The following is a 72,089-nucleotide window of genomic DNA, read 5'->3' as shown; positions in this document are numbered from 1 at the left end:
TGTATATATCAGTTTAAAGCGTTAATATTGAGTGTCGTACCAACAAATGACCACTGCAACCACTTTATTGTCTGAGAAATGCTGTACAGCGCTGACACCTAGTGGGTCTACGCTGCCAGTATTACCCAAACTCAGAGAACAATAGGTCCTTTGTGTCAGAAGGAGAGAAAAAAACAGCCTCTATTTAAAATGCTACCAAAGTGACTTATGGCCTTGAGTATTCCTTTCTGTTTGACAGCCTTTTTCAGTGATGCTTCTCACAATGATAGAAATACATGATAAAAGTGAATCAGCACACAATGAGCTTGAGAATGAACAGAATCCGAGCAAAACACTTCACAGAGCTGTTTTTTGGAGAAGAGAATGTTATTGCCATTTGTCGGTATAATCTCAATCTTTTCTTGATTTCAGGGCCGTTATACTTATTGAGGAAGCTTGAAGAGAAACTGCTCTTTTGATGAAATGTCTTCATTCTGTGAAATGAGGCTGTAACAAAAAGAGGCCAACAAGTAATGTGCCACTTTAAACAAGCTCGCTCTGTGTTAATTCAATCAGGAATGTCAATTTCTCCTCCCCAATCTTCATCCTTTAATGTTTTTATATGCGTCGGGGTGCTTTGGCAAGAGTTGAGGAGCTTAATTTAGTGCTTCCAGTAACAGTTTACATAGCAACAGTCTCACAAAACCAATTCTGAACCTATCAAAAGCTGAGGTTCAGTCCAAAAATGTCCTCATACCAAATGCTTTTGCGCAATCCTGATTTAACTAAAAACAGACCTGAAATGAAAAACCCATGGAAAGACTTTCAAAGGGAATGTACGAAAGAAACATGTAGTCTTCATAAACTTCTTAGAAATCATCAACACACACACACACACACACACACGCACACACACACGCACACACGCACACACGCACGCATGCACGCACACACAAAACCACAGGCATGCACATATGCGATACACTCGCTTTCACACAGCCATTTTACATAATTCTGCAACTGGTTTGCCTCAAGATGGCACCGTTCTACCGACTTCTAGGAAATTTTAGAACAGTGAAAATGTTTGTCTAAAAGCATTACTTTAAAAAAATCTCTTAATCTGTTTTCACGTCACTCGGTGGGTCTATCTGACTTTTCAGCTGGTCACAAGGCAGCTGTGTTTTAGTGCTTCTCTCATAGTTTCTGAAGAATATCAGCCAGTACAAACACACATTCTTAGCATTTTGAGCTTTAATCAGGGTCAGATGAAAAGAGAAACATCAAAGATGGTAACAGAGAAGGGAAAACCAAATATCATTCATCTGGATGAATTAAATAGCAAGAATATGTTTTTTTTATTATAATTTTTTTTCCAGTTTATTCTGATAAACTCTACTCTTTATTAAATTCCATGCAGTTCTTATTTGTATTTCTACAGAGGTCCGTCACTCTGGTGTGTATGTTGAATTATTGTATGATTTGTTTTTCTGAGTTCTGTCCTCATTTCTTACTCATTTATTATACTTAAGCATTCTGAGGCACTGCTTCTTTTGTTTGTTTGTTTTTGTGCCCATGTTCAAACCCCCACAATAAGTTTTGAGAATACTCTAAAGGATTGCAGGATGACCTCCAAAATACTTCTGCCACACAAAGTATGTTTAATTATTGTTCACTTCTCTTATATTAAAAAAAATATTGTGAACTTGTATATTTTGTTTACCAAACCTGGTATCCACACACTGTTTCAATTAAACAAATCTGAGACAAACATCCTGCTTCAGCTGAATTGCTGAAATGCTCACTGACCCTATCTGATTATGTGAAGACATGTTACACACAGTGCCGAGCTTTTTCTGAAAACATGACTACACAGTAATTCCGCTGTTTTTCCAAGTATTTGGCTCCTCAAAGGGGAAATGTTGATCATATAAGTTGGGCTCCGCTGGTGTTTGTTAGACTCTACCAGCAGATGGAAGCAGAACACAGTCTAGTCGAGACTCAGACTCCAACGAGCATCATTTTAATTTTAAACCCACTCTTGTGCGAATTCAAAACAACAGTTTCTGTTTTCCGTTTTTTGCCCTACAAAATGTGCAAAATGATGTACAAGGAAAAGCAAATCAACAAATGTCCACATTTAATGTACTCAATACATTAATATGACACCGACAACATATTTCTATGAATTTCTCATTGCAATCCTCTGTACACCCACAATATGAAAGCTGGGGACATCAAAATATTGTTGATGTCCGTCAGTTGTGGCTATCTCAAGTGTTTCCCACTCGACTTAGATCCTTCTCCAGGGCTCATGTTTACTCCTCAGGTCAGGTTTATATGTCTGTACTGTATGTGTGAAAGAGAGACAACGAGAGAGAGATCACAGAGATCAGCTTTAATGGCTTATGGTGATATTTGACCCTGCAGCCATTAGACAGTGACTCACCACTGTATATACACATCTTTCATTATGCTGACATTTTGCACAGCATTAATGCCTCACCTCATTCATCTCTGGCCACTTTTCTTCTCCATCTGTAGCCCTTGTATATTCATCTGCAGCTCTGCCCCCTCATATTCTCGCTCTGTCTGTTAAATGACGCATGTGTTCGGCTGTAGTTTAGAAGGATTTGAAAACAGTTATTTCATAAATAATCCTTTTCGGTGTGAAGATTACCTTGGTGTTTTTGATGTTATTTCACCACTAAATCTTTGTAGTTATATTACATGAAATGAAAACACTGAAAAGAGACAATGTAATAGGTAAAGGATAGAAAAAAAGAACAATTTAACATTTCTGTTTCAAAGAAAACCTAATAAATATCCAGCCACAAGATACTAAATATTAAAGGAAGGTATCAATGAACAAAAGTGTCAATACTGTGCAGTAGCAAAACATTGCCTCTTCCTCTTCCAAGTCTATCTGATAAGACTGACACTGATTGAGTTATTCCTCTCCTTGTGAGATTGATTTCCACGTCACAGGGTGGAAAGCCATCGCTCTTAACTATCATGGAACTGCTGGTTATTAGTCTCCTGCTAAAAGACCTCTGCAGCTCTGCTGGGGAGTTTCTTTTCCAGCACAATTTTATTATTGGAGTAAGTGAAAACACCATTCATCTGGTCTGTGTCATGACTGGAGCAAGTATTTCATGCGTCATTCTTTCATCCACAAGCTAAGGCCCATGATGTGCCTCCGCCCAGTTTACTGCAGCTGTGATGGAAGCCAGGTTGAAGTCTGAAGCGGAGAAAGAGGTCAGTCCTGGTTCCCACCCTGTGTTGCTGTTGGAAATATGATCTCTGTTTACAAACCAATTAATAAACTATGGACTGATTCAAATTTTAATATGAATGTCTGGTGTATTTGGCTAAATGCATATGAAACTTTTTGATATATATATATATATATATATATGCACATATAACTGCTTGCACATATACATGAATCTCTGAGCTACATCATGATTTGGATCTACATCATCACTCATCTTCTACTCTCCTCTTCTTCATCCCTCCTTCGCTGGTGCGCTCTGCCTTCCCCTCCCTTGCTTTGTAGCCAGATGGATTACCTCATCAATCAAAGTTCCCAGAATCACGTCCTGTGTGTGCGTGCATGTGTGCGTGTCTGTGTGTGTGTCCCACCAATGCAGCACTATCTCTCTTCACCAGGAAGATAGTATTAAAGTACTAGCTGCAGCCATTTTGAAGGGGAAAAGATATTTCAAATAATTACTTTATCATTCAACTCTATTCATCCGCTCGCACACAGGAAACTGCTAATCTCACTCATGCACGAAAGCCTGTTAATGCTGTTTGACAAAACTGCATTATCAGAATGTGTGGGTGGTCTTGTTGGTGGTCGGGGGGAAACAAGGGCTTTTGATTGGAAAAATAGAAGTTAATTTCCAAAGATTAGGTATTTTCAACAAGTTCTAATTTCTGGAAGCAAGCACAGAAGACTAGAAGATAAAAGAAGAAATGTTTAAATGTATTTTTTTTTATTTAAAAATTTTCAAACAGAGCAAGTTATATCATCAAAATGCAAATAAGAGCCAGCCTTTTTTTGTTGTTGTTTTTCTGTTTTTATTGCTTACAATGCATTTAACAAGTTTTGAAAAAGTCTGACTTTTTATTTTTAGTCCACTGATGCAAGAATATCCAAATCCAAACAGTCGGTATTAGAATATAGTGATCTTGACCCCTCGTTCACATCTTCTAACCTACCAGAGAAACCTTTACAAAGTTGTACAGTCTGTGTATTTTTTTCCCTTCCTCGAAAGGAACAATTATGGAGCAGGCGATGCTGATAACACCAAAGGAATTTGAGGCATGCACAAACAGCCCTTCCCCCATCCGCTCAGCTCTCTCTCCCCCTTCCCCCTGCCCTCACCCCCTTCTCTCCTTTCCTCCCACTCCATCACCAGGCTTTTCTTTCTGCCGCTTTTACACTCAAATCTGTTGCTCAGATTACTTCCAGCTGGAATGGAAGGTAAACAGTCCACTTAGAAAATTCTTCAGAACCGATTTACGAAGAGAAACAAAAAACAAATGACATAAAATTTTAAAGAAAATACTTTTTTTTTTTGCAGAATTTGTTATGATGATGTGCTAGAAGAAGCATTAGACTTTCTATCAAGAAATAATTTCTCTTATTAATCATATTCTGGGTGACGGTTACTTTTTAGATGGTGGATGTTTTTACGGACCAGTTAAAAAGTGGTTGAACTGTAGAAACAAGCTTGTTAAAGAAAACTTACACTGATAATCTACAGATTTTAAAGACAAAAGTCTTGACAAAAGTCTTCACAGATGAAAGTCTTGAGTCTTTTCTACATAGAACAACTCAACATAGAAAACCTAAACTCTGACTGAACTCACTCAATAGGAAGAGAAAAACAACAGAACAAAGAAACTCCAATGAGCTGTGGTGCTCCAGTCTCATTCAAGTCCATTGTAACATAAAACTGAAATTATGTCTTTTTTGTTGTTTTTTTTAGAAGCAGCACACATTGATCAGCATTGGTGTAAATGTGCAAACTTGTAAGGCAAATGGCTGATTCTCAACTAATCACCCAGAGCACTGATCCAAAAAGAAGAACAAATTGAAAAAAAGAAAAACTAAAGGAATACACAAAGTTCAAAATCAGGCTTTAGATACTTTCTGATATGTTAGAAAGCCTGTTCTTTTATTCACTATGTGAAATCATCACAGTCAAATAATCAAAAATCCTGGGCTAAAATTGTACCTGAAGTTAATTTAAAGTTGTTGACATTAAACAGTAAACACGCACTAGGTTTTGGCACTAATGTGAAGTCAATGATGGACCGAACAAGGGTAAGGATTTTGGCAGTCAAGGGTCCGATCCTGCCTGTGCCAAGAGCCCTCACCTCTCAAACAGTTTTGTTTAGCTTGTAGTGGAGCCTCAGTGAAAAGGAACACAAGTTTACCTACTACTGTATATACTTCACTATATGGAAATTACAAATTAGGAATAATTGTAGATGAATAAGCACATTTTCTGTCTCACTCTGAAACACGAAGGACATTCTGTCGTATCTTTAACACGGGATTATAATGGAATTCACACACACACACACACACACACACACACACACACAACACACACACACACACACACACACACACACACAAATAAAAATATTTACATTCACCCATGAAAACAATGAAATACTTGCTCTCTGGTGCTTCTCACATTTATTTGTGTTTTGTCAATCAATCCCTCCAGCCTACATCGCCAAAATTTCCTCTTTCACACTCTCCCTCAAAAACACATTCCAACCACAGGGAATGCTTGACTGATTGTCTGATGTGTGTGAGGGTGTGTGTGTGTGTGTGTGTGTGTGTGTGTGTGTGTGTGGTCTGTTCTGCAGACGTGTTAAGTAGCTATTCTCACGTGAAGCAAGCACATACAACCATTTGTTTGACTGTGCCTCTGAACATCCTTTTATTGCTTCTTAACAGGGATGTAAATGTTGCAAAAAATATCCTTGTGCACATATGTGCTTCATTACACTGAGGGCCTAATTAAAACTGCACCTAGAGTAAACCTCAAGCTACTTTTTAGGACTTCAGTATGTCATTTTACACTTTTATTTATTGTGTATTATATGCCTGTTAACCTGAAGGAAAGTTTCTTTTGATATTATTTCTGACATTAACCACCCAGAGAAATGCAAACCAAAACCACTGATAAACAAATGGTTTATGTTTAATGATAACCACACATATTAACATAAAAAATTTTACAGCCTTTTTACGTTGAGCTACATGTGCTAGCAGATAGTTTCAAAATTAACTACTTTCTGATGTAAACCAGGTGTCCGATGTACCAAGGAGGGTTTTAGTCAGAGGTACGCAGATTTAAAATATAAAGTTCACATTGCAGGAGTGTGTGCTTTTTAAAAAACTTTCCTCCTTGTGTGCTGCCCTTTACACACAGTGGTTGAATGTTAGCATTTTTTGAATGGGGACTTTTTCTGCTTTTGGCCTCACTTCTATAGGCTCAGACACAATTTGCTGTCTTTATCCCTCTGTTAGCCATTTTGACCTTGAACCCCACACCAACAGCACCAGTGACCGAGACCCTCACTCACACATGAACTCCCTGAACCCTTCCATGCCATTCATGTCCACTTTCCTCCACACACAGGCTCCCCTTCCTCCCAAACAACAGCCCACTTTGATGGCAGAGCTGCACCCCCACTGCATTGATGCTGGTGTGTGTGTGTGTGTGTGTGTGTGTGTGTGTGTGGTGTGTGTGTGTGTGTGTGTGACACTGTTGGGTGTGTTGGTCGTTAATGCAGGCAAAGAGTGGAATTTCCTCAACATGTGCTGTTGTCCTCAAATAGCTTGTATAGGGGTGGGAGCTGCAGCTATTTTACTGTTTTTACATGAAATTACATGTAAAAAGATTGAGTTTTATACCAGCTAAGACTGGGTTTTGATAGCAACTGAAAAAACGGCCACCTTTTACCACAAAACCAGACCAGATGTAACTTTTTATGGACGGACCTTTGACCTGTTTTCCAGAACACTTGAATGTTAAAGTTCATTTTCACGTCGAGGCCGTGATAAATTTAATGAAGGAAAGTTAGAAGATGCACCGTTTGTACTTCTTTTCTTCTCTTTCCTACTACACAACATTGGGCAATCCAGTGACACCCCCACACACGCCTACATAAACGCGCGCGCACACACACACACACACACACACACACACACACACACACACACACACACACACACACACACACACACACGCACACACACACACCCTAGAGGTAATAAGTATGGATTCACAGGCTCGAACACTTGGAGTGGAGGGGGCTGGGTTACTTAGCAACTAGCCTGTTGATGTCCAAACAATGTTCATGTCGTCAAAGTGGCTGCTTGCGCCAGACTGAGGTTCTGCTGAGTGCAACAATGTCACTGGTGTGTTCCTAAACGCAAATGGACGAACAGACACAGACCAACACAATGTGCTCATGGTTCAGACTTACAGAAATACAGGTCATACTACTCTGTTTGTCACTTTATTGTCCAGATAGAGGGCACAAAGCATGGGAAGTCTGTGGAGAAAGGAAAGACTTCTGCTCACTTCACTGGGCAGGAACATGCAAATTCTGCTAATTCTGCAAACCCTTAAGACGTTTAATATAATGTATCAGAGACAACGTGTAAACAATATTTTCAACTTACCATAAAATTTGTTTAACATGTTTTACACTCTGAATTCCTCTCCTCTATAAAGTGTTTATTTGCATCAGGTTTAAGCAAATTACAAACAAACTCCACAGAAGCTTTGGAGGCTGGTAAGGTTGCACAGCTCAGCTCACTCATTTGAATACCAGACGCACAGGTCTGAGGAGACGTCACTTCTGCCCACCAGTTGTAGAAATATCACAGTGCATTTTGTGACTGTGTTTATCTATGTAACAGATGCACTGCTCTTTAAAAAAGTCATGTTTGGTGTCACTTCTGTGCTTGTGGCAAGATTGCAGCTTTGGTGTGCAGGCTGGGAAAATAGGATTCAATCTTTACAGTCCCAGACATCAAGAAATTTTACTCTCAGATGCACGTCACTTTGGACAAAAGTGTCTGCTAAATGAAATTGTAGAAAAATGTAATTATCACACCAAACTCTCCATGACACACAAATGGAGCTTATGACTTGCAAGCTTTATAACTGCTACAGTTTGAGGTTAAACGCAACAGAAGTGTTTGTTGTATCATTAATACCCTTTGCTTTGTAGTATAACCAGCGCCAATTACTTTGAATGCCACTGCATTTTAGGAATCAGGTTTCAGTTGCCATCTGTGTTGGGATGCATCCTCCAGCCAATTGCTGGCAACAGGAGAAAGTGAAAAGGCTTTTAAATATAGCAATGGTAGATAAGAAGCCAGAGTGACTGACTAGGCGGCCATGGATAAGATGTGAAAGGTAACTTCAGGACATGGCTCATTCACACTCTGATGGCAAATGTTTAGGTTTAGTGCCTCGTATGTGCATCTGCTGTTTAACAGCCGTCGTCTGTGACCTTCAGAGGAAACTACAGGACACCAGATGTATTTGACCCGCTACACTGTGAACAGTCCACATCAGTGAATCATGCACATGTTTATCTCAGGCCATTTACAAGCGAGTATCCTGCAATGAACCGTGTTCAGCTGCTGGTCCCGGCTGACTACAGCCTAAAGAGTTTCTGTTTGTCAGATGTCTTATGTTAAGATACTTTACATCACTGTTGTGACTGACTTTGATCATTTCTCCAGTGCATTAGACGTGGAAAAATCTCTGAGAAAAAGGTCTAGACACCAAATCCAAGCCTCAGTATTATTTGATTTAAAAGCCCAAAGCAGTATTTGTACTGGTGTATTTGGTATGCAACTATCTGAAAATATGACTTCTAGATAATTTATGAGTTCCAGTTCAAATTACTTTTTTTCTAACAGGAGAAGATTGAAAATATAGACTGTTTCATACCATTTGGTCATGACAAAGCTGGTTATGATGGCACAAATAAGAATCGGACCACAATGCTTTCCCCACACATCACAAAAACTCTAAATAGGTAGACCCTGACTTGTATACAACACACGCAGCTGGATTCCATTTTGAAACTTCCTTGGCCCCTGAAATTATTTTCAGTTTAAAGGTTCAGATGAGCTAATGATTGCAATGGAAGTAGTAAAGAAAACCTCAGTAATGACATGTTACCCCTGATTCTGCGTTCAGGCGTTTAAAAAGTTCAGATCCAGGACACATGCTTTGATATTCTTAGCAGAAAAACCTGGCAAATACTTTTCTTGTAGCAGTAAATGCTTAATAACTGCACTACACTGACAGGCAGATTACATACATTTACATATTTTTCCCATTAAAGAAGACCTGTATAAAGTAGAGGCATGTTAAATCCTGCAAAGATCCTCAAACCTCGAGCTGCCCTGGAGAACCTGCGATATAATCATCAGCAGTGTGGAGTTAACAGGAACAGCTCTTTGCCTCTTGGGCAAAATAAGATTCAATTAAAAGGGAATTTTAGGTATTCAGTCTTAGAATGCTCATAATTCCTATTTTCATGGCAAAGATAAAACTGGTGCTGTGATGGGAACATATTAATAGAAAGCAGAGAATTGCAACTGTAAGACAATGTCGGATGCCATCTTTGTATCTGTATCAGTTTAAAGAAAAGCCTGACTAATGTGAACTGCCTGGACTGCTATATTCAATATTTATTAAGGAAATTAAACTCACTCAGAATTCCATACTAGAACTTATTGTACCTTTATATGGATGGAAGTGTTTGTATTACAAATTTATTTAGGCCCTAGCAAAGGTTAAAGAGTACTTTGCAATCAATACAAACAAACATAGAAAGAAGGTTACACAAGCAAAGAGGAGGACAGCGGCAAAAACAAAGCATGTGCATACACTCCATCTGGGTTAAAAGGTGGTGGGGTTGTTATTCATCTATTACGCACTTATGGCAGATAGGGAGAGTAAATGCCGTCATCAGCTCAATTGGATGACATTTTTTGTCACTGCAGGACTGCAATGATTCAATAACATTGGTAAGAAAACCCAAATATGCACTTAGAGCATTTTAACAGTCTGTAGCTTGGATTTCTTTGCTGTAACATTGTCATGAAAAAAGTTGTATACAGTTCTGGCTCTATGGAAAATTGGTTTTAAAAAATGATATTTTGGTTACATATACACTGCTTAACAAATTTATTAGACCACCTGTCATAAAAACGAGGAAACACAAATATTTTAGAAATCTGTCAAAAACTTGTCTCAAACTAAAAATTGCATCGTCACTAAACCTTTAAAGTATAAGGAAACGGGCTTCCATATGTCTGTACGTAAACAGGATAAAATACAATTTCTTTAAATATGTTAATGGAAAGCTTGGTGGAACTAAATTATGACAAGCTAACATAGCCATGTTTTAACTTATCTACTTCTAATAATATTACCACACCAATAAAAGCTCTCACCAGCTATTTCCCTGTTTGATTTTTTCCTCTGAGTCTTGAATGCTAAATATTTTTCAATACTTAACCATTGCTGTATTTTTATTGTTTAGTTATTTGAATGCATTAAAATGTTTGCGTTATTTATCTTTAATTTCCGTTTTGTCTATCAAACTATATGGTTTAGCATTTTGCTTGTAGCGTCTGTCAAAAGGTGTTCTCAGAACATTTTGTGTTTCAGATGGAGTCATCAGTTTTCTGTTTGATTATTGTTTATCTTTTCTTCGTATCACGTTGGGAGTTGAGGCATGGGAAAGATTCCAATTGTTCCAGAATGCAATTTTTCAGAGAATATCACATTGGAACAATACTCACCATATCGTTTTTACATTTACAGTTAACATACACTGCCATCCGACTGCTTAATGTGCAGGAATAAAAGCTAACCCTGGTCTACTTCATGTACAGGAAACAGTTGTGCAATGTATTGGTGCAAATATGCTTTTTTGTGCAAGTTTCATGTACATGTTTCTTATGTTTTTATAGATATTTTTTAATTTGTAAAAGAGATATATACAGAAAAATAGAGTGGAGATTTTAGATAGTGTTTTTTTGCACACTGATATAAGCAAGTAATTTTGCACACTGTATATTTGTTTCGTATATTACAGATTTTTCTATAATGTAGAAAGAAATATCCAGTATATTCCCTATACTGGATACATAGCACATTACACATTACAAATATTTTGATTACCTTGCTCAAAGCATTCAGTATGTTTTAATACCTCTGTGAATAGTTTTGAGCCAGTTTTGTGTTAGCCGCTGTAACAGAGTAGTTGTGTTCCCACAACATGGGCAAATATTATCTACAAGTTGTGCTAAGGTTTTAAAGAAATCAAATTAATTAATTAATCTAATTTTAACCACTTTATTAAAGACCCTACTCTCTAAGGAACTTGGGAGATGTTCAAGGAACTGTGCATATTTGGGAAGTTCCTGGAGGAACCTTCAACAACTCAACATTCAGACAAAGGCTGCTAGAGGAACATCTAAAAACTTTGTTATGTTTAAGCTGCATTTCCACTTTGTTTTATTTAGCTTAATTTTAAAACTGTAGCTTTATTGTAATTGCATGCACTGAAATAATTCAACATGTGCATAATATAATCAACCTGGCTAACTTTATGATAAAGGAATAACAAGGCTGACAGCAAAATAATAATAATGCTTGATTTTAGTCCAATCTAAAACAAGTGGCTTTTTTTTACTTTTACTTTTTTTAGTTTTTATGACAAAGAATTATAAAAGATATATTTTTAGGTTATAGTTTTCTCAGCAACAGTGTTGGACATAATACCAAAAGCAAGCCTAAATGTGTGTGTGTGTGTGTGTGCGTGTGCGTGTGCGTGTGTGTGCGTGTGTATGTGTGAGACACCGTTTTGAAATCATAAGGTTCTTCCACAGTGGGAATGGTGAGGGGCAGTCAATGTAATGTGCAATATTTGAAAACGCAAGGGTGATAATCGTGTGTAATATTTCATATCTCAATATCATTGCCAGTATTAGTTATTTAGATTCCTCAGCAACAGACCCCAGAATGTTAGGATCAGAGACCACATCTCCTCCACGCTCATCCTGAACACAGGTACTCCTCAGGGGTGTGTCCTCAGCCCCCTCCTCTACTCCCTATTCACACACGACTGCTCTCCTGTTGACTCCAGCAACACCATCGTCAAGTTTGCTGATGACACCACCATCATAGGACTGAATAGAGACAACGATGAATCAGCCTATAGGGAGGAGGTCCAGCATCTGCGACGATGGTGTCACCACAACAACCTGAGCCTCAACACTGGAAAGACCAAGGAGATGGTCTTGGACGTTACAGGACACTTAGAGTCAAAACCAACAGACTCAAAAGCAGCTTTTATCCCCAAGCTGTCAAATGTCTGCTCCCTCCCCCCTGAACAACAATACCACATACCTGCAAGTGCAATATTTATGAGTCAGTGTAATTTATACCATGTGCAATTTTGCTCTCTTATGTTATATATATTTTTGTAAGGTGTGTTATATAGACTATTTTTGATGTTGCTATTTGGAGAGCATTAAACCAATTTTCATTGTTCTCTGTAACAGTGACAATAAAGATCTATTCTATTCTGTTCTATTATTATTTCTTTATTTTATACATCTACAATGTTGCAAGAGTATGTGTTAAAGTTAATGAGGGACAGGGGCCCTTTAAAGTGTCTGTCCAATTAAAATAAAAGGTGCAGAAATGCTGCAGCTTCCAGGTCAGCTGTTATCTCATCTCAACCCCAGAAGGTTCCTTGATGCTCTTTTGCTTCTAAAACCCCTTTCACACATGCACTTTTTTCCGTTAATCTGATGCTACTAAACTTAACTGCATGTGTGAATGCGCATCCTGGACACTTATGCGTAGAAGTCGGACCTAGTAATATTTCTGTACAACTTTCAACACGACACAAGTGTGAACTGATCCGCCACATTAACGTACAGACACACACAAGCAGCTGCACTTTAGGGTGCGTGAAGTGATTTGAAGTAAGAGCTTTTCCACATTTCAGCGTCAAAATTCACCCGAAAACATCAGAGATGCTTCATACACAGTATGTCTGCTAAAATCACAGCAAACCTTTTTCATGCACTTTGCTGTACAATTTCAAATCTATCAGGCAACGAAATTAAATTTCCATAATAATAATAATACCTTAATGCAGTAAAAATAGACACAAGCAGCTTAAATAATAATGATACTCACCAAAAGTTAATGTAATCCAAATGTTTTTCCCTGCAAGATGATCAGAGCAGCTGAAGGTTGTTTCTTACAGCTGTCTAAAACTACTGCTGGTTTAACACCAGCAGCATCAGACAGGATCCAGAGAGAGAGAGAGTTGTGCACATTTGCAGTGCAGGTAAATAGATAAATTCGTATAACTGTAAATGATCACAATAAGCGTATTATTCCGTACTTACCGTGGTGCCCTCTAGTGATATGTGTAAACGCAGCCATGAGGAACATTAACAGAAACATGATTTATATGTGACGGGACTTAATGACAAAATGGCATCACTTTAATGGCACAGGATCCATCACTTTAATGCTTTCCATTTATTGTCTATGTGAGATGCCCCATGGTGACTTCTGGTAGTGTTGTGTTGCCTGTTGGCTGCCTGCACCTCATTTACATAAAGTTGAATTCTCTGCTGTTTTACACAAAATAGGTGCGTTGAGTGGAGGCCGGACGCTTCACGAAACTTTTGAACTTTGGGGTGTTTGACATAGACAATGAATGGAAAGCCTTAATGTGATGGATCCTGTGAACACGTACCATCACATTGGGCATTTTGTAACATGCAAGGCAGAGTGCTGTTTCCCAACACTGCATCCCTTGATAGGTAGGTCACTAGCCGGCTGCTGTGTGGTGAGATGACAGGCATCTACCTTCACTGGAAACCAGTCCTGTAGAGGTGCCAGACCAACATGTCGGCTCGGTCACAAACTTCCTGGTTTGTTCCAAAAACAGTTCAGCAAAAACTATTTCTGAAAACACTTGAGGTGAGAAATAACCTATGCAGCTGCTGAATCGGCGCTCGTTGAGTAGTTCAGAGGCTTTACGAAGGTTTCACAAGGCTTCGGCCTCTGCTCAATGCGCCTCATTTACAAAAACTCAGCTTTATGCAAAAGACGTGCAAGCAACAAGTGGGCAACAAGGTGGCAACACAACGCCCCATCACTCGAAAAGCAATGTTATCAAAATGCAATGAGTGCAATGCACATATTCAATGAATGGAAATGGAATGGAAAGTGTTAAAGTGATGGATCCTGGATTGAATAATCCAGCAATGTTCTGAATGTAGTGTAGCGTCCGACTGGACGGAAGAAGGAGGCAGGAGACGTTGTCAACGTTCCGACGCTTTAATAGCCCACCGAACACAGAACACGGTTACTGTCGGCCGTAACCACGCCAAAACAAAAAGAACAAAAAAAACCGACAACCACAGGCTAGGCTCGTTCCTAATCTCAGCTTCATGCGCGCTCACGAACACACGCTCCCAGGCACACGCTCGCTTACCTCGGTCACACGCTCGCTCCGCCCTCCACCTGTCACATTCACATCCATGCACACACACACACAGTAACAGCCTACTGAACATCCTGCCTAACAGTGATGAAACATAACTGCAGGGTTGCTACACTGCCCCCCCCTCACCGAGCCCCTCGCCCCGAGGGGTCACATAAAAAGTCCCTGAGGTGGCCCGGAGGCCTTCTCTGTCTCTGCCGTCGCCTTGACGTGAACACCAGCGGGGGCGTTTGCGGAACAGTCTGTTGCTGAGCAGGGGGTGGGGGTGGGAAAGGGGGTGAACGTGGGGGGCTGGCAGGGGAAACAGTCCATGAGTCTGGGGGCGTGGCTGCCCTGTTTCTCCGGGGTGGTGTTCGGTGTTCACGGCGCTGATGTGGGCGGGCGTTGCCCCTGTATGGGGCCAACCTGTCTCTGTGGAGGACCACACGTCTCGCTCTGGGGGGCAGCTGGACCCTGTACACCACCTCACCCAGCTTTTCCACTACCTCACAAGGCCCCACCCAGTGACAGTCCAGTTTTGGGCACCGTCCTTTCTTTCTTTTGGGGCTATACACCCACACCAGATCCCCAGCCTTGAAGTCCCTGCCCTTAGCTCTCGTGTCGTAGTTGCGTTTCTGTCTCACCCCCGCTTTCTGTAGCTGGTTGCGGGCAAAAGCGTGAGCTGACTCCATCCTGTCCTGGAGCCTGCGAGCATATTCCGGCCCTGGTGGTACCGCTGGGGCATCTGGGGGTTTGCCAAAGGCCATTTCTGCAGGCGTCCGCAGTTCTCGTCCCAGCATGAGAAGGGCAGGTGTACACGAGGTGGAATCCTGTACAGCTGACCGGTAGGCCATCAGGACGAGGGGGAGGTGCACGTCCCAGTCACGCTGATGTTCTGCAGTGAGGATGGCGAGTTGCTTTCCCAGGGTTCTGTTGAACCGCTCAACGAGACCATCGCTCTGGGGGTGTAAAGGTGTGGTTCGGGTCTTTCGCATACCCAGCCGCTCACACATCGCTGCAAACACCCCCGACTCAAAGTTCCTCCCCTGGTCGCTATGGATGGTCTCGGCGGCCCCAAACCTGGCAAACATGCCTTCCACCAGAGCATCTGCAACAGTTTCTGCTTCCTGGTCAGGTATGGCGTATGCCTCCGGCCATTTTGTGAAATAGTCCATAGCAGCGAGGACATAACGGTTCTTTTTGTCAGTGAGGGGAAACGGGCCCATTATGTCCACTGCCACTCTTTCCATCGGGGCCCCCACTGCTGTCTGTTGCAGCTGGGCGCGGGATTGATCCAGGGGACCCTTGTGCGCAGCACAAAGATCACAGCGCCGGCAAAAGTCCTCCACGTCTCTCCTGAGCTGGCCCCAGTAGAAACTCTGCCGGAGACGCCGCAGGGTTTTCGAGACCCCAAAATGACCTGCTCCAGCGGTCCCATGAGAGGTTTTTAACACTGCTTCCCTCAGTGCTCTGGGAACCACCACTTGCCACCTCTCCTCCCCTGTAGCTGGTTCTTTCCAGGCTCTCTGGAGCACTCCATCCTTCACCCGCAGCGCCTCAAAGTTTGCACACAGTCCTTTAGTGGCAGGAGAGTACCTGGTAACTTCCTCCCACTGGGGCTTCTGTCCTGACTCCACCCACTGCAGCACCGGTTGCAGGTCAGAGTCCTGTTCCTGCTGCGCCCTCCATTCAGGTGTGTCAACAACCTGTGTTTCTCTACAGGTCGGCTCCTCCCCATCACGCCTGAGGCCTCGCTGCTCCTCCACCTGGAGCTCCTCCTCCCGGGCCTCCCGCCGTTCACAATACCGGCAGCCGTCAGTGGCGCAGGGGCGGCGGGACATGGCGTCGGCATTAGCATGGCGAGTTCCAGCTCTGTACTCCACAGTGAAGGTGTACGGTGCTAGTTCTTCTAGCCAGCGTGCAATCTGTCCTTCCGGCTCTTTGAAGGACATCAACCACTGGAGAGCTGAGTGGTCTGTCCTGACAGTGAATGGTAAGCCACAGAGGTAGTATCTGAAGTGACTCACTGCTCTCACAATCGCCAACAGCTCCCTGCGTGTCACACAGTAGCGTCGTTCAGCTTTATTGAAGGTTTTGCTGAAGTATGACACCACTTTCTCCCCCTCCGGTCCCTTCTGGCTCAGCACCGCTCCCATTCCCACGTCGCTGGCGTCGGTGTCCAGAATGAACGGCAAATCGGAGACTGGGGGGGTGAGAACAGGGGACTCCGTCAAGGCCTTCTTCAAAGAGCTGAAGGCCTGCTCACACTCTGCTGTCCAAACGAAATCAGTGTCCTTCTGTTGCAGGCGAAAGAGGGGTGCAGCTATACAAGAGAAGCCACGCACAAACCGCCTATAGTAGGACGCCAGCCCAATGAAGCTCTTGAGCTCTCGCAGGTTGGTGGGGGCTGGCCAGTCTTTCACTACACACACTTTTTCCTCCAGCGTGCTGATGCCCTCTCCTCCAATCCTGTGCCCCAGAAACTCCAACTCCCTCTTCATGAAGCAGCACTTGTCAGGGTGAAGCTTCAGTCCTGCCGCTGCTATCCTCTGCAGAACCCGCCGCAAAGCTTCCAACGCCACTCTGAAGGCACTACCATGGACCAAGATGTCATCCAGGTAGACCAGACACTCCTGTCTGGGGATGTCAGCCAACACCTTTTCCATCAGCCGTTCAAATGTGGCGGGAGCGTTGCACAGGCCAAAACAGAGGACCCGAAACTGCCACAATCCTCTTCCAGTGCAAAAAGCAGTCTTTGGCCTGGCTGAGGGGCTGAGGGGTACCTGCCAGTATCCACTGCGCAGGTCCAGTGAAGAAAACCAGGACGAGCCAGACACCAAGTCCAGCGACTCGTCAATGCGGGGTAGTGGATATGAGTCTTTGGTGGTCACACTGTTCAGTGGCCTGTAGTCGACACAAAACCGCATCTTCGGACTCTTCTTCTTGTTGACCATCACAACCCCCGAGGCCCAGGGGCTGTCAGATGGCTCAATGATGCCAGCCTTCAGCATCTCCTCGATCGCGTCGTCAGCTGCTGCTTGGTGAGCCATGGGGAGACGCCGAGGGCGTGTCTTGATGGGTTGTGCATCACCGGTGTTAATTTCGTGCTGCACCAGGTGTGTCAGGCCCACTTCCTCCTCTGTCAGTGCAAAAATGTCCTTAAACTCAAACAGCACCTGCCACAGCTCCTCTTGCTGTTCAGGTTCCAAGTTGTCACAGCTGCGCTTCCATATCTCTCTCACTGCAGCCAGTCTGTCTGTGGTGGAGGGCTGCACAACGGCTGCAGTAGGGAAGGAGGGGGGCGCAGGAGTGGAAGGAGAAGCTTGGGGTGTGGGGTCTGGCCCATAGTGGATCTCGGCTGCTCTTGCAGCTCCCAGTTGTAGTCTCAGAGTCTGTGTGGGGTGTACAAGTTTCACTGTTGGGCCCTCTGGGAAAGCCAGCGTATTCCACCCCAAGTCTAGCACACAGCGGGCGGCCCTCAGGAAATCAAGTCCTATAATGCAGGGGTCTTGGACTGCTGCAACCCACACCTTAAAGTCCATTACAAGCCCTCCAACCTGCATAGCCACCGTTCCTCTTCCCAGCATAGGGGTGAGTTCGCCCGTCACTGTCCGCAGTTTCACCTTCGTAGGTTCCAGCAGTGTCCCCGCTGGGATCACATCTGGTCTCATCAGTGTCACAGTGGAACCCGTATCAACTAGGGCTACGCACTGGGTCTGTGGCAGGGTAACGGGGACATGGCAAAAGTCGCCCGAATGTGTCCAGCCCACCACTCTCGCAGACTCGGTGGTGTCATCTGCTTCTGGGGGGAGTGGAGCAAGGCTCCCCCGTCTGTGCCGCTGTGCTCCGGCAGCTGGATACGGAGTGGGGTGGGGCACAGGGACAAGGGTCTGCGTCGCCCCCTCTATGCAGACCCCTTGCCGTTTCCCTGGGCACCAGCCTGTTTAGGGCACTGTACGCTGATGTGGCCAGCCTGACCACAAACCCAGCACACTGGAGGACTGCGACGAGGACGGGTGTTGTTGCGTGGTGGTTGCAGCGACGCAGCCCGGACTAGTTCGGTCAACTCAGCAGCCCAAGCCGGCTTCTCTAGGCCGGGATCTACCTCAACTGCAGTTCTCACAGCGGGTCTGCCGTCGATGTTGTCGCCCTCTGCAGGACCTCCAATAATCTCCCTCTCCAGCGCAAGCTCCAGTGCCTCCTGCAGGGTGCGGGGATGCGCCAGTTGTGTCTGAATGCGCAGCTCTCTGGGTGTTATGGCACGGATGAACTGGTCCCGGGCCAGCTCACTCTGCACATCGGTGGGCATGTGGGCATACGCTTTCCTTGTCAGGGTCTCTATGTCGTTAGCCAGTAAACGAAGTGGCTCACCTGGCTGTCTCTGTCGGTTAGACAGCTCTGAGCGCAGGACCCCAGGCTGATTACACTGTCCAAAACGGCGTTGAAGAGCCCCAACCAAAGCCCCATAGTCACCTCTGTCACCTGGGCTAAGCAGCAGCAGGCATGAGAGCGCATCCTCTGTGAGGCAAAGGGCTAACTGGAGTGCTTTGTCTGTCTCTGACCAGCCCGCAGCACGTGCTAACAGTTCAAATTGTGCATGGAAGGCATCCCAGTCTGCCTTACCAGTGTATTTCGGCGTCTTCACTTGGAGCTGGCAACCACGGGCGCCGCCATCTTTGTTCACGTTCGGCGTAGCGTCACAAGCGGGCGATGCTCCCACACCACTGCACTTCTCCCTGCTGGACGGGCCGAACCCAGCGTCAGCAGCCAGCTCCCTAGCCGCATGTCTCAGGCGGGCCATGTGCTCCGCCGAGTGTCCAAATTCAGTGTCACTCCGCCACATACCGTCATAAGCATTGTCCAACATCTCCTCTTTGAATTTCGGCCGAGCGTCGGTCTTTTCTCGCCGCGAAGCCATTCCGTCTGCAGGCGGGCTAGCGGCGGCCAGCGGCGCGGAAGCCTCGTTGTTTTACTTCTGACACCAGTGTAGCGTCCGACTGGACGGAAGAAGGAGGCAGGAGACGTTGTCAACGTTCCGACGCTTTAATAGCCCACCGAACACAGAACACGGTTACTGTCGGCCGTAACCACGCCAAAACAAAAAGAACAAAAAAAACCGACAACCACAGGCTAGGCTCGTTCCTAATCTCAGCTTCATGCGCGCTCACGAACACACGCTCCCAGGCACACGCTCGCTTACCTCGGTCACACGCTCGCTCCGCCCTCCACCTGTCACATTCACATCCATGCACACACACACACAGTAACAGCCTACTGAACATCCTGCCTAACAGTGATGAAACATAACTGCAGGGTTGCTACAGTAGATAGACTGTGTTGTTATATTTGAATGCCATTAAAACTGAACATCCATCCATCCATCCATCCATCAATACACCGCTCAATCCTCATTAGGGTCGTGGGGAGTGCTGGAGTCTATCCCAGCTGACTTGGGGCGAAGGCAGGGGACACCCTGGACAGGTCGCCAGTCTGCAGGGCCCCATATACAGATGAACAATCACACTCGCACTCACACCTACAGGAAATTTAGGATAATCAGTTAACCTCAGCATATTTTTGGACTGTGGGAGGAAGCCGGAGTACCCGGAGAAATGATGACTACAGGATGAGGATATAGTGACTGTAATAAAAAAAGAGATCAGAAAGTGGATTAGGGACGTCGAGCTAAACGCATGCTGCACCACTACTTGATTTTGCATGTGGTTTGAACTAACAAAACACATTTCTGAGGAGCTTCTTGTCTAGTTATTTCAACTCCAATCCCTCGGTGAGTGTAACAACACTGGGTGGTGAATGAATTGGACCTAGTCCCTTCTTGGTGTGGAGTCTTGTGAGGGCAGGACGGGGCCCCGGCAGCGGGGGCCCCGTCCTGCCGCAGCAGCAGCACCACTCTCCGTCGAGCAGCGGGACTCCAGGCTCTCACTTCCCCAGCTGCTGACGTCAGCTGGCAGCCTGGGCTGTGCTCGCCGCTCCGGACATAGCGCCGAGGAAAATGCTGCTCTCCGTACCGCCAAGGGCAGGAATCAACCCCTACAACGGCTATAACAGCAGAAACAGCAAAAAGGTAAACGCTTTCGGGATTTTCCCACAATTTTCGCCTTGTTCGCCCTGCAGGGCAACACGCCCGCTGTCTGTCGCGACAAAAAAAAAAAAAAAAAAAAGAAAAAACCCAGGAGCTTGTGACAGTGAGCTGCAGTGTCCTTGAAAAGCTAAATGTAGTGAATTTAACTTCAGACTTGCTGGAGTGGATCCACAGCTAGCAGAGCCGCGCCGCTCCGGGGGACGTCTAGGTGGGGAAATTAGCCTCCGCTCGGTCCTGTCATGCCTGGACGCCTGGTGTTTTATCTCGGGAGTGTTTGTGTGTGTGTCCGTGTGTGTGTGCGGGTTTACTACAGTGAGGGATGTCGACATGGCTCTGCTCACTCATTTGAAAAAGTCAATGGTGGAGAGCAACTTTTATGGGGAACTGTGCCGTGCTGGGATAAGCGCGTCCGTGCCTGGATGTGTTTGTGTTAGTGGGGGTAGGGAGGCTGGTTACAAAATGAATTCTGCCTCTTCCTCCGTCAGCTCCGGACTCTCACATATCTGCTGTTAAATCAGGTCTTCATTGTCTCCGCTGCCGCGTAAGTTCGCAAAGTTTTCTCTTTTTTTTCCTCCTCGTTTCCCATCTGAAAGCGGAATATGCCCCACCCCTCGAAAAATCCCACCAGACCATGATGACTACATTCCCAGAATTATGAATCGCGCTTTTCGTGGCTACATTCACTGTTGACATTGTCACTTTTGTAGCCTACTCTTCTCACAGCGTGTTTAGTCTTCCAAAACCCACCCTAACTCTATAATGACCCAGTGATATTCGACAAATTGTTGGTAGAACTAATTATGCAGCTTTTTTTGGGGGGTGAAAACTAAGTTTTGTGTTTGGTCATACAGAACTTGAACGCACCATGCGTCTTTTCTTTCTGGACCACATGACATTAGCTCTACTATTATGCTAAATATTGAGGTTTTACATTCACTTTTATTCACAGTATTTCTTCACTTCCTTCTGCCGATTCTGCTTTCCTCTGACTGTGTTTGCTGCTAGCTCCTGAATGGCATTTTGAAAATGTATATTGTCAAATTGTCTTTTCTGTGATCTCGGGCACCGCCTGACTGCTCAGCCTCCCAGATCTGATGTCAAACACTCAGGAAAACAGTTAAATTGTTTGTTTTGCACACACTTATTCTCACAAACACACCATTCGCAATTTATTTTACTGAACTCGCATTAGATGTTCTTCTTTCTGTACAGTGCATATCTCTTCACTTGAACTATTACCAGCTTGGGCTTCGCTTTGTTGACTTTTTGACAAACAATTCCTTCCACAAACTATTGAAGCACACCGCTTTTAGCTCACTGAAGACTAATGAAGATGTCAAATGCCACTGTTTAAAAGGAAGTATATACAGTATGAGCAATCAAGTGGGGGTGTCAGCACTTTCAGTTTCTTTTTATTTAAAATGAAGTCTCTTTCTGACAGTATGTTTAGTATGTGTATGTAGAATACAGTATATGTGAAGTGGCAGTTTTCATCTTTACTACAAGGCAACTATTTTGATAATGGATTATTTGCTAAAGGCAGTTTAAAATTATGATAAAATGCTAAACAAATTGTGGTTCTAGCGTTTTGCATGAGAGGATTTGCTGCTTGTCTTTGTTGTCACACATACTGTAAAATATTTCTATGAGAGATTGCGATTGCCGTTTTTGCACAATTTTTGGGGATTTATAAGCTAAACAGTTGACTGAACACTCAGTTGATAATGAAAATAATAATTTGTTGTATCCATGATTGTACTTTTAAAGTAAATACCCTGTAGTTTTTATATTTTGAGGATCAGTCAGTCACCATTGCACAATTCCAGGACAACATTGCCTTCACTCTTATTTATTTTTTAGTGTTGATTGCTCATAATATGGGCAACATGGGAATGTAATTGCATTGGGCTTGTAGTATTCAAGGTATACAAGGTTGTTTTTCATAATGCTTCCAACTTATTTGTTGCCCACTGACCCATTGACATTTTACAATGCATTCTGATTAGAGTCACTCTGATTTCAAAAGGAACAATTAAAATTAAAAGCGACTGAATAACTAATGTAAAAGGAGACGAAGAAGTAGGAAAAGGTTTAGCTCTCCAGTTGCTTTCATGGTCCCAACCTCGTCTACTTTGTTGAACCAAAGTTCAGAGAGAGGTCAAGTGCCTGTGTTGTGATTCTTAACATTTCCTCCTCCCACCTCCACGTCCGTCTCATTCTTTCTGTCACTTCCTCACATTCTGTCATACCTGAGCTGCACAAGAGCACAAAGTACGAGTCTGAGCGCAAAGTAAACCCGTCGACGGCTGAGAAAAGCGCCCTTTGTGTGTGCGAGGTGATTACTGAGATGGATGACTAAAAGGCGTTTGGTTTCTGTTGTGCTTTAAGCCAGCTGCTCCACCCCTGACTCAGCACCTCATTTCCTCCCTCAAATAAATAGAATTAATGTTCTCAAATCAAATTTGGTAGGTTTCCGTGTAAAGCTTCCTGGATGGAAAAGTAACAGGAGGCGGCTTGTCGCTTCTTAAGGTATCATGGGTCTCAGTCAAATGGCTTGCTTTTGTACTTGTCATTCAGATTTTTGTTTTCGTCTTGGCGGGAGTCCTCCTTTTCAACAAATGTCAACTTACTGCTGTGATTTAAAGCTGTGTGTGGCAGAACATAGACTCTTTTGACTCAAAGCACAACTATATATGAAAAGAAATGAAAGCAACACATTGACTGGAGCATTAAATTGTCACATGGATGTAAAGGGTTGCACTAAAAAGGCCTTTCATACATGGCAGAAAGGAAGTCTGCCATGCTCTTTAAAATCAGTGATTTCCCTCTTTTTACCTTCAACTCCAGAAGCTTTTAGACATCACTGTCTCTGAATTCCTGCTTCATGTCAACCTATGGTCTCTTTTAAATGTGTTTTTTAAATTGTCACAACATTGAGAGTTTGTCAATTGACGTAAGTACTTTTGAAGCATTGCTTCAAGACGAAAGAAGTTTGATTTTAAAACTTCAGACAAGCAAGCAAAATATTTTAGATTTTACCTTGTAACATCGATTATTCATAGAAAAAAACGTGGCTCTCATACACATTTTGATTAGAATAATCTCCATTATTCAAGAAGTTTGAATAGTTTAATTGGAAAACAGATTGACACATTTTGCATGGCATTATTTTACATGGCATTACTGAAATTATAAATGACATCATTAATTATTTTGTTGATTAATGTGTAAATTATTAAAAAAATACATCTTTTTTTATTAATGTGCAAATTATTATAAAAATGTCCATATTTGTATGTATATGACATTGAAACTGTTGATATATGATGCTTTTTTGTACTATTCTTGCTTAGTGTGTTATTCAAACTGTAATCTTTTATTCATTTTTTTCATTCAGTCTTTATAACAGTCACATGAAGAACTAAGGAAAAAAATCCAATAAACATCTACATTTATATGCATTACTGAATAAACCCCCCTTCTTATTTCGCATGTCGCTTGGTAAAACGGCTAATACAAGTACATTGATGCTAAACTGCAGTATCTTGTTAGTTGGTATGCCAGCATAATTATGAAAAAGTCCCTTGAAATTGAAACATGAGTGGAAACCGTCTCAGTAACTCCAAGAAAAATAAAGTGGAAATGATTAGGCTTAGCTGAGATAAAAGGTTTCACATAATAAAAGATAAATATGATAATTATGGCAGTTACTATTTGTTCAGTATTTCAGCTTACTATTGAGAGTTTTCCAAATGAAGCCCTTAATAACTCTTTCATGGCTTATTTACTGTAAATAATCAGTCTCTGCTCTTCACACTGGAGGCAAAAGCATTTATTCTACACCAGGAAAATGCTGTGAAATTGCAGGTATTAATAAACCTTTTGATTTGGTTGAATTTACATGTCGCTTGAGGGCTTGGATGTAGTAATTTAGACAGTTATAGAATGTTAATTTTTCAGGAATATGAAATAGAAGTCAGTTTGTTGCTTGGTAGCCCTCGTGATGGAACAGCTGTCATCATAATGCCTATTTATTTTTTGAGTAAAGCTGACAGACAGTTTTAGCTACGACTGTGCAGACCTGAAAGTATGTGGAAATCTGTTTTCAACAACAATGTTTCGCCCTGCAGCGATAGTGCAGCTTTGACCAACAAAGTAGAGCAGACTAAATGCTCAGGGTGACTGATTACTCGAGTACCTACAGTATGTCAAACATGACTCAAGTCTGTGCAAGCACATTTGTCTGTTGCACTGACAGGAACTGAAACCAGCAAAATGTCTAGGAAGTACACAAACTAAATGTAAAATCAAGGATGTAATTTATAACTATACTTGTCATCAGTAATGTGAATTATGCATTGTGAGAGGGCAAAATATTTTATAAAATATGCATTTTGTAATGTATTTTCCCTTCAAAATTTAAGTTTATTTAAACTACCCATAGCTAAACAGTAAGGGTGTGACTAAATCCTGGAACTTACGCTATAACATGAATTTTAGACATATTAACATTTAAACTTGTATAAGTTTTGTGCATGTTGGCATTTAGGTATTTACTTTATTGCTGCTCCAAAAATGAAACCAGATACATCGAAAGCTTTAAACTTCCATTAGTCCATCTATTAAATTAGAAGTAATTCAAATGACTGTGTTGTGTACATTTTTGCTTGCAGGAACGAGTATACAGCTCTGCAGATTAGCTAGTTTTGTTTTTTTTTTTAGTTTTACAGCCAGCACATTTACTTTGTTGTTAAGCTACATAGCCTTCATTAATCTTATTTTCAGCAAAGCAACAGGCAGCTGTTTTCAGCAAACAATCTCTTATAAACCCACTGTACACGACTTGCCCTGCTCCAAATGGCAGATAAAGGCAAAGATTAAAGTAAATATTGGTAGGGATTAGAACTGTCACGATACCTGAAATTTGCTTGTCAGCACCTACACTACTGAAACCAGATTCCAGATTTCGTAGCAAAACATATAAATAAATCAAATGAATGAATTTCTTACAGTCGCCTACTAATGTCAACGCCCAGCTCACGTAATGAGCTATTGTTATATTAGCCTAAACAAGCTAGTGCTAGCCTTTTCTGAATGTTGTGTGTGAAGCATCGCTACAACAATGCAGCTGTTGCAGTTCCCAGACGGTATTGGTTGCATTTCAGGATATGATCATTATGACGACGTGTTGTTAGATTAAAGTAAACAACTGAAACATGCACACCTTGAACTGTATGTACTGATTCAGATGCCTGCCTTTGAGGCGCTTGGATAAGTTTCAAGGGCTCTCCTTTTATTCCAAATGCTCTGTGGCACAGTTTGCATACTGGATTCTCTTTGCCTATAACTTGTTCCTGATTATCTGACTCAATGCAAAATATCTCCATACGCTCAGTTTTCCCCCTACACATCGCATTGGGCCTGTTGCTGCAACCTGCACGACTATTCCGGCATCTACTTTACCACCCTTTACCATCCTTTACTTTTGGTACTATAAAAATCAGATACCTTCACTTCACTGAGTACAATAGTCCTGGTTCTTGGGACATCTCTAGTAGTGATGCATGGATCCAACTTTTCTCTCCCAGTACTAATCTTTCAATGTAGCATAACTGCCCATTTCAAGGACTGATGCAATATCACTGGTCTTTCTTCTCATATTTAAAATCTGTTTACATCACTGCTCAGAACTCAGGGGAATCGTTTGTATGCAAAATTATCATTGATATGCCAGTGCAACGCATAAAGCTGTTGGTAGAAACTCTAAATGTTCTAATTACTCTGATAAACTGGTGTTAATATGGTTTGGTTATGGATAAAGAAACAGATTGTTTGAATAAGTTGAGTATCAAATGTCAGCTTATCGCTAAATGTGTGACTCTTTCATGAGGCAACCAGAAACTTCTCTCCAATTATATAATAATGTGACTGTCTGTTGGATGTTGAAGCAGGTAGCTGCAAATACATTAGTGTCACTGACTGGCAGCAGTATCATCAAGTAACCTACAATGGTACAATTAAGATCTTCATTACCAATTTATCATTTTCAAGGCAAAATGTAAATCCCAGTTGAATTGAGGACAATTTGTATTTGCTGAAAAGTAAGTCTGGGATTTTGTTAATGTATTCATAGTAGGGCTGCTCATTTTTATTTATTTTATTTAGTTCCATATTATTATAGCCCTTTGACAAAAAGGCTGTATCAAGTCAGAATTCCAGCACAAGAACTATAATGCAGAGAAGTTATGCTGTCATTTTTGGATGATATTTTGTGTTGGTTTGCAAAATTTGCACTTTAGGGTTTGGCCGTTTCAACAAAATGCAGCCGATGACTTCTTTGCCAGCTTAGGTTTTAAATAAGTTAGATGTACTAGTCTCCATTAGGTTGGGAGGGTTCAAACTTCTGAAGAAGAGAGGCCGTCCACAGGAAGTCTGTTCCTCCCACTGCCTAAAATAATGGATTAACCCTGTACAACTTTTGTTGTTTTTAAAGTAACAGCAGAGATTGTCAAGCCAATGAGAATTTGATCGGATGAGATCATATCTACAAACCATTCGTCCAGTCCATCACACACACAAATCTAAGGAATCAGAGTGAAGGCTGTTTATGTTATGCGTTATGTTAAGCAGTGATGAGCAGGCAGTATATTGTTTTTTCAATCATCCCAAACGAGTATACAGTCAGTATTGTCCTCACTGTTACTTGGACTATACTCTCCAACTGAATTCTGTATTCTCTGAGGCTGCAGTAATAACTCGAATCTAACTAGATATATTATCTCTTCTAAATGCCAAAGGTGTGTGCAAAAGGCATTTAACACATATCCAAGGTGCTCATGAATGCATGTTTGTAAGAACTCCACAACACAGAATATTCCATATACACGTACTGTCTGCTGGACTACTTCTGAGTTTGTGTCTAAAACCAGCTGTTCTGCTGCAGTGACTTTATCCTCATTGAACTCTCCTGTACAGTCACCTTTGTCCCTCTGGCCCGCCGCCAGGTATATGTTTATCTGTCTCTTTGTTTAATGTGTCAGATGTTTTGGATTTGTCCCCAATTTGAGCGCCAGCCGCATGAACCAGCCAAGGTGAACAGGTAGAGCGTGAGACGGAGTCCTTGGAGAAAGCACAGCTGTCAGAAATCCGATGCCAAGTACTGCAGTGATGCCAGACACTCAGTGTGTCTCACATTTTGTTAGATCTCTCGCTGAGCTGCTGGCCAGTGTTTGTTGGTATCTGTTTCCAAACTCTCCAGCCCTTTGCTACCTGACCCGGCTTGAAAGCCATGAAAGCATGTGCATTTGCGCTGTGCGTGTGCATCAAGGTGTGATCAATGACGGGCAATTTGAAGATTAATAGGTCCCCATGAAGAGACAAAAGGAAAGGGAGGGTTACAGACAGAAAGGAAGGAGGATTCAGGGACGAGTCTGAACGTGAGCTCAGTGTCCCTGTCACCTGGTTGGAATGCAGAGCTCCTCATTCATATGGCTGTGTGATAAGATCAGGAGCAGACACAGAGGATTTCCTGCCCACCGCCATACTGCAGCTCACCACTTGACTAGACATACAGTCGTGAGCTAACCCTCAGCTAACACAAAAAGACTGCTGTTTATTTTTATACATGCCAAGCTCATGCTTTGATAATTATAATGCTAGTTTTCTGTGAATGACACAGAGAATTTGGTTTGGTGTAGTATGACTAATTGATGGTTGCATGATTTTTATCAACACGCCAGACAAGAAGTAATGTGGTTACACAATCAAATTGCTCTTTCAAAATGTTTGTTGATGCTTCAGAAATTAGCATTCTGGGTATTGAATTCCCATGACTCATTTTCGTTGTTGGTCCCAAAGTGAAGCGGATGCAAAGTGTCGCAGCTCAGCAATGTAATTCTATACAAGCTGGAAGCAACGTCCTCGTTCAGCCGGGCTATAAATCTGAGCATTAGCATGTAGGTCGGTCAGCTGGTCAGACTGTCATGGCTCTTTCCTGCCTGAGGAAAATGCCTGACGAGGTGCTTCAGCAGGGAGCGGGCAGGCAGGACATGGGAAGAGGCGCAGACCCTCCAACAGCCAGGAAATCCAAGGAATTCTGTGGGTCAAACCAGGGTCAACAGGAGAAGCCCTACAGGGAGAGACAGAGATAAAAACAGAGGTGGAGTTAGACTTAAAGGAGGGTTGGAGGAGATACGTTCATGAGTGACAGCCTCTTTCAGACACTGTAAAGATGGTGGGTGGAGGATATTTCTTACACTATCCAACCATCAGACTTGCCATTCGGCTTGACAATAAATCTCTCTTTAGACACCAAAGCATTTTTGTGCATGAATCACCTCTGAGAGTTTATTTTCAGATCAGCACACATAAAATGCAGGCTCGCTTTTTTTGATATCTTGGGAGATTAAAGACAGTGTTAAGTACTACAAACGTGCTGTAATTGAGATGGACTTCAGAGTTCTGATGTAAATTTACTAAAAGATAGAGGAAACTGTTTTATTTATAGAAAAGACTTGATTTTTATCTTTAGTTTGGTCCTAAAAATATTCCAAAGATATTTCCAGCCCAGCAGACAAGGAGAAATGTAGCATCAGGGTTACAAACTCAAATTACTGAAATAGCCGTAAGAATAATCACCACCCAGCAGGGCCCCAGATACTGTTTCAAGCTTTTGTACTTTAAATGTGATTAGTTTAGTTTGATCATTCTGTAAGCAGCCTAAAACACATATGCTAAAACTTGAGGGAAATTTAGGAAAATTATATTGTAATACTTAAAAAAATTAAGGATAGCTGACAGACTGAGCATCAGCTGACTCCTAAAGCTTGAAAGTTTAAAATGCTTTTGTGCATGTAGTGTAATTAAGCCACTTTTATGAGTTTCTTGTGTACCAATTTGTGTTTGAACAAAGTTTCTATAATCAGTGACTGACAACCTGTCAGCAACATTGAACCTTTCATTACCACAGATTACATACTAATCCTCATTTTTGGGCATTTTAGTTTCCAAGAAATAAGTTCTGGTTTACTTTCATGATAAAGCCCACAAGAAATATACTTGGACATAAACTCTTATGCAGCCCTTGAAGATTTTTAGAATGAAGCTGGCTCTAACAGTATGCATGCGTGTGTGTGACTGTAGACTGGTGATTTAAGGGGTGTTGTTGCAATGATATGCTTATGGTACTGACTGCAGCTTGACTGAGACTTGGCACTGTGGTCAAGAGTGTATGAATGAGATTATAGGTCTCTGCCGTCCAGTTCTTTCATTCACAAATTAGCTGCCCCCAGAATGTATTCATCATGAATTACAGTGGGACACGGCAGATAAACTCCTGTAGGAAGGCACATACTCTATTTGCCCAGCAGAGTGTGTTTTTTTCCACTGGCACTGAAGGGTTTTGGGCCTGACAGAAACGAACAAACTCTTTTTTTAAATGTTTTTTTAGAATTCTTTTTTTTTTTGTGAATTAGCTTTACAGGAAAATTACAGTGGATATAACTGTAATGATGAGAATATGCAAAAAAAATTGTTTTTCCACTTGACTATTGTGTGTAATTTTTGTTGAAAGATGTTTTTTTTAGCTATATTATGTTGTGTTATCATTTGGAGAATGGGTATTTATGCTGTTAATACTAAAATTCTTTCTTGAAATGACTAAGGTAACTGTGATTACTTTATTTCCACACTGAGCATACATGAAAATGCTTTGAATCTAAATTTTTGAATGGCCACTAAAACAAAATGAGAGCTGCAACAACTGTTTGGGTAATTGATTAGAAAAGTTATAAATATTCTTTAATTTTTTTTACTCCTTTATGACAGTAAAGTAAAAATCTTTGAACTGTGGACAATGAAAACTTTGGAAAACACTGACTTACATTTTGTCGTAATTTTCTGACATTGTGAATACCAAACAACTAATCAATTATTTGAGAAAATAATCAACAGATTGTTCAACATAATTTTTAGTTGTATCTCTTAACCCTTGGATGCATAAGTGGATCAAAAATGACCCGATGAGGTGGTTTTCTTGCAATATCTTTGTAATCGTTATTATTACTATTTTATATTCCAGCTATTCCTACAAAAACATGTTTTTGATACCATTCCAATTACATTTTTAAGTTGTCTTTAATACTTTTAAAGAAATTCTAATATTTGTATTACTACCCCAAGCTCTTTATCGTTGATAATATCATAGGTGATGCAGTATAGAAACTTGGAGGGACGGAGATTAGCAACAGCTGGAGGAAAAGAATGGAAAAATGTCAACAAAATGGATGCTGACATTCTTCTATTGCTGTTCTGCATAATATTCTTCTTTTTCAATTATCAAAATGTTCAAAATCTGTTATAAAGTGAATAAAAACACATTTCAAACATGAAATCATTCTTGTACGGACAAAAATATCATAGAAAAAAACAGTACAAATTATTATTCTTAACCAAAATGACATAAAAACACATTAATTCTTATATGGGTAATTTTTGACCCACATATGGAAGAGTGTAGAGTTCAATCACTTGTGCACCTAAGGGTTAAGAACATTCAGTAATCTATGCCTTTTTTCTTGTGGAGATTTCCCTGGAATGAAAGATATGAAAGGAACGATACGACCTGCTTTAACTTTGAACAGGACGTATCTTACCAAACCACCATGAAAACACAGATGCAAACTTACTTCAGCAGTATAAGAGAGTCATCATCAGAGCAATGAGTCCGTTGCTGAAGCTGCTGCGATGCTGCTGGCGAAGCAGAGGTCAGAGGGGCCGTCGTAGAGGGGCTCCATGAGTTATGGATGGAGTGTAATTAGTGGGATTGGTTGATATTCCTGGTGGTCCTGGGATGACCGTGTCTTCCTGCTGGGCTTTCCCTAAACACCACCAGATTGATCAGTGACCCTTTCCTCTCATGAAATGAACCCATTATCCTCCTGTCGCCTCCGTCCAATTGGCCTCTCGAATGAGACACTCCAGCCTCACAGCAGCACTCTGCTGAGCTTTGTCAGAAAGCATATTAATTCCTTTACATACAACAGTGAATTAAAGAAACTCAGCAGTTAAATTAATGTGATTTAAATAATTTTATCACAGCAAACGCACACAGCATTTGCCAGTTCTCGTGGGCCTGGCCTGTTGTGATGTGCTGCTATTTATTGCCTCAGTATTTGGATAACAGCCAACAGCTCTATTCCTGGAAAGAAGTCATTTTTTTTTCTGAGAGTTTTTGACAGGCAAAGTGATAATGAAATCAGATTCATCCCATTAAAATGAATGCAACTGCATGGTTACACAATCGTTTGCTTGATATCTCCAAGGAGAGCCACAGTCCCATAGAGATGAGATTAGATGCTGCACTGGTTGTTGCGCAACATCCTTTCATGTTCCTAGTGGTGAGTCACCGACTAGTCGACTGCTGGAGTTTATAACTGGTATTTACTGGAGTGTCATCCTTCCAGTCTGACGAAACAAAACAACTCAAAGTAACAAATGAGGGAACGGTTCGGTTATGGTAGACATCAGGTCAGTACACATGGTTGCAACATGAGAAGATTATTATGTATTGTCATGAAGGAATAAACTCCTGATACTGTTGCTAAGCTTAAGTTGAACCCTGTTTTTGCATCTTGCCACTCACTCTTATTAACTGTTCACTTTAAACACTATTTGAAAAGGTCTCTAAGGATTACACTTGAGGAAGTCTACAATAGAAACTTTAAGCAGATGTCAGTGATTCATTTAGACCTATCTGTTTTATATCAGTAGAAAGAAAAGGAGCAAAAAAATTGCACTACAAAGCCAACATTGTTAACATCTAGTCTATTATTTAATTCTGCATCATGAGACTTAACAGAATGTTGGTCGGAGATCTTTAAATCTTTCGTTTTGCACCACTGCATTTTTTTCTTGTGGTTCCTGAAGTAAGAAAGTAGTTACCCAACATTGAGAAAGCATAAGAAGCCCCTTTTCCCTACGTCAAATAGTCAGCCAAGAGGCCCCATATTCCCTTCAGAAAGCAGTATTGGTGAGTGTTGACATGAGAGCTGTATGATATCATTTTTCGCAGCTCCCACATAATCATCTGTTTCATGCAGGATTACTTTCCATCTCTCCACATCTCTAAACACTCCTTTGAGTTTTTCACACTTTGAATAGAAACATCACTGTGCCGTTGTTTGAGAATATAAAGCATTTTGCTGATTATTTCTGTTTTCTGTGTAGCGTTCACGCTCCGTTAAGTAATTCTGCGCGTTTCTTTCTTTATGCAGCAGGCCTATGTGTCCTCCGGCCACCAGATGGCGCCCCCCAGTCCCAACACCAACAGTAGTAGCAACAGCAGTGGCGGGGCAGGGGAACAGCTGAGTAAAACGAACCTGTACATCCGCGGCCTCCATCCGGGAACCACGGACCAAGACCTGGTCAAGCTCTGCCAGCCGTGAGTGATTTTTGAGTTTTTCTATCTGATTAACAATCTTACTGAGAGATTTAGCTTAAATTTTAAATGTAACATCAGCTGACTGGTTCTCAAGGATTCAACATTGTGACATTTTTAAAGGAATAGTTAGACATAGTGCGGAAGATGTAGTTTTTTCTTTCTTGTCGAGAGCTGGATGGGAAGATTGAAGCCACTGTGGTATCTGTCAGTAGCTGTGTTTTTGTGACATATTTTTATGCGCATTAAGTATCATCCTAGAAAAAGTTCCTGGATACCGTCAAGCCAATTTTGTAAAAATGTTTTATGCTCACTTGAGGTGGGTGGCGGAAACTCCTTTTTTGCAAAAGTTCTGACATAGAAAACATTTGACTCATGACTGATCAGCTGTTCCTGCCTCTTTCATTGTCATTCGCCTCTGAAGAGCATAAGCAATAGCAGCGTAGAATAACTGAAAATATTTCCTGAAGACCTCTCTCCATTTTTCTCTCATAGACGACCTAAGTGTTGCTTGTTTCTTCTTCTTTGAAGTTTAGGCAAACAGCTGGTCTTGTTTGCAGCTTATTCTACTCTGTTTATTACAGTCATTTGTAATGTAGCATAATAGCCACCTTCTGACGACACCAAACTGCCTAATTTAATCACTCCATAGCAATCAATGAAAACTAAGTAATTTGCATTTACTCGATTATTTTTTGTGATGTTTCAAAAGATTGTTTGAAATTCACTTGACGACTACATGGCAACGCTGCTTGAAAAATAAACTTAATAAAATAAACCTAGAGCCATGATGTGTCAGCTTTTTAAGCATGAGCACTGACTCTGTAAACAATTTAAAAAATACACTTACCAGTAACTCTAAAGCTTCTTAATTAAAAAGTTTTATCCTGATTGTTATATCTGTTCACATGAAGAATCTAAAGTGGCAATTTCCGTCAACTCTCGTTTTATTCTTTGGCATCACCTTTGGCAGTAAGTGGTAACTGCAGATGTGTTTTTTGGAATTAAGTTCTCAGTGATCCAGACAATGTTAACTGTGTGATGTTGTCAGAATCTGGCACAACTCCAGAACAATTCAAAGCCGCCACTCACAAAAGTGATATGCTGAGCCAGGCTAACTGCTAAGATAAGGTAATCTTTATGCGAAACTAAGCTAGGCTAATTACCTAATTATATGGTGATAGTGAATAAATGTATTTCTCAAAATGTTGAGCATTTCTAGTAATAATAATTCCTCATGCATATAGGCCTGCTGTATTTTTATTGAAAATGGTTGCATACAAATAAGCCATCAAAGACCCTAAATGGTCACTAAATACATATAAAGTTATATATGGCAAAGGTAAATTATTACTTACACAATAAAATGCAAAAGGGATAAAATGTCTGAAGGAAGCATTGGAGCTTTTGATTTTTGCAGATTTTAGATGTGGTTGTGTCAGTTTTCACAATTGTTCCCATAAACTTAGAATGTTCACACTTTGGTTATATCAGAAGTGCTATGTCTTTATGCTAAATGAGGTTTTGATCTGACCATGGCTGTATTTATATTTCAGTCCACATAAACTGGAAGAATTTTTCCTTTGATAATTATCCTTGATGCTAAATTAGAGAAAGAGTTATGTAGGAACTTTTCATGTGCAGATAACATCTGCGCTGTCCAGAGCTATGGTCTTCATCTGTTGGACACATGAAATTAAATTGTTTAAAGCCATAATTTCATGTTCAAAAAAAAGGAGCTGTTTAGACAGGAAGGAAGGAAAGTGGTTTCCGAGTAAGGATGCAGAATTACCACAACTGACATCTGTTTGATTAAATCTTGACAATCACAAGAAAGCAAAGAATTGTCAGCAAAATGGTGGAGCTGTAGAGGCAAATAGAGCAAAATACAGATCAAACGCAGAGATTCATGAAACGGACGTAGAGGTGAAGAAGGAGAGAGGGGGCCACAGAAGGGTACGGCATGTTGCCTCCTTCTGTCCTGATTTAACCTTGTACTTTTTGTGAGGCTGAATTGGCTCCAACTCAGTCAACTAAAACTTATTCGCCTCTATACAAACAGCCTAACCTCCACTGTTGGCCTTACGTGCACACAGACGCACACATATGCAGATAAAAGCCAGTAATAAAGCACCCAAACTGGTTTTGGCTGGTCAGGGCTACACTGTATGTCACAGAAATGATTTGTGAGCTTAAGTCATGCATCCGTCATTTTCAGGGGTCATTCACAGTAGCAACACACCTCTGTGAACAAGCATTTTTAATATAGCCTGTCTTCACATTATTCTTTGCACCACAGCCTCTCCCTCTTTAATATTTGTGCTTTACTTTCCATTTTAACCAGTCTAATCCTATGTAGAAAAGGCTCAGAAATATCAAATCCACGGAGCAAACTTACACGGCTCGTGACCGCACACACGCACTGTCAAAAGTGGGACAGTCAAAGAAAATCTGAAATCTACGGTCGGTATGTCAATCGCAGGAACTTGTAAAGGCAGTAGATTTACAGAGAAGTCATTGTGGAGTGGAGAGAGGACTGAGGCTTTGGAGATGGGTGGGAGGGCTACTGTTGAGGGGGAATCTTAAATGAGTGGGAAAAAAGAAGCAAAGCCTGCTGGGAAAGAATGCCGGCTGGCCATATATGGGTTAGGACTGTGTTTCAAGTCCCTGTGGCCTCCATAGTGTGGTGAGCTGGTGTTTTGCTCCAGAGGGGCTGAGGTAAGCACAGGGTCACAGAGTCGCTGCTTGCTGACCTTTAAAATCTACTGGCATCTTTGTTAGGGAAAACATGAAACATGGCTTTTGTTTTTCTTTATTAGAAAAACTGATCAATAGGTGTCAGTCTGGCAGCATCAGTTTGAAACCAGGAAAATTGGAGGCAAATAATATCTGATGCATAAGCCAGATTTTAAAAGTGCTGTGTGTACATTTGCCAAATAGTCCAAAAAACTAGGAAAATCTGTTATTAATACAATAAAATTCTTCTTCAAAAGAATAAATAAGTCACTAGCAAAACAATACAGGAGAAATCTGAATATATACTAACAAAATATGTCATATTGCCCTTGTCTATCAAAATTAAAGTACAATTCCATCTTTTGATTTTATGCACTCCAGCACAAAACATGTGCATCACAAAATCATTGGAAACAATTTCCTATTATTCCAATTCCTATTGTCCAATCTGTCTTCTTCCAATAGCAATGATCAGAGGAAATACATCAGTTATGCGACTAAAGGCCTTTGGTTTCTACATAAGCAAGATAGTTAAGCAGAAATCCAGGCCACAGTGTTTAATATATATTTATGCATTTAATTTTGGTTTAAAGAAACAATTTTTAATATTTTAACTGTTAAAAATGAGAAAGAAAGACAACATGGCCATTACATTTGTTCTACAAATATGTTCTGACTCACTGCTCACCCTGACTAGTCACATCTTATACAGTCTGTATATTGCATATCTTGAATCATCAGTTTACACTGGGCTTGCAGATGCCAAACATTTTGTTGATTGTTGGGTAGTTGGGTTTTTTTGAGTAATCAACTCTTTTCTTTAGCAGAGTAAATTTAGCTAAAGGTCACGGAACGCTGTCTATGAAAACAAGGAAGGAAACTGATTAAAAATTGTCTCAAAAGGCTGTGTGTTTGTGTGTTCAAGGTGTTCTAAAGTTCTGAGATTTTGTGTCAATGAAAAGAGATTTTCCTCAAAATGCACTGCTATAAAAAGAAACCGGTGGAGTTGTGCAAGTTTGTCTTATGTAATTTATGCCTTTTAGTTGAGACGAACCTCAGTTTACATGGTCTGTCTAAACATATGAGTAACATATGGCTTTGTTTCTACTCCAAGTCTTTACTTATTGTCCAAGTTTTTAAATTAGTTTTAAACAAAAAATAACCATGAAGCCATGCTAGATTATGAAAATGTGTCCACATTTGTGCTCATTGAAGCCCAGAGACATGATGTAAAATTTTAGTTGGGCTAGAATGGGTTAAATTATATGTTGCCTGATGAGCACTTTGCAGCTGTTAGATGACAGAAGGAAACTATAAAGATAGCCTATGCAATGTTCATCTGGCTATTTGGTAATGGATGATGAATTATTAATGTTTGAAATTAGGAACTTTCTTTTATGAGTAATTACCGTACGTTTCTATTCTGTGTGATTTATAAATCATTGTAGTTCATCATAATGAAAACTATCTATATTATACATGCACACATCCAGCTATGCCTTATTGTATTAGCTGAAGTGTGCACATAAACCTTGCTCATGCATGGATTTGAGACTGTTTCTGGCCTGGATGTGCCTGTATACTTGAGAAACCAGGAGGAGATGAGGTCACAACGTTTTAGCATAAACTTTCTACTCAGGTGTCAGTTGTGGCTCAGATCTCTGCTGTGAGCGTCTAGTCAGGTCTGAGTCATTTGGTTAAATGTCCACTGAAACAAGGCTGGAGTGTAGGACCCAGCGGTGCACTGCGATGTGAGGGTGGAAAAACAGACAGAGAGACAGAGAGAGGGAGGTGGTGGGAAGGAAGGCGAACTGGAGGGGTGAAGCATCAGGTTACAGTGTACATCCCGCCCAGACGCCATGTCGCCCAAACAGAGAAACACCAGCCTCCCTCACTGGATAAATTCACCAGACAAGGGCAGGTCTATTATACTGTAGTGCTGATGCACCGTCTTATAACACTGCATTCCATTAGTCTCCATATCTTACATAACACTTCTCATTCACTGCTTTTAAGGTGATTTTTTTAAACCATGAAAATTTATGATACTGCATTAATTGATTCTACTCTTTTCCTGATTGGTCACGTGTTTGTGTTGACAACTGTGGACTGAAATAACAGGTTTGGACACTGGCTTGTGTTTGACACATTATATTCCCTCTTTGGTTTGTAGATGGAACAAGCGTAGAGTAAATTCATCTTGAAAGCAAGTATCTCCATTTGCCAGTCAGACATAGCCGCTGACAACACTTTAAAGCTTTATTCAAGCCAAAAATACCCAGGCAGAGCTGTATTTAGGAGAGAGGTGTTTGTGTGTTTGTCTCTATGTGTGTCTGGTGAAGACAGGCCTGGAACAAATAGTTTTTGGCCCTGGGGTGCTGTCTACTGTCTGTCGAAAACATCAGGAACAGAGTTACTGTACAACAACCTCCATCGGCAGACAAAGACAGAAGGGTGGAAACAGACAAAGTTTTCTGTGACACTTCAGATCACATTAGGAAGATACAAATGACTGCACGCAGGAGCGTGTATTCATGTTAACACCTGCAGTCATGCAGCCTGAGGGAACCTGAACATATTTGTATGCATGTGGTAGGAGCAGATTCCTGTCTTTGCACCATAGTCACCTTATCTGTCATTGATCCTGTTGTCTGTATTCTTGTCTGTTCCTGAAGGTACGGCAAAATTGTATCGACCAAGGCCATCTTGGATAAAACCACCAACAAATGTAAAGGTGAATTATGTTTTTTTATTAAATTTTTTTATTAAAACTTGTCACAGTGATTTGTATTTTTGCAAAGTTGTTGCTTGAACTTACTCTTGTGGGTTTGGACTGCATGTAAATTAAGGAATTGTCTGTCATTTTGTGAAATACGCTTGATTTTAACTAATGTCTGCAAGTTAAAGATCCCTGGGTTGCACTGTCAGAGGGTTAAAGCAGGTGGACGAAGCTGTGTTCACCTGCTTTCAGCTTTTATTCTAAGTTAACTGCCAGCCAGCTTCCGTTTATGTTGCACGTACAGGCATGAGAGCATTTTTAACATGAATTTGTCTGTTTTCCAGGTTATGGCTTTGTGGACTTTGACAGTCCAGCAGCAGCACAGAAAGCTGTTACAGCTCTGAAATCCAGCGGGGTCCAGGCTCAAATGGCCAAAGTAAGAAATAGCCAAGTCCTGATCAGCTCTGTTGAACAAACATCAGTCCTCCAACCTCTAAACTTTACCAGCCACCATTAGGTTTAAACTTCCCAGTGCATTCTATCATACAGTCTTGTTTAGCACATATTGATCTCTGTTAAAGTTGGACCATCAAGGGTCATAGTCCCTTTCTGCACACGTATGCACTCTTCCTCTCTGTGAGGTGAACTGTAACATGCAGTGGCCTAATTGCTCGTGAGGTTTCTTGTTGTTGGGTGCAAAATACACTCTTGTTTATAGGAAGGTGTGCGTTCTGTCTTTGGATGTGCCAGTGATGGAGAATTTTAAGGGTTGAGTCAGATGTACACAAGACTTATTAATAGCATAATAGTGTCTTTGTTGATCATGTTTTCTCACTATTTCCTTTCCTCTGTCTAGCCTGTCTGCCATTCTTTCATCCTCATTTTGCCTCTTCATTGCCCTCCTCCCTACCTTCTCTTTCCTTTCCCCTCACGCCCTCGTCTCTGTACTGTGTATGTTGCTAACCTGCTCTTGTTGTAGCGCTTGTTCTGAGCTCTTTGTCCAAGTGTCTGCAGTCAAAGCAACTCTTGTCGGCCCATTAAGCTGATCCCTCTGGCTCTCAGGCTCCCCATTGAGGGAACCCAGGGGAGGGTGCCACTACACCCACTGTCAATGGGACAGGCACAATGGACTGGCATTGTCCATCGTCTGGGCCCAGGCCTGGGGCTGACACCAGCACTTAATACACTCCACCCCAATGTCCCTGCTCCCTCCCCCTGTCCTGCACCCAAACAGATCTGCTGCAATGTAACACCGGGGTCTCCCTCAGCCCAGTCCTGGAAAACTGTAACAGATCCACGCTGCCAGCTGACCCAAACTGGTCCAGTGCAACTAAACCCAGAGTCTAAGTTCACTGCACCTCCTCTGTAAGAGTGCCACATAATCCTGTGTATCTCAATACCTGATAAGTGCAACTGGACACCAAAACTTGACTCACGCAGACATGTGCTCAGGGAGAGGTGTTGATAACCACTATATAAACTTAAATATATACAGACGTGTCAGAGACACTGGGTTACTTCAGGCCAGAAAGAACACGCAATAGTCTTAAGCCAATTTGGTATCAATATCAAGTGTTGTTTCACCTGTTGGCAACTTCACCATGGCTGCTGCAGCGTGTTGATCACAAACACACTGAGCCACACCTTGCACTTGATGTCCTTTGAGCACGCTCACTCCCTGAACGGGCCACCCCAGCCTCCAGGCTGCAAGCCCAGAGGAGCTGAGTGCGTAGGGGCAGGGGAACAATGGCATGGCTAAAAATAGATCCCTTCTTACTTCCCAGCACCTCCCAGTTCAAATTCAGACGTCACCTCACATACACTGCTCGACACACTAGCCGGCAAATCTGCATACACAAGAGACACACCTTATCAGACTCACCTCCGGCCTGGCACACAAAAAATGCACAGTGACACCTCAGCAAATCCCATTCATGTGCTTGGGCTGGGTGCAAGAACATGTTCATGTCACAACAGGATGAAAGGTTGTTTGAATATGAAATTGGCTATTGTGTGAAGGCTACTAGGAGAGATAAAGGGTAAACAAACAAAAAAGGGAGGTAGGTTTTTTTTTCTGTCTTTGTTATATTGCCTTGAACTCTATTAGTCTCAGCTGGCTTATGACCTCCTGTAGTGTGCCAGTGTTACATATTGGTCCTGTTACCCAGAGTGAAAATAGGTTATCTCTTCTCCAGGTGGCTCATGGCTGAGAACAGAGGCTACTGATGTCGGCAATAAATCTTCATTTAAGATTGCTGTTGACACACTTTAATACCATAAATACTCATAGGAATTCTCCATTGTCAGATCAAACCCCTGTCAAATTTGCCAGAACAGCTGTGTCAACCTGTGCCATTATATGGGTGTTTGGTTTGCTGTCCTGTTTGTTGCTCGAATTAGTCTAGTTCTCATCATTGCAATGGCAAAATGCCCAGTCAGATTTAAGGCAAAAGATTTTACTTAAAAACATGCCTAAGACAAGTAAATTTGGTAGCCAGTTCAGTTAGAGAATTTTACCTGTTAAAATGATATAACAGACACTCATTATAGCACATAAAATCTTAAAAGAAAATTTTAAAGCCATCTAGTTAAGCTTAGGTAGTGCAAAAGAAGCCAATAGATAGACATGACCCTTGTATCTACTTGACAGCAACTCAAAATAAAGATAAAGTTGCTTATCAAGTGAAGGCAAATGACAATTACAGGAATTACGTCAAAGGAAGATCATCCACTTCTGCTAAAAACAAGACCAACTACATTTTGATCTAAGATTATTACATTTGGTTAGACCTGTAGTTTTTAACTTGAATTGTTCCATATTATATCTGATGTAAGATTAAAAACTGTATTATTGTGGTTTGCAGAGCTGTCTAATGGCAGTAAACATTAGGAAGAAGAGACAAAACGGGGATTGATCTTAGTAAATTATGTTTTGATGAAGGAGAAGAGCCTGTTAATCAGCAGACACTCATCTACTTCTGTCATCCTCCTTTTTTAATTACCCAAATTACACCAGAGTCCGGCTCCTTCCTAATATGTCGGTTCCCTCTGTCTGTATAAAATATCAGCCTTTTGAGCAGCTAATTTCTCCAACCCTCCCTTTGCTCTGTCCTCTTCCTTGACTCTCTGTTTTCCCTTCCCCTCCTTTTAGCCCAACCTCTTTTCTCCTGGTTGCCAGGCTCCTGTTGCTCTGTGAACTCTTTAACTTCATGCCTGGCTTCCTGTCTGCTTCTGCACACTCACACAGGGTTTCACTTTCAAGCTAGTCTCTGAATTATCCGTCTTCTTAATTTACTTGGAACTATGAAGTTGTCCTAATGAGAGATAGTTCTAACGAGAAATGTGACTTCGTGATTGTGAACAAATTCATATTTGTAAATGTCAGAGTATTTAGTGTGCAAGTGAAGTTATAAAAACAGACGGTTGAGGCAATGGCACATAGAGAGGCATTAGTGGCAAATTGTTCAGTTTCAGTTTACTGGTCAGACACTAATTGCTTGAAAATATTTTATCTGTGTCAGGTCCTGTTACAAAATTGTGTTTGGCATGACGGAAATGATGAAGCATTAATGTGCCAAGAGCAATGGCAGGTGCGGATGGAAAGACAGGTCACACACTGCTGCCTACACAGAAATTTCTGCTGCTGCTGCTGTGAAAGAAAGATTTTGAAAGTGACAAGAATTGTTCCATTTGCAAATGCAAATTTGTGAGAAAAGATGTTTGAAAATGTGCTAAAATAAATGTTACATTGCAGCTGAAGGACTTGTTAAGCCTCCTGTGAGGCCTTTTAATGCCGTGCCTCAGCACCAGCACACGGTGATACTGAAATAAATCAAAATGCATCAGTACCGCCTTTCCTCCTTAATGCCCTGAAAAGATGTGTATGTGAATTGATTTTCATTTGTGCTGCCGGTACAGCAACAGGAGCAGGACCCCACCAATCTCTACATCTCCAACCTGCCAGTGTCTATGGATGAGCAGGAGCTGGAGAGCATGCTCAAGTCCTTTGGCCAGGTCATTTCCACACGCATCCTCCGAGATGCCAACGGGACCAGCCGTGGTGTTGGATTTGCCAGGTCAGACTGCAGCACTAAGCGACAATCTATGATGATTTGAGTTTCACTTCTGGCGTATTCGAACCTGATGTAAACAGTTGCTCCACAAGAGGGATTAACTTGAACTCTGTGTTTCAGAATGGAGTCCACAGAGAAGTGCGAGGCCATAATTCAGCATTTCAATGGCAAATTCATCAAGACTCCACCAGGAGTGCCTGGTGCGTGGAATGTTTGTTTTGTATTGTAGTAACCTGATATTTTTGTTGTTAGTGCCAGAGCCGTGTGAGTGTTTTTGTTCCCCACTGTGATCATTGAATTCACTCTTGTTTGATCTGTTGCTCTCTCAGTGCCCACAGAGCCCTTATTATGTAAGTTTGCAGACGGAGGTCAGAAGAAGAGGCAGAACCAGGGGAAGTACCTCCAAAATGGAAGGCCCTGGGCTAGAGACGGAGACACGGTAACACCGCCGGTTTCAACTCGGCATTCTTAGACTCACACTTTTTTCTCTTGAGGGAAATTAAAGAACATGTTCAAAAGTTTTGCGTTTGATCATCGTCACTGTGTGTTAGCTCACTGTTTTAGTGCATACAGCACTGGTGTTTGCATGACCTCACTGGTTCTGAATCCTGTGTATTGTTTTCCCAGGGAGGAATGACGCTTGCGTATGACCCCACAGCTTTACAAAATGGGTGAGTGGTATGCATGGACTGACTGAAAACAGTCCCAGCCCTCCAGGAAAAATAAACATAGTAGTAAAACTGTGGTGAAAGGCCGCCCTCTGCTGGGCATCACCAGAACACATACTTACTGTGAATGTAGCTGGAGACATACTGCAGATTGTTGACATGGTGCGGCTGTCTTCATGTTTTCTACTCACTTTGCTCTGTGTGTTCAGCAGCTTCTACTCCTCACCTTACAGTCTGGCTCCAAACCGAATGATTGCTCAGACTTCTCTGTCGCCCTACATTCATTCTCCTGTCTCATCCTACCAGGTGGGACATTTCACTGTACTCAGATTCAAGTTAAGTTTAGTTTATAGTCATACTGGCATGACTGTGAATAATTATTTTTCTGTCCCTTTTCTGTGCTGAACCCCTCATTATGTTCCCACATTATGTAAGTTAACACACAGGAAGGACCTCTGCCTGCATTTCTTAGGGTTCTGGACTCTATTGTGACCTTTCTCTGCAAACTCACATTTTCAGGGCTGTGAGGGGGACTGTACAAGCATCAGACGAAAAATAGACATTGATTTCATGATGTGTTTCCTGATCTACAGGTACATAGCCCGTCCTGGATGCACCATCAGTCATACCTCATGCAGCCAGCTGTGAGTATATCAGCTTCTTCTTTTCCTATTTGTACTTAGACACTTCTTGTGCCTGAGGTAGGTCAGATAGTTGTCACCACCAAAAAAGCAAAGTGTAAATGTCACCAAGAAGCATTTGAAACATCTCAAGTGTTAAAAATTCAAGCCAAAAATGGCACTAAAATTAGCCGCATATCCCTTGTCACATGAAAAGCAACAGGAAAAACACGGTTCCAGCAGTAAAACAGATACAGCTACATAGACAGAATGCTGAGTTGAAGTGATTATCTGATCCCTGATCAGTGCAGCTGTTGAATAATCTGTATTGGTGACATTACAATGACCTGTATGGGTGAGAGAGTGGTGTGAGGTAGAACACATGAAGATGTCCATTCTGTGGGTATTCCATTAGTCACTGCTAATGGATGCATTTATGCCACATTTCCACACAGTTCTATGTACATGTGAGTCAAGTCATTTCTATGAGAAACCTTTGTGATCTCTGATATACTTTAAAAACTTCCTAGTTCTTTTCCATAATTTTGATCAGGCTGACAGTCAGATTATATAAATGAATGCATAAAAAGGAGCCAGTTCACTGAGTGTAACACGTACTAGCTGTGTAAGGTAGAGTGCATGCGTATGCATTTTTTAACAAAATATTGCACAAAACTGCCTCCACACCTGGCAACCAAAAACTCCTCACTTATTTCTCACTCTATAAATGCACCGTCTGCATATTCTATAAAACTAGATGGTGAAAAATGATTCTCTCTTCCATGGCTGTGGAGGCATTTCCAGTAATTCGTAAAGAAATACATTTTATACTTGAACACCAGAGGACATCATATATTAATTTGCAGATACCTATGTGAAATTGAGGTAACTGCTAAAATAATCTTTTGGCATTTTAACTTAATCATATATAATGTTTAATATATTCTGATATTTTGAAGGTGGTTTGAGGAGCACTACTGAAACCATTGGATCTACAGCAGTGACCACTCTGATTTACATTAACCAAAAGTACAGACATTAAGGGAAACCCATCTGTTGTGTCCATCAGTCCCATTAGCATCCTGCAACACTTCCAGTGTTTGTAATGTTCTTATATTTGTTCGTGTGTCTTCTGCATATGTTGTATGTGCTTTGTCTTTAGGGGTCAGTGTAACCGAGACAGATTTGAATATAATTTATGATGTAACTAATGTTGATGCAAGTATGTGACTGAGTGTAACTGAAAGTGTATTAAATCATATGTGGACTTCATCCTTGAAGTGGTAATGAAAGTGCAAATGGACCCAATCTCTTATTCATGTTCACTCCCTAAAGTTAGCTGTAGTTCTCTGTTTACAGCGGGTCTTGAATTGCACTGTATGTTTAAGTCCAGTTGTCCTTTGAAATGAAAATGTGTACCAGTGGGATTGTGACTGGTTGACTTTACATGTGAAGGATTTAACTACATTATTGATTTCCATCATGTAGTGACTCAGTAAAAGTAATTTACCCTCTAGAATTTCTTTGTGTGTGTGTGTCTGTGCATTTCCAGGGTACAGTTCTTACCCCAACAATGGATCATGCCATGTCCATCCAGCCCACGTCCATGATGGGACCTCTCACCCAGCAATTAAGCCACCTGTCCCTGGGCAGCACGGGCACAGTCAGTACCCATCACACACACACACACACACACACACACACACACACACACACACACACACACACACACACACACACACACACACACACACACACACACACACACACACACACACACACACACACACACACACACACACACACACACACAAGTGATGCATAAACCAGAAAATTATCCCCAATGCTAACTGCCCTGAAATTCACAACTCCACTTACTCATGTTAAATGCTGAACATCATTTGTATTTTCTTCTGTGCCTAACCTACAGTATATTCCGGCCAACACAACTATGCAGGGGACCTACATCCCCCAGTACACCCCAGTGCCTCCCTCCAATGTCCCAGTAGAGGTATGATGCTTCCTTGCTTCAATGTCAGCTGCTTACTTTTATATTTATATGGAGTGGATGACTAATAATTAAATACTTTATATGAATTAATCTGTATTTCAATATGTAGCTGAGGCATGATACAAAAGTAGTAAATGTGATTGTTTAAAGTGTTAACTGACTTATTTACTGGGCTGGAGAAGTTTCTGTGTCATTGCTGAATTTGTCTTGTCAGAAAGTTCATGTATTTTTTTTTTTATTGTGGTTTATTTTAGTGCTGCAACCAAAGATTTTCGTAATTTAACCACTATTATTTTTGATTAATCAAGTAATTGTTTTGTCTGTAAAACGGCAAATACCACTGAGAAAGGTTTTCAAATGTCTCATTTTATCTGATTAGCTGTAAAACTGAAAACTGACAAGGATGAGTATTTGATTATCATAGCCGCTGATTAATCATGTCAATCAGTCAGTTCCATTCCCACTTCAATGTGTTTCCTGCTATTTTGTCTTTGCTGATGCTGTTACATTTGTAATCTGGATGCACCATAAGTAAATCTCAGATTTAACTTGTGCTCATTGAAACATTTTTGGGTTTCAATGCATCTTAATAATAATAATAATAATAATAATAATAATAATAATAATAATAATAATAATAATAATAATAATAATAATAATAATACATTTTATTTGTATAATGCTTTTCAAAACACTCAAAGACACTTGATATATAAAATCATAAACATTCAAATAGAGGAACATCATAAAAACTAGTAAGCATCTTATAGACTTAAATCATTTAAAATCATTCAGGTGAAACCAGGAGTGATTAGATTTTTCTGTCTAAAAGAACAGTTAATGCAACTTTCAAATAATTAAAATTGTGAAACAGCGTAGTATGTTGACTAAACAACAGCATCTTGGGTCTATTTAAATGCCTCCATTATCCAGCTGGACGAGCCTTCGTGATTGTTTTTCCAGCCTTATGGCAGTGACTCCACACTCTGTCTGTTTCAGTGCTGCAGCAGATCTGGCAGAGCGCTCTGCAAGAGGGCCTCTGTGCCTGCGGTGACTCTTGAGTCATTTGTTGAAATGTGGAGCTTTAGTGGCCTGTGGGATGAGCAACACAGTGAATGAGAAAAGGGCAGGTTTATGAATGGGAAGAGGCTGAGTAGTAAAGCAGGAATTTAGGCTGTGATTGGATGTAGGAGAGGAGAAGCTGGAGTAGACTGAGGGTAGAATTCTAGTCTACATGATGAACTTCAACCAATCCCTGGATGAGATCAAAACTGACTCCATCCGTGAAATCTGACCTTTGTACTTTTTTCATCCACACAAAAGTATTTTGTGTGTTTAATCTCTCTTATGTGTAAGCTGAAGTCTGTGTAACAGACACATTGTTATTAACTAAAAAGTTGCATAATCTGCTTCTTACATTTTATTTTACAGGAGAATGGTGGTCAGCAGCAACAGGTTGCCATGGAGACTCCCGCAGAACACACAAACTACTCATACCAACACACAAAGTGAAGCTAAGGTGGGACATTAAACATTTCTGTGCTCGGTCCTGCAAATCACATGTAGTTGAATGTTTTTAAAGTGTCTGAAAGGTCAAATTATAACAAACATGACAAACACGAAAAATGGCACAAATTGTTACACATCATAGTCTAAAATATTTTTTTTAAAAAAACATGGAGACATGATGCATATTGGGGCTGTCTGGATGGGAAGTAGTAATATTATGACTTACATGGTCTTTTGTTGAATCGTCTCTGGAATTGATAATCATAATATTGTTGACTGCTAGTCAGTGTGTTGCACTTTTGTGAAGAAAACTTTATCTGTAAAAAAAAGGAATGAGACAGCGACTATAATTATTATTTTTCTATTTACAATGAATCAGTTGCATGTAAAGGAAGTTGTTCATAGTGGTGAACCAACAGAGAATAGTTTTCGAACCAGCAAACAACAAACAAGCTGTGATTTTCAGCTATATAACTCTGATAAACCCACGTTACACTGCATGCTCAGCACCAAACAACAGACAGACGAAACTGCTGACCAACAAGTGCCCATAGTAGAGTATAAAGCAGTTAAAAAGCCATCAAAGAGTTAGGAACTCCTTTTACAAGAGCACAGTCCAGTGTGTACAAGCCTGTGCCCCACAAAACATACAGAACTTTTAAAAAAATATTAGTTTAATTTGCTGTACTTTACTGTGGTTTTGAATGTTGTATACAGCACTTTTAAGCATCGGGCTTTAACTTTTGTGCGTTTACATGGCAAACCTAAAATCAACAGCAGATTTTGGCACAAGAAAAACCATCGTCACTTGCTATTGAGGCACAGTCTTTTAAGAAAAGCAGCATTCGTGCTAAGAATGAAAGAGAATGTACTTCAATTTGAAACACCCTTAAATTATTAAGTCCAGTAAAGCTGAGAAAAATTATTGGTAAGAAGCACAGATCATTTTCCAATTCTGAAACTTGTCAGTTCAGAAAACAATATGTAACAATATGTAAAATGCCTACTGTAGCTAATATGTACGTAGCAGAATGACAGCTGTGGTATTAATGCATCTCATGCAGTGTTTTCTAAGCTATGAGCAGAATGTGTTGAGTAGCTTTAGCATAGTAATTCTGAGTTGTGTGTTTTGCAGCTCCCAGCAGGGTGGGGCTGAGGGCACGAAATGAATCCAGCCAAACAGGATTCACATGGAAGAGATCTGTGCTCCATACCATCACTAAGCACCTGGACTTGAACATGGATGACAAAAGGAACATGTGTGTGATTGTGAGCGTGTTTGTTTGTATGCGTGTGAGTGTGTATGTCTGTTTAGTTTTTTTTTCTTTTTTTTAAGACAAAGGACAACACTTAACGTCATTGGACTTTTCTGCTCACATCCTCAAGAGTTGATCAACCAAAGGTGGGAATCTTCTTCAGAGAAGCTTTGATCTATTTTGATAACTGAAAAAGGAACATAACAAAGAAGCTTAAAAAAAACTAAAAAAAAAAAAAAAAACGTAGGAGGGGAGGAAAAGACACAGAGCATTATTTTTGTGCACGTAATATAACAAATCCTTATTTTTAACAGAGCATTCTGGATGTTTCAGAGTGATTCAAGGAAGAGTTGAAACACAATGTGTCTTTTATTTTTTTGTAAAATATGCAAACTTTTATTTTTATTTCCTGATGTCTGTTGTTTGACATTCTATTTGCAGCAGCGGGGGCAACAATTTGTACAGATTTAAAACAGTACAAACACTTTTGCTGGTCTGATGTGTCGAGTCATTCTAACCATGGGAGGTCAACCATTAAAAGCTACTTCTTCCTGTAACTGCTGCAGAGATTTCTATTCATGCACAGATGATGATAGCATTGACTGTTTATAGTTTAGTCAAATTAAGTTTTTTTTTAACTTTAAAATCATCCTTTCATACGTGAACAAAAGACAATCAATTATTTATATTTATATTTGAATTAGAGTTCTATTTTTTAGACTTTTTAGGTCATTGAAGCATACATTTATAGAAAACACCTTATTTAATACTGTAGCCTATAAAGGCAAGATGAAATAGACATTAGGATCTTACCCCACGCATTATTGAGCCTTAATATTTGGCTCGTGAAAATTACTTTTTTTTGATGGTTGGATGACTTTAAATTCACTTCAAATCCTGTATTCACCATCTGAAAAAAAAAACATTGAACGATACTTGTTCATTCTAATGCTGCATTCGATTGCAACTGGGAGTTTTTTGACATTCGTCAAAGAAAACGCCACCAAAAGTTAATTTTCATATATGGTAACTTGGATTGTGGGTTTCTCACCTCCAGGAACTTTCCACCCAAAATAAGAACATCTTACGTGCTTTTAATGAGTTTAACTGAAAAAAAGTTCATTAAATCTGTTGACATGCATCAATATTGTTACAGTTCACTAAAGCCTTCACTATTTGCTGAAGTCAACACAGTTAACTTTAGCATTAGCGTTGTACATTTGTCTAGGCAGTTTAATAAATGGCTGCATTTTAAATAAATAGGACACTAAAATCTGAATATTTTAGCTGCTGAAGCTGACCACAAAAAGAAAACCTAAAGGTCCCCCCTCATTCCACCTCGATGTGGTTTCAAATTCCTGCTTCACACTTCCAGGGTACATCGAATGCAGCACTATAGTCCTCCTGTTGTTTTAATGCGACTCCATGTTAAATCCTCGTCTGTGAGAAGTGGTTTTAAGCGGTTTTGTTGTGGCAAACCATCAGGTATCATTAATTTTATCCTCCGTCAAAGAGATGAACATGTTTTAGAAACGAGCAGTTAGATTACTGAGAGATTTGTGTACAAAGAACAATGCAGTTACTAAATTAAGATATAGTTTAGCAAAAATCAAATGGAAGACTAACAAAATCCCTGAGAATAATTTGTCTGATAGGAAAGGGAGCTGTAGTCTTTTTCAATGCTGCTGTCACCTGAGTTTTCTCTGTCAGTGATTTTTTTTAGTTTGTAGAAAATTGTCTCCTGTTTTTTTTTCTTTTGTCTGTCACTTGAAATCTTTGAGCTAATTTGCCTTATTTTTGATGAATTAATCTTAGAAGTAGATTAGAGTTTAGCTGTAGATTTTAGCTTTTTATAGAATAGATGTTAGTTTTTCTCTGCATAGGGAATGATACTGTTTTCTTGTGCACATTGAGTTTTCTCTTGTTTTCTTTTCACATGAATTTCCGTTCCAAACCTTGCTTCGTCTGTCCTGACATTGTGTCTGGCCTGTTTGTAGGAAGCCTTTCAGAATGGAGAGCTGAACCAAACAATTAGTTTATCTAGTGCTGATTCTAAAGATTCATACTGATGCTGCGTCGGTGTTGCGGATCAAACAAGCTTAAGTACAGAAAAACTTGGATATGTTTCATATTTTGTCAGTCAGCACATCAAGTGGAGCTCATGCACCATCCAAATATGTTGAACTTTAATTTATACAGGCATCAAAAACTGTAGATATGTAGATAATAGAAATAATGGTTTTACAAAGGACTGCTCACTAGACCATGGAAGTGCCATTAAAGACAATTCTTACAGCCTTTAGTGAGACAGCAAGTCTGAATGAATTTGTGAGTGATCCAAAATTCTGCAAAAACAATTTTTAGCTAAGCCTTAATGTTTTTCTCTCTGGATGAACTGCCTGATTTCTCATAGGACATTGATTTGTATATACTGCGGAAATGACAGCAGGCTTCTTTGAGCGCCATCGAGTTGGTCGTCGTCTCAAGTTAGCTGTAGGGTTCCGAGGAGCTTTTCTTCCTGCTCCTCGACCATCCATGTTTGAATCCAGTGAAAAGCAGAGCGCGATAACGTCTTTCTTGAGGCTCACACTTTGATGCTTCTGTCTCTGACTCGTCACTTCCTCACGTTGGCTTTTTTGCTGCGTGTTTCTGTCGTACATTTCTGCAACCAAAGATGTTGTAGCCACTCACCGTTTAGCTCTCTGTCTCGGATAAACTGCTCTCCTCATCTGCTGTCTGTAGCTGGATAAGATGCCTTTTTATTCGTTCTGATAGACTCAGAAAGAGAAAAGGCTGCAATAAAGGTGTTAGCATGCACCCATCGTTCCACGTTATGACTACAATATAAAGTTTATTGGCTCTGTCACATAAAGGACGTGCATCGGAATATTTCAACTCATTTTCATTAATACATAAATAAATGTGTTAGTGGAGTGTTGAACTTTCTTGACCTCAGCAGACATCCGGGAGGAACACAGAGCTCGACTTTTGTAATGTTGTCAAACATGAGTTTTCAGACACGAGAGCTAATTTTGTAAATAGTCTTTCTTTCCTTCCACTTGCTCTTTTCACCATTTTGTTTGTTTCTTCTCGCGTGTTTTCTTGTTTGTTTTTTTTAATGATTCATAACCTGTCCAGATAACACAGTGACTAGCAAGTTTTCAGATTCAGTGCACCATGAAGGAAAATGTTCAGAGAAATGATATTCCATGTATTAGCCATCACTTTTAATACAAAAACAAGATTTTGAAACTATGAAATGACTTGTTACAATGCAGTGTTTATTTATTTAAATTTTTTTTACAACAATAATGATATTACAGGAAATCATTTTGCTCTGAGATGAATTGATGTTTAAAATGACATGACAGTTCTAGGACTACTAAAATCAGTGGTGAACTCCACCAATAGCACACAGCATTTGAAAGAAAACGAACCTCATTGCACTTATTTTTAGTCCGCATCAATTTGTGTGCTATTTTTGTCCATCCTATTGGCAATTGGATGACTTATTTCATAGTTTCAAAATGTTTTGCTGCTAAAACAGGATTTCCAAACAGGTGGTTAGATGTTGTCCATTCTGGATTTTCAAAATCTCGACTTTAATTTTATTTTGGTTGATACCAGTGCACCAATTATCTAATGATATTAATACATAGTAAAGAGTTTTCTGTTATTTTGATAATGAGCAGTTTAAAGTTTAAATTTCAAATCGCTATAGCTCAGAAATGTAATCTTAAGGAGACATTTCTGAACAGAAAATACTAAAAACACGTCTCGCTGCTCAACACTGTATGAACCAAGTTTGTGTGAATCACAAGCATTTTGAAAATCCAACGGGCTCATCTCACTGCCTGCTTGCGAACGGTTTTCTTATTTATACAAGAACTCATTTTGTACAGTTTTGTTAGAGGAAAGAGGTTTTGATATTTGGTTTTTTTGCAAATGCCACTTGGCTACTTTTGTCTTCCTGTGCCAGAGTTGCTAAATTGTCTGTAACTTGTGTTTTTTTTTTATTGATTGAAATAAGATTTGACTTCTTCCTTGGTTTTCTCTTTGAATTTGAATATGTCAGTTTTTCTTTTTTTAATAAAAGCCTTGTTTCAACATGTGGGTGAGCTGTTTGTTGTCACCTATCTTTTAACTAGTAACTGTTGGGCCACATTGTTTACAGCTATTCTTGCAGTAAGTCAAAACTGAATAACCACCTTATAATCTGTACATTTTCTAAATCCATTTATTGTTTGCAAGTTCATAGAGGACTAAAGTTCCAAAATACTTTTTAAAAAAAAAAACTGTTATAAGTTAATTCAACTGTACATTTTATAGAAAAAGAAATTCTTTAAAGAATAGTTAATTCACTACACAATTAAAACGTATAACACCTGTATTCCTAAAATATTCTGCAATTCTGTCACACCTGAAAGGCCACATTATATTTACAATACAAATTGAAACATGTCTCTAATAGCTATTAGTGTTGTATGCAGCTACACACTTTCCCTTTGTTAGCTTTGGATCTTTTTATCATTTGAGGTTTCCCTAACACAGTATTTCCCCCTCAAAACATCAATGTTCATGTACAGAACACACATACAAAACACTGAACTTGTCAAGTATGAAAGTAAATCTACATGTTGTTCACCAAACAGGTTATTAAAGCAAACTCAACCCTGCTGAGCTTGAAAGTGCAGATTCCCTGAATATCCATTATTGGCTCAGTGATGGATAAACTGAGTGATGGAGCCAAGGAAGTTGATTTCTCACTTGTGTTTGTGAGCGCTTTTGTCCTCTTCTGAGCCTGACAGACTAAACACACACTTTTGGATGGGGAGGTATCAGTAGACACTCAGAGCAATTCACAAACCTCTAAACGGGATTGCCAGAGTACAGAGAAAAATTGGTAGGTGTGGATAGTGTTAGGGCACAGTGATAAATGGGATTAGATAACTACCAGCAAAGACCCGACAGATTGCTCTTATCAAACGTATAGCCCTGATGTCGACTTATTCTGAAGGAAGATGAATCCAGGTTGCTTGTTGAGCTTGTTAAAAGTTCAAAAAGTGCATATAGTGCTTGACATGCTTCAGTCGCGGCCTCCCCCCATGATCTGTAGCAGGAAGGAGAACAGGTAGATGATGTCCAGGTAGAGGCTGAGAGTGGCAAAAACATATTCCTCTGGACTTATAGTGTAGCGCTTGTTCCCTAAGAGCAGCTGAGTGTCGAATGCCAAAAACTGTCACAGAGAAAGAGCCAGATAGAGAAAACAAGTATTAAAACACAGAAAAAACACACAAAATGCCTGATAACATTGAGATTTTGTTTAAGGATCTGATCCTCACCAGAGTAAAAAGGATGGCTCCTAACACTGCATAGATGGCATGTAACCAGGGAACCTGTGGTGCAAAATAACAAGCGTTACAAAACACAGTTAAGAAGGAAAGCAGGATGCTAATTTAAGTAAGACAGCACGGGGAAAGATTATCTGTGGGGTTAATCCCTTTCCATTATCCAAGCGCAGCTAGCAGCACCTGTGGCATTATCCTGCTACTGTTGTTTAACTCTGTCTCGGCTAATTTAGTCCTCTTCTAGAAGGGTTGCGGGCAGGATTGGATCATTCTAGAACAGGTGAAGCAGGAGAACTTACATATCCAAATGGAACGACAATGGAGAGTGTGATGGCACAGAGAAGCATGACCATGCACAGAGAAAACAGGACGCCCTGGCAGGAGGTGACATCAACCTGCAGAGAAAAGTGCACAAAGCATTCATGTCATCATTTTGTTTAGTTGCTGGGCTGTTTGAAAGCAGTCTGAAGTTTGCTTCTCACCTTGCTCTGGAAGCTGAAGATGGTGACAGAAAGACACACCAGAGCTGTGATTCCCAGACACAGCGCCACTGACTTGGTGTTGTAAAAGCTGGAGGAAACGAGAATACATGTATAATAGTAAAGCTGCCTTCTCTCTCCTCCACCCTAAAAAGATTTTCATGCCGATACTGATCAACGCATCCCTACAATGTATAATTACCTCGACACAAATCCCATCATGAAGGACATGCTCAAAGTCTATAAGGGAAAGCCAAAAAAAACCCCACATAAATCCAGTTAGGCTGAGTAAAAAGCATGCTGTGTTTTAGTGTGAAGTATTCAAAGTAAAGTACTCACAAAGAGAACTAGCAGAATCACATTCCAGGGAAACTGTCTCCTGTTGAGATAAAAAAAGAATTTTTTTAAAAACAATTTTACTATAAACTTAAAACAGAATCTTTTACATACTGGCATGAATATCTGTGTTCTTTATGCTGCAACAAGAGTTTACCTCAGGTCTCCACAGCAGGACAGTGCAATGTAGGTGGCAAAAAACATGAGACTGAAAAAGGGGGGAAAAAATAACAGATAGCTTAATACAAAATGTAAAAGAAAAGAGAGTCGGTACAATGCGGGTTATGATGTGTTTTCACTTACTAAGATGCCATGTACAGGCTGGGATGGGTCTGAATGTAAAACCTCACTGGTGCGCTGGAAGAGGCAAAAATGAAACTGATTCAGTTCACACTCTGATAAAAGCAGGAGAGAAATCAGAATAAAGCAAAAGAAATGTACAAGTAGTTACCAGAATGTGAAGAGACAAACGACTCCCACAGTGACAAACAGCTGGAGCATAAGAATGGCGTAGACCTGCAGGTACAGCAGACAAACATTGTGTCAGAGTAACAGAAGTACCACTGCAGCATGTAGTTTTATCCATAAGTGTAGTTTGTTTTATTAAATACGTTTTCAGTACCTTCCTGATGAAAGTCTGTCTGATGGTCTTGTCGTCCCAGGAGAACTGGGCCTGCATCTCCTCATAGCCTGAAGGAAGAGACGAAAAAATAAGATTTGTAGTTAAAATGAAAAATGTAAACAATATTGATGGAAAAGTAGCTTTAAAAAATCCATTTGTTGTCACTCTTAGTTTTACCTGAATAATGATAATAATGATAATCATCAACATAATCATATACAACAAAATTACAATAGCACAAAATCTAGTATTGATTTAGGGTCTGTGTAGAACTAGAAGCCGGCGTTCGCACTTCTATTACAACACAATATGTCAAACGACATGGAGGTATTTTTCTCACCTGCTGTTGCCTCCTGATAACTGGGAGGCTCATTGTCGTCACCTACCTGCTGGGACAGAAAAGCACAGTTTGGAGGGTCAATGCATTTTCACTCCCCTGTATAGAAATGATAGCTGCTTTTACAGTCGCTATACAGCGTGAAATTTGTGTTTACTCTGACACACAAACCAACCCAGTGGTACTTTTCCTCTCATCTTTGCTTTAGCTGCACAGAGTCAGTGACACATGAAATTTTTACAGATCAAACCAGCCTCACGTGTTTCATCCAAAGCAGCCGTCTTGTTTGATTTGTTCAAAAGGCTCCATATTTGCATAACCAGTATAAATAACACAAGTGTCGAGAATAAAGCAATGTCACTTACACAGACATCAAAAATCACCTTGTTTGTCTCATGATGTTTGATTTTTGAGCCAGGTTAGTTTTTACCATCACAAACGCAACAAACAGTCATGTCTCAAAACAATGACTCTATAATCTGTGTCCTTCTATGAGCTCACGTTTGGAGCAAAGAGGCCTCTATCACAGTTCTAATCACAAGAAATAAAATTAAGACGTTGCAGACATAAATAAATCAGTGTAATTGTAGCATAATACGGCAAACAAGTTAAGCATACCTTTCCCTTTTTCATGATTTTTCCCTTATTGCTCCTTTGTATCTCTGATGATGATAACTGTTCAGATGTCCCTTGTAAGATATTTTAAGGTATCAAGCTGTAATATATCCAAAATCTAAAAATGTCCTTATTCCTTTTTAAAAAAAAAAAATAAAAAATGCTCTGTGGGGCTTCAAAAGCAAAAAAAGACAAGCTTGTGAGCAAAAATGTTGTCCGTGGAATAGTTGTTGCTCTGAATTTGTGTGCAGTGTGCGGATTACAACGCAGCTTTATAGGCCTGCGTGTGGTTAATCTCCCTCTAACCCTGATCCCACGCCACCCCCATCCTCGGCCTAATGAGGTCTGTCCGGCTCTGTCCAGGTAGTCCCACATCGCTGAGATCAAACCAGACCATACCACTGCTGCTGCAAAACGGGGGCGCCGTTTATGTCTTCTCTTTTCTGGCACAGAGCTTCTTAACAGCGTTCCAGGACAGTTAATCATCCTAGTGCTCATCAGAAAGACTCAAAGGAGTTACATATCTGAATTACATATGCATTATATAACTATTTTAATCCACTTTTTGGGTGGGGGGTTGTGAGGGGAATGAGGGGCAGAGACATAGAGGATATTTAATAATCAACATGTGCATTTTAAAACTGCAGATAATTATGATTATTGATACACAAAAAACAACAACAGCACATTTGAATTTCTTTGTACACTCATATGCACATGTACTGATAAAATAGAAATTACTGCTGCTAATTGTTGTGATCAGTCAATATAATCGGTGTAAGCTTTGTTATATTTATCAGTCATTTGTGATTTACTATTTGAATCAATAAATCAATCAAACAAACTGTAGTAGGCAGTTGGGTTTGTCTAATGTTTGTGCCATATTTTATAGCCATAGTCTACTTTATTTTTAGCAAACAGGTCACGTAAACATATGAGCTCATGTTTTCATGTAAGAGGCTGCTTTAGTAACAGGCACACCAGACTAATGAGAAAGAAGGTAATGACATTATGGAGTGTACACGTGGAAATTTACTAGCAGCCACTCACCTTTGACCTTCTTTTACTCAGCTGCTGTCTTCTTTAACAAGCACAAAATAAGCAAGGAACAAAACCAAGAGAAAGCATTTGTGTAAACATTTTCCTAATGAATGTAAATTTTCATTATTTGCTTTAATGTATAGTGTCCGATGACTGAAAAATCTGCTGTTTGCAATGTGACAGAGCGGCTATGTAGGCTACCAAACTGAAACACATGTTGATGCGATGTTTGTTTTTTAATTGATGTCATTTACCTATTATGCCTGGCATGAAGGTAAGATACAACAGGCAAAACAGAGAAAAAGAAACCAAAGAAGGAAATACAAGAAAATGTCCAAAAATAAACATTTAGATGCATATTGTTCATTGGAAACTGATGCAAACTCCTGCATATTTCATTACAAAGAACTTCATTTGCATGTTTAAACATCAAATTTAAGAAAAATTGTGATATGGGGAAAGGTAAAGGGGCAGACACATATGAAGACATCACTTAAAGCATGTGGCAATCCCAACTGGGCCTTTATTAGGTCAGCAGAAAGATCCAGAAGAAGCAGCACAACGTCTAACAGAGAGCAGAAGAAGAACAGGTGGAACAAATCTGTGTGTAGCTGGACTGATTGAGAAACATCCTGATGCATCTCAGACCAAGAAACACTCTGAAACAAAAACTGGTAGCCTTAGGATAGAACACCCAGATACAAGCTTAGCCACATTGTATATGCAGTCCAATGCAGCACCAATGCAGCAAGGAGTACAGAGACCTATATATAGCAACCAGCAACCCTTTCCCAAGTGCATGACAAAACATAGGACAAGACTCAACTGTCTATCTGCATCTTGAAGATAATGGACACGCCTTCGATGACACCAATGTTCACATTCTGGACAGAGAAGACAGATTGTTTGAGAGAGGAGGGAAGGAAGAAATCTGTGTTTAACTAGAGGATCCATCTCTGAACAGAAGAGGGAGTCTACAACACCACTGATCAGGTACTTATAATGCAATCTTTTGATCCCGTCCCAGACAGTTTCACCACCATTTACGCCTTGAGTCATCCCTCACATGGCAGTTTCACAACCATTCAAACCTCTGTGCATGTGAGCCTTGGGCCGGTAACTGAACATTAGCCATGTGATTTGGTTGTAAATTCATAGCTTGGACACTCCATCATACATGTTAGGACTGAGGAAACATCTTGGATGAGATGTCAAAGTCTTCAAGAACCAGAAAGAGAAGTCCAGCTGCTTCCAACTGAAGCTCCTAGGATTTAATAAAAAAATATTAGCATTAGCACTAAGACTGGATTATATCAGGTCATATGAAACAATAACAGGAGAGGTCAAACAAATATGTAGAACGGTTTTAAAAGAAAAGATGAGAGCCAAACTTATGTCTGAAGCTGAATAGAAAAAAAGCGTGCAGAAAAGTACGTCTGGCCACTTGGGGGCAGCAGAAACAACCCTCAATATGTAAAATATGTAACTTGTGAAACTCTGGTTCTCTTCATGACCACTAGATGGTAGCAGGAGACAAGAAAATACTCAGTGTGGCAGTCAAGCCCTGTATTGGGAGCTAAACAAAGTAATATTTTTAACCATTGTCTTGTGCTTCATTTCCCAGGTAAGAGACAGGTATTGAAGAAAGCTATAAGATACTTTAAATACAATGCAGTTTTTCTCTTTTACTTTTAATCATGGTGTGAGAGCATATTTAATGACAACAAATGAGCTGCATATGGGTCCGTGTATTTATCTGGCAATTGGATATTCCGTTCTGAAACGGGTATTGAAAAACAAAAAACGAGTGGTTATTTGATCTTCGTTTTAAAATACAAAAATTTAAATTGAAATACAAGGTGTTTTTCCTTTTCATGATCAAAAAGGGATATACGAAATTTAAAAATGCTGTGATTTTCATTTTATATTTAGAATAACAAAAAAATAAAATCAGTAAGAGACAGAAACGAAAAAAGGTCAGTTTTTTTGATTTTCTGAGACCGGAAGTGGTCATCAGCAAGTGTGGAGCCAAACGACAACAAGATTCTCAGAGGGCGGAGCCAGAGAGCAGCGATTGGTCAGACTGACTGAGAGCCAGAGAGCAGTGATTGGTCAGACCATAGATGTCGATAGAAGACAGCGCGCTAGCGTATCTAGTCTATGTATATCTATTGTCGGCACGTCTGGTAGCATCTCTGGCTGCTGTTGACCTTGTTTTTGGATAGTGATGGCGAGATGAATCTTCATAGTGATGCTCCTCTGATACCCGAGGCTTCGGCACATGCGCTGTAGCTCATGCAGCAAACGTATCGAGCCACTGTGCCGAGGCGTGGTTTGATCACGTGACTCGTGACGTTTGAATCACTTCAGTGACGTTGGAAGCACTCAACTGCTTCGAATCACCTGATTGGTTCGGTTTGTTATGTGAATCAGTCAGCGGGATCGAGTGTGTTCCGGGATAGTAGATCCCTATTTAGTGTTGTTCATTTGAACTGTTTTTCGCAGAGTAGGTTGTTTTTTTTGCTGTTGTTGCCGTGATTTGCTTTGAGAGAGTAGTATGTCAGATTTCGTATTTCGTATTTCGTAGAGAATAGATAGATAGATAGATAGATAGATTTTATATATATATATATATATATATATATATATATATATATATATATATATATATATATATATATATATATATATATATATATATATATATATATTCCCAACTCACCACCCCCATGCCACAACACCTGGCACAGAACCTTGTCAGCTGCTTAGCTGACAGACTACAAACCAAAGAAAAAAACAGTTCACTGGCTGTTGCTACACTTGTGGCTCTGCAGTTCAAAATTTTTGGATTCACCAATCAGAGTGGCAGCCAGTGTGAAAGAACGTTTAATAACAGAATGCACAACAATTGACATAAAGAATACCAAGCAGCAGTCATCTACGTCACCAGCACCACCGCAGCCTCGTCCTCCACCACCAGCAGCACCTTCCACAGGTATTTTTTTTCTCTTCTGAATAGGGAATGACCGACATTTCTGGTGATGATGATCTTCAGTATTTTTCAGTTCAACTGTGGAGCCTATTGGACGAAGACGCAAGTAGAGCCTGGCAAATGCAAAGCGCCACAGCGAATGCAATTGTAGAAAGAACGGCAGACCCACTGGCTTACTGGGCAACCCACAAAACCGTTTACCCAAACTTGTACAATGGAGCCAAACATTTCCTGTGTACCTCAGCCTCATCTGTGCCGTGTGAACAGGTTTTTTTTTCTAAGGCTGGGGAGATAGTTAGTAAAAGAAGGAACTGCTTGAGTCCCAAAACTGTTGATAAATTATTTCTCAATAAAAACTCATAACCAGTTACATAAGAACACCCTCTTTACTGACCTCTTTACCAATAAACCCCAAGACATACTTTGCCAAAATCCAAAATAATCCATATAATCTTTATTTGCACCAGCCCCATGTGAAAATGACATCAGTCTGTATTTGTAGAGCATCTCATGAATGTAGCAGCACCGTTTAAATGTTTCATAACACAGAATATAAGCAAAGAGTATATAGGGATACAGACAAACATGGCAAATAAGAAACGTGCTCTTCAATAGTTATTGTCATTATTATTACTAGTAATATTATTTTTGTGTCCACTAGAACCCATACAATCATCTAGTGTAGTCAAACAGGAATGTGTGCATGGCGAATCAAATCCGAAACAATCCATGAACCAACGACCACATCTTGATTGCACTTCATTTTATTGATCACTAGATGTCCTACTCGAGCACTGTGTGTCATTGAGGCCTCGAGTAATGAACCATGTTTTGAATGAAGTGTCGAAGCTTCAACAAAGCCTCGATCTGCCATCACTAAATCTTCATGAAGCATTGAGGCTTTCCATCCAATTGGTTCACTCACGGTTCGAAGCTTCATGGTGCTTCATTTGCTCTACTGCGCCATCAACTGGACAAATAAAAGTAAAACAGGCAGAGTGCCTCTAATGACACTAGCTTTGCTATGTGAAGCTTTGAATTGTGCTTAAATGATAATACCAATAAACAAGTAATATACTTAATATAGTGTCTGCTTTTCCTGATGGCAGGGGCAGAGGGGGAAATGGAAACAAACTGGGGGGAGATTTGAGATTTGTAGCTTGACTGCTTGATTGATTGTTCTGGCTTTCTGTAGTGCTTAGACGCTTTTAATTGTAATAAGGGCTATATAAATGAAATTTATTGTGCTTTTGCTACTTGTTTTGTGACTGTGCGTGTGGTACCAGTGACAACCTGTAAAACAAAAGTAGGGACAACATTTTATTTGTTTTTATTCAAAAATATAAATTTTTCCACAGTGCTGGGATTCAGGCGACTTCTTTTTTTTTGGACAATATTTTTCTAGCTCCTTGGAACACAACAGACACTTCACCTTTTAAAATACCAGAAAAAAAAGAAATTAGAACAAGCGATGTGTGGGGTTGTCACAGTTATACATATTACACTTCACTAGTTATGTGCCTACCTTATTAGGAGAAATCAGGTCAAAGCGTTCCCAGACAGGGGAGAATCTTCTCTTTCTGGCTGGTTCTATAAAAAACAAAGAGTCTCAAACCGATTGAATGCAAAGATACAGCAGGTAAAATTCCAACAAATGTGAACGGGGAATCCATTGCGTTTCGCTGCCCTTTATATTTTTGAATTGCACGTCAAACCTGCGAACCAGTTCCTGAACCAGTCACGCGGTAGGACCGGCTTGCGAGGCTTTCGAACGTCATCATTTTTTGGCTCCGCCCCTAAATGAAGCAAGCTTCGATATGCGCTTCGTGGACACGCCCCCTCCATTACTCGACAGACGCTTCGAAGCCTCGGCACATCTCGTAACATCACTATTTTTGGAGTAAAACACGGTAAGAAGATAAATACTTCCAACCAGTAGCGTTGTCTTGTTGTACGTTAAGTCAGCGACTTGTGAAGAGTTGTGTTTTGTCGTGTTTGAGCAGTTGGTCCGGACGCGTTAGCTAGCTAAGCGGCTAAGTTAGCTAGCGGGCTAATTAACACAGGTGGCTAACTTACCGCTGAACACCTGTGTTAGTTGCTGCAGCAGCTGTCCTCATTATTAGAATGACCTTCTCAACCTGTATTTCTCTGCTGTGTATTTTATCTTTTAAAAAAGTTATTTTACTTTGAGGTTAACTGAAACCCGTTCAGCTACACTGAAGTTTAACATTCAGCTGGTTTGAATTAAACCATGCTTAACTTAACGTGCAACATTACCTCTCTGAATTTCCATAATTTCATTAAATTCCTTCTCTCTTCCACTGCTCAAGTTCAATCCAGTATATTAAATGACATTAATAGTGAATAAACTAACAACCAGCCATTGTATTTATTTATTACTGTATGTATTTGTAGTAAAACATGAGTTGAAACATCCTACTTTTGGATCTAGAACTGCACAAGCCGTTCATTTTCAGTCATCTGATGAATTAAACTCTCCTTTTTATGTGAGGTTGAAGCAGAAAGTCTGAGTTAACAAAGAAAGTTCTTTATAATTTGCGATACCTGTTATCTCTGACTGAGGCTTTAGTTTTTGTTGAGCTGATTTACACGTAGAAACTTTGTTCAGGAAAATTTCTCAGTAGCTCAGAGGACAGACTGCTTTTTACACAACCTTGTAAGAGAATGTCTGTCAGTGCTTTCAGCAGAATTTAGAAACACAACACTTCCTAAACAGATATTTTGAGGCTGTGAGGTTGAACGTTTGAGAGTATGTCAGTGTGTTTGTTTGTGGTCTTTCTGTTTCTAGGTGGAAGCTGAATTAGTGAGGATGACTCCTGCTCCTGTCACCTCTAAGCTCCTCACACATCTTTACCTGCACATGAGGAAAATCACTCCTGTAGAATGCAGGTATGTTTGTCATTATTATAAAAAGGTGTTGCCTGGTGACCTGTCAGAAACCCATTATACAGAGTCAGCCAAAATAATGTTTACACACATCAGGAAAAGAAAAAATTGCATAAATATTTCAATACCACGAGATCACGATCATCACGAGATTAATAAAAGTTATCTTTGGCCTCTACAATTATAAGAGGTGCTCAAAGTGGTGGCCACTGGCTTCATAACTTTCTAATTTTTATTCCAGTCTTGGTTGAAAATAGAAACTCTGTATTGATTCAGGTAAAAACTGAACTTCACAGCATGTTGGAGCAAAACAACCAGATGAAAACTGTGATGGTGTTGGATTGTCAGACTGTAATGTTGCAGCTCAAAGCAGCTTTTCTATCTCAGTTCATTCTGACATTCAGCTATGAATCAACACAGCAGATGGTGATCCATGCTGTGGAAGTCTCACATCTCCTGATTTAATGGAGCTGCTTTGCACTTTTTACACTGTTTATTCACCAACACTTTATTTAATAAAAGTCCCATCTAGTTTTTATGAGGAATGTGATGTTTTAATTTCTCTGTGAATAACTGCAGTCTAATGCAACAGCTGGAGTTGTAACATCTGTCCTGATATTGATCATGAAATATTGATCAGAATACTTATGTTAGCAGTCATCCCTGAAGTTTTACATTAAAATCTTTACTTGTGTTGTGAACTTTGGTAAGAAGCAGAAACGTTAGCGTTGCCATGGATACATGAGTGTTAAATTCTGTCCATGTTTCCATTTTGGGAAATGCAGTCCAGTTCCAGAATGTGGAGGAATTTAGTCTCACAATCACAGACGACAAATATTATCTGAAAGTCGGGTTATTGTTGTTTATCAGCACTATACAAAAAGATTAATGTTAGAAATATTCCAGTTAAGACTCTAGAATATCATGATTTATGTAAATTTACCTCAATAATATGAATGTTCAGGTTAAGATTGTACAGTGATATTATGTAAGTTTAGCTGATTGAAGTTTATGACTCTGCACTAAAATATTATTTAAATTGACATCATTATTATAACATATAGGGTCAGACCCTACAGTATTGAGATTAAGAAATCAAATATTCTATAAAATGTAAATACACTGAACTCATTTGGATATATTTAAGTGAATGATACAATATTATTTGACACAAATCTATCTAAATCAAAATTTTAATAATTTTCACGCCAAACATTTACTGGATTGATTTAAATATTAAAATCACTCCTTTCTAATCCTCTGCTGTACGTTCAAACCTGAGGCCTTAAATAGAAACACACAAGTATCTGTTTGAAGGAACTTCTGCAGAGTCCTGGTTCCAGAACATGATGATAGAATTATAGACAAACTTTAACAAAAGCTGCCTGAGAGTTTACAGGTTTTTATGTTGGATTTCTTCAGTAATTTAATGAGCGTTAGCAGCAAAAATCAAGTGTTCATTTGATGAACTTCATTTCCTAAAACATCCAGAATTGGAGCTCATATCTTTGGCAGCTGGAAAGTTTCTGCTCCTTCAAAGTTCACAACACAATGAATGAATTCCTAAAACACTCTCAATGCTGAAGCAGTGATCAGTTTTTCTGTTTCTTCTCTGGAGATGCACAATGAGGGACGTCTGCAGCGACTGAGAGTCTCACCACATCCTGACATGAGGAAAAAGACTTTATTGAAGACTACAATGAGAAAAACTATCAGACAGCAGACGGCTGCATTTAAGGTGAGCTCTGAACATTTGATCTGGAACAGGAATTCAATAACGGCAACATGAGCTTCATTTCTGTCTGTAGCTGCTGAATTCATGGATGAATCATCTGGCACTAGAGAAGAAGACCATCAAACATCCACGTCAGCTGATGGAGGTCCAAGAGTCTCACTGAACAACCAACCTACAGAGTGAAGACCTCAAATCTGATTGGACGGCCTCCTATTCAGCCACATGTGTGAACAAATGCCTCTAAGCTGATTTGTTTTCTAAAATAAATCTAGTTTGAGTCCTAATCTATGCCTGTGTGTTTGCTTCTTTACAGCGCTGTTAACAGTTTAGGCTGTTAGATTGTTCCAGATAAGACAAGTAGAAGATTCTTCAGAGCCGTTCTACCACGAGCCTGACAGGAAGAACTCCAACAGCTACTGAATGTTCCTGTGGTCCCCTCAAGGCTACAGGAGGAGCCCTACGAGGACGAGCCGGTCCACCTGATGGCGGCCAGTTGCTGCAGTTCAAAGCCAACACCGACTACGTGGACTTCTACTGGACCACACGGAGGCCTTCAAACCGGACCAACAAGTTCACGACTCCCCGACTCGTGGGTCTGAGGACACCGCCGAGCCTCGGCCCAGCCGGCCTCTTGTCTGTGGGTGTTTGAGTGCTGAGAGGTTTATGGATGTAAGTGAACGTGTCTGTGTTGAAACAGCAGCTTTTGACTCACTAACACCGCTAAAAACCAAGAGCTCCTTTATTTGTGACTTCCACTAAAAAAACTGATGAAAATAAGTTTGCCAGGGTTCTGACTGATCACAGATTATTAAATCATGGAAATAATTGTTTAAATATTCCTTTAAACAATCCTGTTAGGTCTACATTTCCTTTACACTGACTTCTTGGTATATGTACAAGTATTTTGGGTGGAATATACCATTAAGCCTGATGTTCAAGGGTTCTTCGGGGAATATACCATTAAACCAACCTTTTAGGTAAATGTTCCAGGATGTTGGGTAGAATATACCATCAGATCCACCTTTTAGGTCTACATTGGAAGATTTTAGAGTAGATTATTACTCCAAACCATCCTTTAGGTCTACATTTACGGTGGAATACTCCTTTACACCAAGATTTTTTTTTGGTCTACATTGAAGGATTTTAGGTGGAATATTCCTTTGAACGAACTTTTTAAGTTTATGTTCAAGGATGTTGGGTGGAATATACCATCAGACCAACCTCCAAGGTCTACAGTAGTGAATTTTAGGTAGAATATACCATTAAACTCACCTTTTAGGTCTACATTGGAGGATTTTAGGTGGAATTTTCTTCCAAACCATCTTTTAGTCTACATTTAAGGATGTTTAGGATGGTATATTCTTCTGAACCAACTTCTCAGGTCTACATTTCAGGTGGAATATTCCTCCATACTAACTTTTTTGGTCTACATTGAAGGATTTTTTCTAAACCACCCTTTCAGGTCTATATTTGATGTTTTAGGTGGAATATTCCTTTTAACCAGCCCCTCAGGTCTCTTTGAGGATTTTGGATGGAATACTCGGTTAAACCAACATTTTAGGTGCATGTCCAAGGATTTTTGGTGGAATGTTCCTTTAAGGTGGATGTTTGAGGACCTTGTAGGTGGAATACTTCCTGAAACCAACCTTTTAGGTCAACATTCAAAGGTTTAAGGGGGAATATTCCTTTAAACCAACCTAAATTTCATGTTTTGATCATTATCAAGTGAGAAACCTCAATCCAGACTCCTCATAATGACATTTGAGATTTATGCTGCTGTTATTTGTTTAGTCCAGACTAAATGACAGAAATCCACAACTGTAATTTTATTTCAGGACTCGGTTAATAAATGTCAAAACAATCCATGTGACTAAAAACTCAACAGCTGTACAAACTCTAAGATTAAACTCTCCACAAGGATCCAAAATAAGTTGGACTTCTACATGAGAGCTTTAATTATTCTTCATCTACTTCCTGAAAAGTTTGGTCAATAAAAAAGACAAAAACTAATATTTTCAGCTGAACTAAAGACAGACTTTGTGATTTTTCTGCTCACATGTTGTGTTGTTGTAAACTTCCTCTTTCAAATAAATATCCTCCTAACCCCCTGGAAACCAGTGTTTGTCCTGTTTTTGTGTTGCTCCTCAGCGACCCCAGACAGCCGGGTCGTAATGTTTTTTGAGCAACACACCATACTATGACGTTTTTACAATGACGGTTCTGCTATGAAACCAATTTGACATGTTCAGGTGTTCTTTGTGTGAAAACTCAGAGATTTCAGGTATCAGAAGGTGGTTTTCATCTTTCTTTGTTAACTTTCTGCTTCAACTTTAAATTAAATTTCCTTGACTAAGCCAGCCCTCTGGACTTCCAGTAAGCTGTGTTCCTATTGGCTGTCCAGGTGGCTGCTTGGTGTTATCAGGAACACCTGAGCAGCTCAGTATCTTCCTGCTTTATTTGGCTGCAGACTTTTCAAACATTTCCCCTGCTTCTCTTCACCACAGAACTGGGTTTGGCTCCTTTGCTTTAGTTTGTTCTTTAGGCGTTGGCTTGCAGCTTCCAGCAGTAAAATCGTCTTTAATGTGTTTCTTGGTGTGCTTTAGGGCTTTGTACTGGATAGTTGTCTTGGTAAATGTGGTTCTTTAGCCACAGTTAGCACATGGTGCTAATGTGTGCAGTGATTAGTGGATTTGGTACAGCTGAGTTGTGTCTTTGTCTTGGCTGTAGTGAGTCTTCAGAGGTTTTTGGCCAGACACATTCTGTATTCTTGTTTGAGAACCAACGTTGGTTGTCCAGAAGGTAAGAGTTCCTGTCCTGATTCTCTGTTCTCAGAGGTTCTCTGGTAGGCTGCAGGAGACTTTAGCGTTTGGGTTGTACTAGTTTGGTTTTTGTAAGGTTTCATTTGGACGACTATCTTGAGGCCCCTCCATGTGGTTTAGTGAGGTTTTCTGGAACAGTTCTACAAAGCAACCTGCAGCAGAAGAGACTTTGAGAGTTTTTAGGAAGTTCTGGAGACCAGACTTTAGAGCAGCGGAAATATTTGTCAGCAGTTTGAGCAGGAGAAGGTGAGCTTCAGAGTAGAAATGAGATGGAAACCTTCTTGACCCGTGTGGTGAGGTCCTGTACCAAGAGTTTGAGCAGGTTGTGAAGAGTCTGTAGTTCTTTGGTCTGAAAGCACAAGAAGAGTCGACTCATTAAAGGAGAAAACAGGAGATATTGTTGGTTCTTCTGTCGCTCTGCAGTTTCCTTAGACTGAATATCAAGTTTGTATTTGAAATGATTTACCATGTGAGCCAAAGAAGACTTCAATAAACTCCCTCCATCCCCTGGACACAACATATTTTATTACCATGTTAAATGTTTTTTTTTTTTTTTTTTTTTAATGTTTTTGAGTTTTAATCATAGTTTTAGCATAGTTTTATTCTCTTTGCTTGTTTAGTTTTGTCATCTGTGTGAAAGGTGCTAAATAAATAAAGTTGAATTGATAAACTGAATAATTGACTAACTCATGATTGTGACAACAGAAGTATTTTCATTGTGATTTAAGGGTTTATTTAATTTTTAAGGTTGGAGTTAAAATCTTGACAGAAAAAGACGATTAAAGAAATAAACTACATAACAAAAAGCAATTAAATCAAAGGAAAAAAATTTAATACAAAAAACTTTTTAAAAGTTTTATTATTAAAATGATTTAAGAAATTTAAGATGTAATTTTCTGATTAAACATTAAATTTTTTTTAATTAAATGTTTTGTCTTTTTAAAGGTTTATTAATCTAATTAAATGTTTTGCATTTTTTAAATGTTTAATATTCTTCTTGTTGAATTGTATTTTTTAAGTGTTTAATTATGGAAAATATTTTATCTATAATTTGTAATATTTGTATTTTAAAAATTTTGTTTAATTTCATAGTGACATGTATCTTGTTGAATTATCTCATTCAATATTTTGTCTGTTTAATATAATTTAATTGTATTTAATGTTTAACTCTATTAAACAGACAAAATATTGAATTAGATAATTCAACAAGATACAATACATGTCATTATGAAATTAAACAAAATTTTTAAAATACAAATATTAAAAATTACAGATAAAATATTTTCCATAATTAAACACTTAAAAAATACAATTCAACAAGAAGAATATTAAACATTTAAAAAAAATGCAAAACATTTAATTAGATCATTAAACCTTTAAAAAGACAAAACATTTAATTAAAAAAATGTAATGTTTAATCAGAAAATTACATCTAAAGACAATAAAACTTCAAATAGGAATTAAACAGAAAATACAATGAAGCATTTAAAAAGAAAATTAAACATTAAAAGATGGTAAAACATTTAAAAAGAAAAACCTTAAAGATTTAATCGAAACATTAAATATTGGGAAAGGAAAAAAAACTCAAACAAGCCGATAAAACATTTGAAAAAACAAACATTAAAAAGACAACATTTGGAAATCAAATCAGACATTAGAAAAGAATAAAAGGTGAGAAAACAGCAAAACTAAACGTTTAAGAAGAATCAAACTAAAGACAAAACATTCAAAAAGACACTAGTTAGACTTTAGAAGATCAAATTAAACAGAAGAGACAATAAAACGATCAAAAAGAGCAAAAACAGATAAAGGTCTGAAAGCATTTTCTAGTCTGAAACGAAAACATCAAGTTGTTTCTTCAAACGTTTCCTCTTTCTATGTTCTTGGTTTGATTGTGGACAGATTTACTAAGAACTCATTTCAGAAAACTGCTTTCCAGATAAAGTCTACTAGTAGTTGAAGGCATTTATCAAACTGTTACCTTCTGATCTTCACAAACTTTACTGTTCAGTAAAGAGAATCAAAGTTTGTTGAGGATTTCTAAAAAACCCACAGGTGAAGGTCTGAGAAGAACTCAGATGGATGGTCTAAATGTGAAATCAAGACTCATGGTCACAAGTTTTAAGGCTTCTGTTAACCAGAAAGTTCAAACTAACAGAGAAGTACTGAGAAACTTTTAAGATTTCAGTCCTCAGACTGTGGAAAGGTTCAAACTAACAGAGAACTACTCAGGAACTTAGAAGATATCAGTCCTTGGACTGTCTGAAAGTTAAATCTAACAGAGAACTACTGTGGGACTTCGAAAATTTCAGCCCTCAGACTGTGTGAAAGCTCAGGTCCTGAGGACTCGGGAGGTGTGGGGGCTTTGGAAAGTCTTGGAACTGAGGGTTCAACCCTCCAGCACAAAGGCTGAAGTCCAACCTCCTGAGAAAAATGGTCGAGTCAAGACTCGAGTTAAAAAAAAACTCGAAAACGACAAAAAATAGATGATAAATGCGCAAAAAAAAGAAGAATTAGTATCTGAGCGAATAGCTCAGGGGGATAAGAAGAGGACTACCAAGTGGAAGGTCGCAGGTTCAAGACCCGCGACGGGCAGTTTTCTTTCTTTGTCTTTGTCAGGATTTTGAGAAAATTTAAGAAGTGTCTGGTCTTGAACCAGCGACCTGCAGCTCCATAGGCAAATCCTTAACTCACTGAGCTACAGATCAGATAAAAAGAAATAAATTCGTCCTCCCTTTGACATCGTAGTTCATGAAGTGACCACATGGGCAGGGCCAAGGCGGAGTCTGGGTGGAGTCAGGGCGGAGAGTAGGTGGGGAGGTGGGTGGCGGCCTCCCCCCTCTACTCCCCCACCTCCCCGCACCACCCACCACACCTTCCCCCACCCGACGAGTTCTTCGAGTCTCCACGAGTTCTTCGAGTCTCCACGGGTTTTCCCGAGTTTCTGGAGTTTCCACGAGGTCGGAGGCAGAACAAGTTGTCATGAAGAGGTGTTGAAGTCGGTCAGGATGGACTGACTTTTTACAGCGACTAGAAGGACAATGACTAGAAGAGCAGGTCTTTAGCCACCATCCATAAAATCCATGGAGTCGCTCCAGAGAAATGAAGGAGGGTCAACTTTTATCAACCTCCATCCAGATCTTCAACTTGATATCTTTGACATTTTTAGCACCACAAACCTTTAGTATCACACTTTATTATCATTTATTAGGACTTTAATGGAATCCACCAGCAGATTTAGTTTTTGTTGACAAACTTTATTCTTGTCATCGTGGGACTGCAGTATTTAAAACTGTTCCTTCTATTTGACCTCATGTTTATTAGTTTTAGTGGAGAAAGTTATTTTAGTTGTCGATTAGTCTCTTAAAAACCAAATAATAAATTCGACTAGTCAAGAGGTTTAAATTTCTTACTTTGTCATATTTTAAATATGACAAAAAAATATAAAAAATAAAGCGTCTTGAGACAATTTGACCTGTAATTGGCATTATATAAATTGAATTAAAACTGTATCTATCTTGTAATGTTGGAGTAATTCAGCCATATATGTTGGAAAACACATTTCTTTGTCCATTAATCTGTTGATTGTTTTCTCCACTAATTCATTTCTTGTTTTGGTTTATAAAATGTCAAACCCAAATATATTCAGTTTACTGTCATAAAAACCAAAAAGACTTACATTCATGATGCAGGAGTCAGGCGGTTTTTCACTTTTTATCTTAGTTTAGTCAGAAAGATAGTTGATAATGTGTGAATTGTTGCAGCTTGTGAGCCGTAGAAGGTTTTAATCTTTGGGGCCGAGTGTCAGAAAACATTTAGAAACCAACATCAACAAAACACAACTTTTGCATGACAATATCTAATTAAAGGACATTTATTTCCAACATAAATGTTTGATATTAATCCTCTGGAGCTTTCTCTTCACATCGTCTCCCACCTGGACTGGTTTGGTCGGGAGCATGTGCAACAAACATTTGAAAAACTGCACTTTAACATCAATGAATGACACTGAAGTTTAATCTCTACATAAATGAGACTGAGTCTGGATGTGCTGCTCTGTCATTAACTCCTAAGTTTAGGGAAAGTTCAAACAAAAGAGGACAGTTCAGATCAGACTTGAGAATGAGCTTATTTTGTACAAACACCTCAGACTCTCTGA

General features: G+C 40.0%; 2 protein-coding genes and 2 long non-coding RNA genes across 7 annotated transcripts in view; 2 read left to right on the top strand and 2 right to left on the bottom strand.

Annotated features, from left to right (window-relative positions):
• The first annotated feature begins 20,492 nt into the window (after nt 1-20,492).
• On the top strand, nt 20,493-52,806 carry LOC111583687 (RNA-binding motif, single-stranded-interacting protein 2-like). 3 transcript variants are annotated; one of them, XM_055010902.1, is made up of 14 exons: nt 20,493-20,653; nt 32,944-33,110; nt 38,519-38,577; nt 38,907-38,998; nt 42,481-42,638; nt 42,756-42,835; nt 42,965-43,074; nt 43,263-43,306; nt 43,516-43,609; nt 43,897-43,947; nt 45,476-45,586; nt 45,854-45,934; nt 47,366-47,453; nt 48,579-52,806. In XM_055010902.1, exons 1-13 carry the CDS (start codon nt 20,582-20,584, stop codon nt 47,444-47,446), a joined length of 1,200 nt encoding a protein of 399 aa, XP_054866877.1. In that variant the 5' UTR covers nt 20,493-20,581; the 3' UTR covers nt 47,447-47,453; nt 48,579-52,806. The 3 variants fall into 3 exon arrangements, with proteins under 3 accessions (XP_054866877.1, XP_054866876.1, XP_054866878.1); XM_055010901.1 differs by having other exon boundaries at nt 43,513-43,609; XM_055010903.1 differs by having other exon boundaries at nt 20,498-20,653; nt 32,947-33,110; nt 43,513-43,609.
• A 112-nt stretch (nt 52,807-52,918) lies between these two features.
• faim2b (Fas apoptotic inhibitory molecule 2b) lies at nt 52,919-56,707 on the bottom strand. 2 transcript variants are annotated; one of them, XM_035956370.2, is made up of 12 exons: nt 56,440-56,707; nt 55,825-55,873; nt 55,485-55,552; nt 55,314-55,378; nt 55,166-55,219; nt 55,020-55,070; nt 54,866-54,905; nt 54,729-54,766; nt 54,530-54,617; nt 54,347-54,442; nt 54,042-54,095; nt 52,919-53,935 (listed from the first exon to the last, which is right to left on the bottom strand). In XM_035956370.2, the coding sequence occupies exons 1-12, from the start codon at nt 56,452-56,454 to the stop codon at nt 53,786-53,788; spliced, it is 768 nt and encodes a 255-aa protein (XP_035812263.1). In that variant the 5' UTR covers nt 56,455-56,707; the 3' UTR covers nt 52,919-53,785. The 2 variants fall into 2 exon arrangements, with proteins under 2 accessions (XP_035812263.1, XP_023144057.1); XM_023288289.3 differs by having other exon boundaries at nt 55,825-55,870.
• Nucleotides 56,708-63,403: 6,696 nt separating this feature from the next.
• LOC129348851 (uncharacterized) lies at nt 63,404-67,225 on the top strand. The gene is made up of 2 exons (XR_008601570.1): nt 63,404-65,114; nt 65,219-67,225. It is a non-coding gene; the product is annotated as an uncharacterized LOC129348851 (long non-coding RNA).
• A 4,406-nt stretch (nt 67,226-71,631) lies between these two features.
• Nucleotides 71,632-72,089, bottom strand: part of LOC118469498 (uncharacterized) — a 4,939-nt gene continuing 4,481 nt past the window's right edge. Inside the window, exon 3 of the long non-coding RNA XR_004846387.2 lies at nt 71,632-72,089. This exon is cut by the window's right edge and continues 2,189 nt beyond it. This is a non-coding gene — a long non-coding RNA (uncharacterized LOC118469498).

Source organism: Amphiprion ocellaris, chromosome 5 (genome assembly GCF_022539595.1).
Source record: "Amphiprion ocellaris isolate individual 3 ecotype Okinawa chromosome 5, ASM2253959v1, whole genome shotgun sequence".
Classification (NCBI taxonomy): domain Eukaryota; kingdom Metazoa; phylum Chordata; class Actinopteri; family Pomacentridae; genus Amphiprion; species Amphiprion ocellaris.
Note: the sequence above shows the minus strand (reverse complement) of the source record. Positions and strands in the feature narration are given on the sequence as shown.

Excerpts from the sequence above, each read along its gene's own strand:
- LOC111583687 (XM_055010901.1), top strand. The coding sequence starts at position 20,582 with ATGCTGCTCTCCGTACCGCCAAGGGCAGGAATCAACCCCTACAACGGC. Across the intron at positions 33,111-38,518 it reads CTGGTCAAGCTCTGCCAGCC|GTACGGCAAAATTGTATCGA; the intron begins GTGAGTGATTTT and ends CTGTTCCTGAAG. Across the intron at positions 38,578-38,906 it reads AACCACCAACAAATGTAAAG|GTTATGGCTTTGTGGACTTT; the intron begins GTGAATTATGTT and ends TCTGTTTTCCAG.
- faim2b (XM_035956370.2), bottom strand. Across the intron at positions 55,379-55,484 it reads GACAGACTTTCATCAGGAAG|GTCTACGCCATTCTTATGCT; the intron begins GTACTGAAAACG and ends CTGTACCTGCAG. Across the intron at positions 54,906-55,019 it reads TCCTGCTGTGGAGACCTGAG|GAGACAGTTTCCCTGGAATG; the intron begins GTAAACTCTTGT and ends TTATCTCAACAG.